This window comes from Protobothrops mucrosquamatus, unplaced genomic scaffold (genome assembly GCF_001527695.2).
Source record: "Protobothrops mucrosquamatus isolate PMUCROS unplaced genomic scaffold, P.Mucros_1.0 scaffold3072, whole genome shotgun sequence".
Lineage (NCBI taxonomy): Eukaryota > Metazoa > Chordata > Lepidosauria > Squamata > Viperidae > Protobothrops > Protobothrops mucrosquamatus.
The window spans coordinates 43,168-109,032 of NW_015389083.1; the positions used below are offsets into that span (position 1 = coordinate 43,168).

At 57.0% G+C, this 65,865-nt stretch overlaps 6 protein-coding genes and 1 long non-coding RNA gene across 8 annotated transcripts in view; 4 read left to right on the forward strand and 3 right to left on the reverse strand.

The window, feature by feature from the left end:
* FBXO42 (F-box protein 42) overlaps positions 1-161 on the reverse strand; it is a 9,855-nt gene extending 9,694 nt beyond the window's left edge. Inside the window, exon 1 of the mRNA XM_015826355.2 lies at positions 1-161. This exon is cut by the window's left edge and continues 98 nt beyond it. Within this exon, the coding sequence (XP_015681841.1) occupies positions 1-161 (161 nt within the window).
* Positions 162-4,635: 4,474 nt separating this feature from the next.
* On the forward strand, positions 4,636-11,689 carry SZRD1 (SUZ RNA binding domain containing 1). 2 transcript variants are annotated; one of them, XM_015826356.2, is made up of 4 exons: positions 4,636-4,725; positions 9,966-10,015; positions 10,301-10,555; positions 11,562-11,689. In XM_015826356.2, exons 1-4 carry the CDS (start codon positions 4,675-4,677, stop codon positions 11,662-11,664), a joined length of 459 nt encoding a protein of 152 aa, XP_015681842.1. In that variant the 5' UTR covers positions 4,636-4,674; the 3' UTR covers positions 11,665-11,689. The 2 variants fall into 2 exon arrangements, with proteins under 2 accessions (XP_015681842.1, XP_015681843.1); XM_015826357.1 differs by having other exon boundaries at positions 4,675-4,725; positions 10,304-10,555.
* Positions 11,690-14,642: 2,953 nt separating this feature from the next.
* On the forward strand, positions 14,643-17,763 carry NECAP2 (NECAP endocytosis associated 2; the record flags this gene model as incomplete). The annotated part of the gene is made up of 6 exons (XM_015826350.1): positions 14,643-14,737; positions 14,978-15,078; positions 15,184-15,288; positions 15,959-16,040; positions 17,282-17,390; positions 17,632-17,763. Coding segments are annotated over exons 1-6 (624 nt in total), but the record flags the coding sequence as incomplete, so codon positions are not given.
* A 16-nt stretch (positions 17,764-17,779) lies between these two features.
* Positions 17,780-18,993, forward strand: LOC107297004. Its single transcript, XR_001549116.1, has 3 exons — positions 17,780-17,800; positions 18,087-18,174; positions 18,766-18,993. It is a non-coding gene; the product is annotated as an uncharacterized LOC107297004 (long non-coding RNA).
* Positions 18,994-19,947: 954 nt separating this feature from the next.
* CROCC (ciliary rootlet coiled-coil, rootletin) lies at positions 19,948-41,908 on the forward strand. Its single transcript, XM_029286191.1, has 35 exons — positions 19,948-20,085; positions 21,500-21,685; positions 22,758-22,838; positions 23,411-23,508; positions 23,660-23,825; positions 24,117-24,223; positions 25,214-25,429; positions 25,563-25,659; positions 25,817-25,909; positions 26,042-26,233; positions 26,898-27,097; positions 28,120-28,302; positions 28,549-28,693; positions 28,870-29,016; positions 29,364-29,594; positions 30,412-30,605; positions 31,028-31,155; positions 31,450-31,616; positions 32,389-32,568; positions 32,840-32,974; positions 33,651-33,794; positions 33,953-34,191; positions 34,452-34,611; positions 35,575-35,742; positions 37,417-37,795; positions 37,888-38,081; positions 38,697-38,817; positions 39,230-39,393; positions 39,766-39,981; positions 40,109-40,333; positions 40,432-40,581; positions 40,793-40,993; positions 41,177-41,308; positions 41,591-41,719; positions 41,822-41,908. Exons 1-35 carry the CDS (start codon positions 19,948-19,950, stop codon positions 41,906-41,908), a joined length of 5,793 nt encoding a protein of 1,930 aa, XP_029142024.1.
* A 992-nt stretch (positions 41,909-42,900) lies between these two features.
* On the reverse strand, positions 42,901-45,193 carry MFAP2 (microfibril associated protein 2). The gene is made up of 8 exons (XM_029286192.1): positions 45,154-45,193; positions 44,666-44,743; positions 44,516-44,548; positions 44,136-44,216; positions 43,953-43,991; positions 43,632-43,719; positions 43,236-43,309; positions 42,901-43,005 (listed from the first exon to the last, which is right to left on the reverse strand). Exons 1-8 carry the CDS (start codon positions 45,191-45,193, stop codon positions 42,902-42,904), a joined length of 537 nt encoding a protein of 178 aa, XP_029142025.1. The 3' UTR covers position 42,901.
* Positions 45,194-48,782: 3,589 nt separating this feature from the next.
* On the reverse strand, positions 48,783-65,254 carry ATP13A2 (ATPase cation transporting 13A2). Its single transcript, XM_029286193.1, is given in 29 exon segments — positions 48,783-48,979; positions 49,226-49,398; positions 49,527-49,678; positions 49,859-50,082; positions 50,387-50,483; positions 51,085-51,237; positions 51,607-51,686; positions 52,007-52,117; positions 53,178-53,326; positions 53,467-53,591; positions 54,808-54,928; positions 55,175-55,331; positions 55,516-55,629; positions 56,493-56,699; positions 56,788-56,976; positions 57,343-57,389; positions 57,986-58,096; positions 58,227-58,394; positions 59,031-59,162; positions 59,668-59,734; positions 59,894-60,028; positions 60,737-60,853; positions 62,853-62,934; positions 63,096-63,172; positions 63,413-63,515; positions 63,779-63,837; positions 63,992-64,159; positions 64,622-64,695; positions 65,245-65,254. Coding segments are annotated over 29 exon segments (3,573 nt in total). The 3' UTR covers positions 48,783-48,808.
* Between the last annotated feature and the right edge of the window lie 611 nt (positions 65,255-65,865).

Genomic DNA, 65,865 nt, shown 5'->3' on the forward strand with positions numbered 1-65,865 from the left:
GGCAACTCCTGCATGGACCGGTGAGGCCGAGCCCCTCCCTCGTCCTCCTCTGGAGGAGCAGCACACACTCCATCCTCCTGATCCATGGTCCCTTCGGCCGCGGCGGCGTCCTCGGAATCCACAGCCATGAAGCTGTCATCGTCGCTCTCTGAGTTAGCCATGGCATTCCAGTCCCCTGCTTCAAAAATGGGGAGGGGGGAAAAAGTTACGGGTTACGGGCCGGTCTTCTTGCGGAGGGATCTTTTTCTAATTTTATTGAGTTTTATAGGGTTGGGGATAGAATAGGATCGGGATAAGGATTAAGGTTTAGGGAGGGCTTGGGATCAGGATTGGTGCTGGGGGAGGGTTGGGGTTATCCCCCCAATAACATTTTCAGTCTTTAGCAAACAGACTATTGTCCGGGAACACGTGTTCAGTTAACAATAGCTGATAGAGTAATAAGTAATAAGTGTAATAAACGATAATCGCAAACAGTATCGGTTCATTAATGCATATCATTCTTCTTAGGAGATATCTATTCAAAATAACACAAAACCCTGCCCGCGGGGAAAAAAACCCCTCTCCGTGGAGCCAGTCCCTGGTGCCCAAAAGGTTGGGGGGCCACCGTATTACGGAATAACGGGAGGAAGATGAGATCGTGTGAAGTGAAGCCCCCGGTTTCAATCCACGGTTTGGCGCGTCAGCTCTTGAAGCAGCCAAGAATCTCTGCTTGGTCTCCCTTCACAAATGAAGGCATGCTGAGAGCTTCCCTTAAGCCCCAAGAAGGCAATCCTGCAAATTATCAAGCCTGGTGCACTAGCTTGGGGGGCAGGGAAGGGTTAGGAGAGCGATGTAGGGGTCCCCCTGCAAGTATCTCCTAGAAGCTGAAGGCAAAAAATGGAAGAAGTGTCAAGGAGTTGTGAGTCCCCCCATCCTTCCTCTCCCCTCCCCACTTCCTTTGGGGGGGGGAAAGACAGCAGAACCGCTGTTTGAAAGTCTTTTGAAAGTCCTTCTCGCCTGCTGCAGCTGTTTACTAATTACATCCTCCAAGGCTGTTCCGATTGCTGAGTGACAGTTCCTCCAGGAAAAGATCAAAGGGGCAACAGGGCCACTCACCTCCCCCCCCCAAAGGATCAAAGTGTCAACCTTAACTGTTTTCATCCTGTCACAAGGAAGATGTCAGTCACCACCTCCAACACCGCCCCCCCCCCAAAGTCTCCTGAGAATCTTCCCAGATGTTGAGCAAGTCAATCACTACTTTGCATGGGGCCCGACTGCTCCTCCAAAGAAATATGGAATGCCGCCCACTTTGCCTCAGAAAGATCCAGCTGGGAGATCCCTTTCAGATGGCTTACGAACCTCTGGCGTGGCTTCTGAAGGGAAGGGTGGAAAAGGGAACCGAAAGACGAGTGCGCAGGGCAGCAATCCAACAGATTCTCCCTCGGCTCGAGAGAGAGAGAGAGAGGGGGGGGGGGGGGGAAAGGAGCTCCCGTAATTGCCAGGTCGCGCCAATAGTTCCGATAGCTTAATTGGGAAGGAAGCTGAAGTACTGAAAACTTTCAACGACAGGTTTAGAGCAGGGGTCCGCAACCTTGGCCACTTTAAGACTTGTGGACTTCAGCTCCCAGAATTCCTCAGCCAGACTTGAAGTCCACAAGTCTTAAAGTGGCCAAGGTTGAGGACCCCTGGTTTAGAGGACCCAGCCCACTCCTGGATCAGGCTTCTTGAGGCTAGCTCTCCAGCTCTTCCCTTCTCCTGCATTGTTCCCAAAGGCTCAAACCTGCCAGCATTCCCCAAGGGAAAGCTGCAGCTTCTCTTTTCAAATAAGGTGAAATCAAAATGTGCTCACACACAAACACACACGTCGTTAAAAGTGTCCCAGACTTCCGGAAAACGATGTGCCGAAGAGCAGACTCTGGGTCAACCGACAAATTCCATTATCTTTGCCACAGCGCCACCGGTTTCTGCGCGCATACAAGTTTGCCCCCTCGCTCTGGGCAAAGAGCATTTGCAGCGTAAGGGGCAGCAAACGCCCTGAGCCAAGTCTCAGAGCATCCAGACTGCCCCAGGGAGGCCTGCCAGGCCTGCAGCCAAGCCTCTGTGGTGGTAGCGTGGCAAAGTTGGTCAAAGTTTGATAACAGCAACGAGCTTTTGAAGATGGAAGAGGGAACAAACGGCAAAAGGGAGCCACTTGCTCACCCCAATCCCACTGCACAAGCAGCAAACACTATAGAGCTTTCACACACACACACACACCCTGATTGAGATCCCAACTGGGCCTTAAAAATGCACACCGAGGGCAGCTGGCTGTGGCACAGTCTTGCTTCCTCCTCTGAGCCTAAAAGGGGAGGCTGTCCACCTTGGAGGCCCCTGGGGGTTGCAGGACCAATCCAAGCCGGAGAGCCGGGAAGGCAGAATCCCCCTCCCCCAGCCAGCACCTTCCCAGAGGTCGGCCCTAAGGAAATTGGGTCCAGGGAGAACCGAAGGGACTCTGAGCCTGGAACAGAACACAGAGCCACCCACCCAAAGCAAGGCAGCCTGGAGATGGACTGCCACAAACAAGAGGGGTGTGTGTGTGTGTCTATCCTCCAAAGCACCAGAGGGCAGGACAAGAAACAACGGATGGAAACTAATCAAGGAGAGAAGCAACCTGGAACGAAGGAGAAACTTCCTGACAGTGAGAACTATTAACCAGTGGAACAACCCGCCTCTAGAAGTCGTGGGTGCTCCATTCCTGGAATCCCAAAGGTGCTTTTTCAAGGGGCAACTGGACTGAAGAAGCTTCTCTGGATGTGAAGTGAAAACATCTTCAAAGAAAAACAAGAAAGTCTAGTGGCCTTTTGAAAAAGCACCTTTGGGACAATCAGGACCTGGATGACGGAGAATCTCCATAGACATCCATCACTAGAGGCTTTCATGATATGATAAGATAACCTTTATTGTCATTTTTTTTTACTGTGGGCACAACGGCACACCTCAAAAATGAAATTTAGTTGCCCGCTCTCCAAGTGAAACACATGCATGACACACACCTAAACATACTATATACACAACACATGCATAGACCCACACCCTACGTATACATAACAAATAAATATTGAACACCGTGCATCTCGAATACATAACGGGAGGAGGAGGAAGAGAACCGGACAACCATTTGTCTGAAAGGATCTAGGTCGGCTCTCCTGCTTGAGCAGGGGGCTGGACTAGAAGACCTCCAAGGTCCCCTCCGCCTCTATTCCGACAGATCGATCCACCGCGGAGCCCGAGCTCCGTCTTGAGGGGCCCAACCCAACGGGGAAACGCCCCGGCGGAGCCCCCCTTCCTTCCCTCGCTCGTTTCTTCGACGGGGCAAAGCGCCACCGTCCCAAAGGAAGGCCGGGGCTGCTTCCCTCGAGCCTTCCCGTCTCTGCGCCATCGGCCGCCCTCCCGCCCGGGGCTCGGGAGGGAGGCTGCTCGGGCACCCCGGAAGCCGGATCCGGACGGCGGCAGTCGCGACGGCGGCACCCCGGGGCCGGAGGAGTAAGGCCGCTCCTCTCCGCCCCAGGCCCGGCGGACCCTCCAGCCGCGCCTGAGCCTCCCGGGCGGCCGGCCAGGGCACGTGGGGCCCGCCTGCCTTCCAGGCCGCCGCCGCCGCCGGCGAGGCTCCCGAGGAGACCCGGGGGCCCGGAGGGCGCCGCGGGAGGAGGAGGAGGGCGCGCGCTGCTGGGGGCTCCGGAGCCCGCCGCCCCTCACCTGGGCTCGTCCCCCGCTGCCGCTTCACAGCGCTGGCTGCCGCTTGGGCGGGCGCCCGCAGCCTCCGCGGCCGCCTTCGCGCGGAGCTTGGACCTTCCCGGCCGCCGTGGCCGCCGCCATCTTGCCGCTGTCCCAACCGGGAAGAGAGGAGAGGGGCGCGAGCAAAGGCGGGGCGGGCCCCCCACGCCAGGCGCATGCGCGCGCGCGGGGGGAGGAGCCGAGTTTCTCGCGGGCGGGCGGGCGGGCAGGCAGGCGGAGCGCATGCGCGTGGACTTGCGCCGGCCCGAGAAGGTCAAGGAGGGGCGCCATGACAGGCGTGGCGGAAAAACGAGGGTGGGCGTGCCGGGAGGCCGAAAGAGATCGCGCCCGGAGCTGGTTTGCTTCCCCCGCCGTTGTGCACTACCGTTGGCGGGGACGGGGCGTTGTGGCTCTCTTCCACGAGTGGCCTAGCTGCCTGCTCCTAGCAGAGAGTTAGTTTGCCCGTCACGGATTCCTGCTTCCGTTTGCGGGCTATGGGACTGCGCTCTCAAGGCCGCGCATACCCAGTTGGGAGGGGAGGGGAGGGGAAAATCCCGCTTTCCTCCCCGCCAATTAATATTTGGGAATGCGGTACCGTCCGCGCCCGGCTTCAACCCGGCGATAAGTGAACGTGGCGCCCCCTAGCCGCCACGGAAATTTGCGCTATTGTGCTTGCTGAGGAGGTAACCGCGCATGCGCGAACCCTTCCAGGGCGTGTCCCGACGAGCTCTTCCGAGGTGGGCGGGGCGAAGGAGCGGCCGAGGCGTAGACCTTAGTCGGCACGGCACCCGGCGAAGAGCAGCCCGGGAAGAGGGGCCTGCGCAGGCGCGTTGGCGCGCGCTGACGCCAAAGGCGGGTCCGGCCGGCCGCGCTCGCCGACAGGATAGGATTGGGCGCCGCGCGCATGCGCTCCGGGCGGGCTGGCGGCGGAGGGGCATTACAATGGAAGATGAGGAGGTCGCCGAGAGTTGGGAGGAGGCGGCCGACAGCGGGGTGAGTCCCGGAGCCCCGCCGAGCCCGGGCGGAGAGCCGAGAGGAGACGGGCCGCCCCCGGGTGGGACGGCGAGGCCGGCGGAGAGGCGTCCCGGGTCGGCCGAGGCTCTTAGGCCTCTTAAAGGGGCCGTGCCCCCATTTCCCCCAACACGTGGTCTGCGGGCCACCGGCGCCCGCGGAGGGTCCCTCTGGCCGGGGGCGCCCGTGCATCGCTGCGGGGACGGCCGGCGAGTCCCGCTCCGCCCGGGGAGGCAGGGCCTGCGGGCTCCGCCTGGGCAGCGCTCGGAGGCGTCTCCTTCCTTCCTTCTCCTTTTCCTTTCCCTTTCCTTCCTTTTCCTTCTCCTTTTCCTTTCCTTCCTTTTTCCTCCTTCCTTTTCCTTTTCCACTTCCTTCCTTTTCCTTTCCTTTCCTTCTTTTTTCCTCCTTCCTTCCTTCTCCTTTTCCTTTCCCTTTCTTTCCTTTTCCTTCCTTCCTTTTCCTTTCCTTCCCCTTCCTTCTCCTTCTCCTTTCCTTCCTTTCCCCTCTTTCCTTTTCCTTCCTTTTCCTTTTCCCCTTCCTTCCTCCCTTCTCCTTTTCCTTTTCTTCCTTTTCCCTCTTTCCTTTTCCTTCCTTTTCCTTTTCCTTTTCCCCTTCCTTCCTTCCTTCCTTCCTTCCTTCCTTCCTTCTCCTTTTCCTTTCCTTCCTTTTTCCCCTTCCTTCCTTCATTCCTTCCTTCCTTTTCTCCTTCCTTCCTTCCCCGGGGAAGCCCTCCCGGGACTGCCCGGCGTGGGCGAGGCGAGGCGAGGAAGGGGAGCGCGGGGGGCGGCCTCCGTCGGGAATCCGCTTCCCGAGAGAGGCCGCCGGGCTCCTGGAGCGGCGGTGGCCGAGCCTCCGGTCTGCGGGCGAGGAGGGAAAAGCAGCGCACCCGGGCCCCAGATCATCGGTCCTTCCTCCGGCCCCAGCAGCTCCGCATCCCGCCTCTCGGGCTTGGCCGCCTCCCCTGGAAGTGGCTGGGGGCCTGCGGATCCACGGGCAGGGCAGGGCTGGGCAAGGAGGGTCGCCTTTCTGCCGCCTTTGGAGCCGGTGAGGCAAGGCGTTGGGGGACACAATCGAGCCCAACATTCATGTCGTTAAGGGAGACGCTTGTTAAGTGAGTTTTCCCCCGTTTTACGACCTTCCTTGCCCCATTTGTTAAGGGGGATCCCTGCAGTTCTTGAATTAGTAGCCCGGCTCTTAAGTGGATCCCGGCTTCCCCCATTGACTTTGTTGGTTAGAAGGCTGCAGAGGGGAATCCCTGGGAGACTGTATCGTCTGAATGGAAATCACCTGACTGTTGGGATGTCGCAATGGTCATAAGCAGGGGNTTCCTTCCCCTTTTCCTTTCCCTTTCCTTCCTTCCTTCCTTCTTTCCTTCCTTCCTTCCTTCCTTCCTTCTCCTTTTCCTTTCCTTTCCCTTTCCCTTTCCTTCCTTTTCCTTCCTTCCTTCTTTCCTTCCTTCCTTCCCCTTTTCCTTTCCCTTTCCTTCCTTCCTTCCTTCTTTCCTTCCTTCCTTCTCCTTTTCCTTTCCCTTTCCTTCCTTCCTTCCCCTTTTCCTTTCCCTTTCCTTCCTTCCTTCCTTCTTTCCTTCCTTCCTTCCTTCCTTCCTTCTCCTTTTCCTTTCCTTTCCCTTTCCCTTTCCTTCCTTTTCCTTCCTTCCTTCTTTCCTTCCTTCCTTCCCCTTTTCCTTTCCCCTTCCTTCCTTCCTTCCTTTTCCTTCCTTTTCCCCTTCCTTCTCCTTTTCCTTTCCCTTTCTTTCCTTTTCCTTCCTTCCTTTTCCTTTCCTTCCCCTTTTCCCCTTCCTTCTCCTTCTCCTTCTCCTTCCTTTCCCCTCTTTCCTTTTCCTTCCTTTTCCTTTTCCCCTTCCTTCCTTCCTCCCTTCTCCTTTTCCTTTTCTTCCTTTTCCCTCTTTCCTTTTCCTTCCTTTTCCTTTTCCTTTTCCTTTTCCCCTTCCTTCCTTCCTTCCTTCCTTCTCCTTTTCCTTTCCTTCCTTTTTCCCCTTCCTTCCTTCCTTCCTTCCTTTTCTCCTTCCTTCCTTCCCCGGGGAAGCCCTCCCGGGACTGCCCGGCGTGGGCGAGGCGAGGCGAGGAAGGGGGGAGCGCGGGGAGCGCCCTTGCCGGCTTCCAGAGCCCGAGGGGGGCGGCCTCCGTCGGGAATCCGCTTCCCGAGAGAGGCCGCCGGGCTCCTGGAGCGGCGGTGGCCGAGCCTCCGGTCTGCGGGCGAGGAGGGGAAAGCAGCGCACCCGGGCCCCAGATCATCGGTCCTTCCTCCGGCCCCAGCAGCTCCGCATCCCGCCTCTCGGGCTTGGCCGCCTCCCCTGGAAGTGGCTGGGGGCCTGCGGATCCACGGGCAGGGCAGGGCTGGGCAAGGAGGGTCGCCTTTCTGCCGCCTTTGGAGCCGGTGAGGCAAGGCGTTGGGGGACACAATCGAGCCCAACATTCATGTCGTTAAGGGAGACGCTTGTTAAGTGAGTTTTTCCCTGTTTTACGACCTTCCTTGCCCCATTTGTTAAGGGGGATCCCTGCAGTTCTTGAATTAGTAGCCCGGCTCTTAAGTGGATCCCGGCTTCCCCCATTGACTTTGTTGGTTAGAAGGCTGCAGAGGGGAATCCCTGGGAGACTGTATCGTCTGAATGGAAATCACCTGACTGTTGGGATGTCGCAATGGTCATAAGCAGGGGTCTTCAAACTTGGCCCTTTGATGACCTGTGGACTTCAACTCCCAGCTGGCTGAGGAATTCTGGGAGTTGAAGTCCACAAGTCATCAAAGGGCCAAGTTTGAAGACCCCTGGTCGTAAGTGTGAAAAATGGCCATCAGTCGCTTTTTTTCGGTGCCGTTGTAACTTTGAATGGCCACTGATGTAAGTCGAGGACTGCCTGTAATGTAAAAGGGGTAACATCCCGAGAAGCCTTCATTCTGTGCTTTGCTGGTTTTCTCTGCTCTCCCCTTTGGGGTTCCTCGCTCTGCGCCCTTTGCAAGCAATGTGCCCTAGAAGGTCCCTCTCCTGTTGTCTGGCACGGCTTGGACCCTTGTTTAATTCTTCCAGGACCGCAGAACAGGGGCCAGAAGCACGCACCTCCTCTGCTCACGGGAGGGAAGCTTAGCAAGTGTCTGCCGGAAGCCCAAAGGGAGGTGGTCTGGGGCACCCCCCAGGCTACATTCCTACAACCCCTATCTTTTAAGGACGCAGAGTTCCTGCCTGCCACTTCCAATCCTCGCCTCTTTGCCCAGGATGACCCTTTAGGACTATGAAGGGCAGAGATGTCTCTAGAATAGGGTCTGACGTGAACTGGGGTTTGTGCGCGCGCGGGTGCATGCCTGAACACACACCGTCTTTCATACTTCTGGAACCTCACATCCACATTTGACCGTCTTTCATACTTCTGGAACCTCACGTCCACATTTGACCGTCTTTCATACTTCTGGAACCTCACGTCCACATTTGACCGTCTTTCATACTTCTGGAACCTCACGTCCACATTTGACCGTCGCCTCCCGTCGTCCTCTTGTGTCCATTCCCTCTCGGCTAATGGGTTGGTGCCGGGCTTGTTCCCTTCCTCACCCAAATATTCGCCATTCCCTTCTGTATTTTTAGTGATCATACTTATTGCATTTATATACCGCTTCCATCTCACGGAGTGACTCTGGGGAGATGCTACTTCTACCGGCTGCAGATAATTTAATGGGGGAGGCAGGGCGCCCCCCCCGCCACTGAAAATGGCGGTGTTCGGAGAGGTGAGCCAACCTGAGCCAGGAGCCCGATTTGGCCAACAGCCCATGTGAAATGAACTATTTGGGTCGAGGCAAATCTCCCGAGGATTTGCATGTTTGAGTTCACCGGAGAAGAAAACTCATTCAGCTCAGTGGGCTCGCCTTCACTTTCAAAGATTAACTCGCCCTCCAGACTTTGGACTACAAAGCAGATGCAGTTACACCTCAGTGGGGAAGTTGTTCAATGAATGCTTGTCTTATTGCAAAACCAGCCGATGCCGCAAGGACGGCTGAAACGTGCTGGCACCCAGGCCTGGGCCTCCCCTTCCATCAAGGAAGGACCACCGGAGCAGCCATTTCCTAGAGAGCCAACAAGACAACCCCAGGAAGCAGCTGTCTGGGAGACTACCACCCTTCAGACGCTGTCCTGGCAGAGGGGTTGTTCAGTCAACCGGCCAGGCTGTTGGGCCACCTTTAGCGGCCTTGCTTGCTTGGAAGGAGAGAAAGGGTCTCCCAAGTCTCGGGCAGAAAACAGACCCTCCTCTTTCTGGTTACTGGTCTTTAATGGTGACATTCCCCCCCTCCCCAGTTTTCCCAGCGTGAATGACCAGGCACGCGCTCTGCTCGTGATGGTAAGTGTCAGAGCAAGTTATCTGAGGCACCGCTAGTCTGGCTCTCGGCTGCTGATCTGGACGACCTGCAAAACCGGGGTCTAATTTTATCTTGCTGTTTGCTCAAATGCAAAGCGTCAGCAGCTGCAGCTGCCAGTTGACCTGATGTCTGGCATGAGCCCATTTTTGATTCTGGTCTGTGGATAACGCTCACCCTGGGCTCCCTTCCCACGCCTCGGCTTTCTTCCTCTGAAAAGAAAAGGGTTGAGAGGGCTTGTCTGTCTGTCTCTCTCTCTCTCTCCCCCCTCCTCTCTCTCCTTCTCTCTCTCTCTCCCCCTCTCTCTCTCTTTCTCTCCTCTCTCTCCTTCTCTCTCCTTCTCCTTCTCTCTCTCCTCTCTCTCCTCTCTTTCTCTCTCTCCTCTCTCTCTCTCCTTCTCTCTCTCCTCTCTCTCCTTCTCTCTCTCTCCTCTCTCTCCTTCTCTCTTCTCTCTCTTTCTCTCCTTCTTTCCTCTCCTCTCTCCTTCTCTCCTTTCTCTTTCTCTCTCTCTCTCTCCTTCTCTCTCTCCTCTCTCTCCTTCTCTCTCTCCTCTCTCTCTCTCTTTCTCTCCTCTCTCTCCTCTCTCTCTCTCTCCTCTCTCTTTCTCTCTCTCCTTCTCTCTCTCCTTCTCTCTCTCTCTCTCCCCTCTCTGTCTCTTTCTTTCTTTCTCTGTCTCCTGGCCTGCTCTGTTTCGTGAGATCTCTTGCTACTTCAAAGATGAGTTAGTAACCGATGGTGAAATGTGGCATCGCCTTGCCAGGGAAGGGAGGGCCAAGCTCATCCCCTGGTACTACAAGGTGCCTGAGCCCCAGAGGGTGGGCAGAGCAAACAGAGGGAGCTTGACCCACTGACTTTTTGCCTTGCAGGAAATAGACAGGCGACTGGAAAAGAAACTGAAAATCACCCAGAAGGAAAGGTAAGGCTGTTTTCGTAATCATTCAGCAGCGTCCTTGCTGGGGAGGGCCGGGAAAATCGAGCGGCGTTCCGGTTTTTGGTTTTTAAAGATTCTATCTAAAGACGAACCCCAAGCCCTGGCTGTACTGATTCGGTCAGAACATCAAGGGCAGAAGCTTGCCCTTTCTGCCTTGTTGGTGTCGGTGAATAGGCAGAGGTGCTTAGTTCAGAGGACTGGCTGAGGGTTTTTTTGGCCAACAGCACATAAAATAAAATAAAAATTGTGTCCCCTCTTCTCTCTTCACAGCAGGAAATCCAAGTCCCCACCCAAAGTGCCGATCGTCATTCAGGACGACAGTCTTCCTTCGGGCCCGCCACCGCAAATCCGGATCTTGAAGCGGCCCACCAGCAACGGAGTGCTGACTAACCCCAACTCTTCCAGCCGACCTGCCTTCCCGGTGAAGTCCCTGGCCCAGAGGGAGGCCGAATACGCCGAGGCCAGGAAGCGGATTCTGGGCAGCGCCAGTCCCGAAGAGGAGCAAGAGAAGCCCATCCTTGACAGGTAAGGGAGCCCTGGCACCCAATTTCTCTGTGCCAGGAGGGCGTCCTCTGGCTTCCCTTGTCTCTTTTCTGCCAGAGGGCAAGACCCTGTCCGTGCCCAGGAGACACTGATGTGGGGCCTGCCAGCTCAGGCTTTTATCCCATTGGGCTCAGCTTGGGGGGAGGACCGAGGGGAGGGGGGAGAGAAGCATGTTCAGAAAGCCGCTTCGAGGGTGTCAGGTCAGTCTGAGGGGGTACAGTTCTGGGATTGGTTGCCCAAAGGAGGATCTCCTCATGTGTCTCCTCCTTGGGGGCTTCTCGCCCACAAGCTGGACCGCCTATCAGAGTGGTGGCGAACCTATGGCACGCGTGGCAGAGGCGGCACTCAGAGCCCTCTCTGTTGGCACGCGCGCCACCGCTGCCAGCAGCAGGTCCATTAGGCCGCCACCGCCCGGAGCAGGAGCCCCGCCCAGCACAAAGGAGGCGAAGTGGCCGAGTAGCAAGATCGAATAGAGGTGGTAGAGCAGAGGTCACCAACCATTGTCGATTGGTAGACTGGAAGAAAAGGGAGGGGGAAGCATTTTACATGCGTGCATGTGCGCATGGGGCCGCGAGCATGCACACGCTGCAAATGGGGCGGGGCTAGTGCCTGCGTGATACTCACTAGCCCTGCCCCATTCTTGCGTGGTGCAGCGCCTTGTATCTGCACTCCACGGCACGATGGCGGCCATTTTTGCACCTTGCAGCACGGTGGCCCATTTTTTGCGCCCCTGGTTTTTGGGTGCCAGAGGCGGCACTCAGAGGCGCCTCCCTGTCCCCCCCCTCCCCCATGAAGGCATCACAATGCTGATGCGGCCCTGGCACTTTGTGATAAATAAGTGGGTTTTGGGCTGCGGTGTGGGCACTCGGTCTCTAAAAGGTTCGCCATCACTGCCCTATCCTCTTCCTCTTAGTCTCTCCTTCGGACTACCGGGCGGGGGGTGGGGCAGCTTTTAGCCGGACTGAGTGTTCTTCCCCTCCTCCCTCAGGCCCACAAGGATCTCCCAGCCGGAAGAATCCAGGCAGCCCAGCAATGTGATCAGGCAGCCGCTGGGCCCCGACGGTTCGCAGGGCTTCAAGCAACGCAGATAGGCTTGGCTGGCTGACCAGCCAGTATGAAAGCAAGGTGCTCCTCCTCCTCAGCAGACCAATGGACCTGAGCCATAGGGGCGGGACTTGCCCTAAGCGTCCCCTTGGCTCTTTGCCTCTTGTGACCCTCGGCCCAGGCACCGGGACTCCTGCTGCGCCTCCCCGTCGTATTGACATGCCAAGGAGGGTGCACCGAGGGAGGGGCAGGCTTCTCTTCCAGGGGGCCGGGTTGCCACAACTTGCTGCCCGCTGAAGCGAGCCCGCCCCCGCAAAGGAATGACTTCTCCCGTTGGATCCCTCCGGGGTCGGAAGCAGGAGGGAGGGGAGGGCTCTGCTTCTCAACATGTGCATGTCGGTGCGTGTTACACTTGGAGCAAGGTGCGGACGGGGGCGGGTGGGCGGAAGGTGTACACACCGAGGTTTGATCGTTTGCTTTGGGGGGACGGGATGGCCCTGGAGCCTCGCGCATGGGAAGAAGACAAGGGGGCGTGTTAGCTGTGTAACTTGTTTATCTGAGAAACAGTAGTTGCTAGTGTTTCCGAAAGGAGAGGGAGGTGGGGGAAAGCGGCGGCGGGCACCCTCTGCCTCTTCCCCGCTCGCCGCCGTCGCTTCGGAGTGAACGGACGGAGGGCGCTCTGGCCCGTCTTTCCAGCGGGCCACTTCGTGAGCCGGCAGGGGCCCCTGCGTCTCTTGTCTCTGTGGGACGAGCTGGGGCCCCCCTCCTCTGCCTTGGGGGGCAGGAGGGAGGGATCGCCCTGCCCTCCCAGTCTTCACCAGCACTCCCTTCGCCTCCTGGTGCTGCTTCCAGACAAAGATGGGGGAGCCCTGCTTTTTGCCACTAGGACTCTGAGCTAGGAATAGAGTAGTTCCTGTCTCGCATCTTGTCCTGCCGGGTTCTTGGGAGGAAACGGGCGGCGGGCCAAGTGTTGCTTGTGCTGGCCACGGACGGACGTCAGGCCAGCCGGGGCCCCCGAGCGGTGAGGCGTTAGGCCCGCTTGTTCTTGATCAGTCTGCTATCTGGAAGGCAAAGAAGTGGGGGGAAAAGCAAGGTTCGGACGTGAGAAAGGGCTCAAAATAACAGGCCCCGATGGCGTAGAGCCGTTTTTCAAGATGGCCTGGGAGAATGGATTTGCAGTGACGGGAGGGTCACGTGGTGGCTTGTGGACCCCAAAGCAATACTCTTAGCTTTTTCCCAGGTGGTCAGACAAAAGACACTGGAGGGGCTGGTTAGGAGACCCGCCACGTGCGGCAGATGCCAAGTGTCGGACCAGCTGGGGCTTTGCGCACTAGCAGCCATATTGAGGGAGGGGGCCCTCCCTCCCTCCCCCACCACTTCCAGGTGCCTGGGCTAGCTCGCTTCACTGTGTTTTCCCAAGTCTGCCTTTTTGGTTTTTGCTGTCTGGTTTTGGGAGGACAGAACCGGTGTAGAAAGGGACACCTCTGTGGTTTGTCAAGGGAATCCCACACTTAAAAAGTCATCTCCTCTTCTGCTGGAAGCGAAGGAAGACCTCGGCCGGCAGTGGGCCGTGCAGGAACGTGTAAGTGTCTCTGTGTGTCGGGGTGTGTGTGTGTGTGTGTGTGTGGGGAGGGTGTGCGCTGGAAGGGTGTCTCTTTGTACATCAACACAGGACGCGTACCAAAATACTGCAAAAGAAGTAAACTGGTCAAAAGAGTAATAATAGAAATAAAACTACCTGTGTACAAAAACGCGAAAAAAACCCAAACTGGCTGGCCCTCCAGTGTGTTCTCCTGTCTTTGCATCCCTGCCTCCCCATTTGCTTGCGGATCCTTCTGGCTTGGCCTTTTCCCCATTTTTGCTCGAAACGGCCACTGTTCGGGGGGGGGGCTCCTTCTCCCCTTTGGGGGCAGTTCTTGCCCTCTCTTGTCCCTGCCTTTGGATGTTAGACGGAAAGAGCGACTTTTCCCACGGCAGGACAACAGGCAAGCACGGGCCTTTCCCAGCGGCCGTTCCTGCTGACCCAAGACTTGGCCTGTTGCAGGGGTCTTCAAACGTGGCCCTTTGATGACTTGTGGACTTCAACTCCCAGAATTCCTCAGCCAGGCACCCCTGGTATAGACGCTTCTGCTTGAGCAGGGGGGTGGGCTAGATGACCTCCAAAGGTGTCCCTTCCAACTCTCTTATGTTCTAGCTCAGGGGTCTTCAAACGTGGCCCTTTGATGACTTGTGGACTTCAACTCCCAGAATTCCTCAGCCAGGCACCCCTGGTATAGACGCTTCTGCTTGAGCAGGGGGTTGGGCTAGATGACCTCCAAAGGTGTCCCTTCCAACTCTCTTATGTTCTAGCTCAGGGGTCTTCAAACTTGGCCTTTTGATGACTTGTGGACTTCAACTCCCAGAATTCCTCAGCCAGCATGCACTGGCTGAGGAATTCTGGGAGTTGAAGTCCACAAGTCATCAAAGGGCCAAGTTTGAAGACCCCTGGCCTTTCGGCTCCCGAGGCTGCATCCCGGGAAGGGGGGCACCAAAGGGGAGGCAAAGACACCCCCCCAGTGACCTAATCGGGAGAGGCGGGCGGGGGGGGCACCTAGGAAGCGGCGCCCTTCGGGGAAAGGAGTGGGCGGGGGGCGTCTAGCAGGGAGGGCTCCGCTTTGCGTTGGGCAGGGGGTGCAGGAATCGGCGCTAAAGACCCCCGGGGAGCTGCTCTGCCCCGCCAGAGCTTGCCCGGGCTGCCCTTGCGCGGATGACAGATTTATACGCTGCATTTGAAATAAAACGCGTTAACTTTTCAAGGTGTGCCCCCTGCTTATTGCCCGGGAACCGCCAGGGGGCGATAGAGCCGCTTTATTAAGCCACAGAGGCGCTCTCGGCGGTAGCGGCCTTTTAAGGGGAGGCGACGCTCTAGGCCGCCGCCTCGGGCTTCCCGTTTCCCCCGCGGGCAGGAAGTGGCGACGGGCGCCGCCGAGCAGAGGGAAGGCTTCTGCGCATGTCCGGAAGAGCCCAGCTTTCCGGCGGGGCGAAGATGGCGGAAGGCGAAGACTACGAGTCTGTCTTGTGCGTCAAGCCGGAGGTCCACGTCTACCGCGTGCCCCCGCGCGCCTCCAACCGCGGCTACCGGTGAGTCTCCCCGGCGGCGGCGGCGGCTGAGCGTCGCTTTGCCCTGGTGGGCGGTGCGGGATCGCCAGTCCCATCATCCCCTGCCTGACCCAACCGGCTCCCGGTGCCGGTGCCAGCTGCTGGGCATGCGCAGAGAGACCTCCTCCTCCTGCACCCGGGGAACCGGTCGGGGGGCGACTCTGCAGGGCGAGAGGCGGCGTTGGCGGGCCGGGCTAGCTTGGCTTTTCCTCCCGCCGCTAGAGCCGCGGAGTGGCAGCTGGACCAGCCGGCCTGGAGCGGCCGAATGCGCATCACAGCCCGGGGCAGCGTGGCCTTCATTAAGCTGGAGGACAAGAACTCGGGTAAGGAGCCGACGGAGGCCGCCCGGGGGGCTGCGGGGCTCTCCGGGGGACCCTTCCGGAGCCAGCTGCCTACCTGGCCACTCCTTCCTCCCCCCCCCCCCCCAGGAGAGCTTTTCGCCCAGGCCGCGGTGGACCAGTTTCCGGGCATTGCCGTGGAGGGCGTGACGGACTCCAGCCGGTACTTCGTGCTCCGGATCGAAGATGGGAATGGTACGGATGGGATGGTTTGGGTCCTGCCCTCTTGAGGGAGAGGGGGGGGGAGGGATCCTGTCTTGGTGATTTTTTAATTTTTACCGGGAAAGCAGCCTCTCCTCTGGGGCATCCAAGCTCTGTCCTTGGTGCTGATGGTGGAGACTTGCCCGGTGCTCGAAAAAATGGCAGACACCATTCGAAGCGAACCTCGTGAATGCTCTTAACTCTTGTTTTCTTCCTTAAGTTGCGTGCAAGGCTGTGGCCAGCCCGTCCTTGGGCCATCCTCTTCCCCTTTCTCTATTTATCAGGCTGCCCCCCAACCTGGGCTCTTCTGCGAATGTTCTTGGTTCTCCAGTCTGAGCTTCCGCTTGGCCCTCCTTTCTCAAAGCCTCTCCTTGTCTGATAGGTCAAATCTTCTTTGCTATCCACAATAACCCTCTGTTTACCAGCTACCTGGGCACCTGTGTGGCTTAAGGCCCATCCTAGCAGATACGAACTGTGAGAATGGCGGTTGAACTCTCAGCACCCCGTCCTAGTGGTTTTGTGGCTTCTCGGCAGGTCACCAGCCTATGTGCAATCTGGTGTGTGCGTGACTCGCCTTCCTGAGGTCTTTGTTTCAGGCTTCCCGGTGGGCTGACCCACAACCAGTGACCTTCCACCACCTTCCTGAGCCTAGTTTCCTTTGCAGGGCGCCGTGCATTCATCGGGATTGGCTTTGTTGACCGAGGTGATGCTTTTGACTTCAATGTGGCCCTGCAGGATCATTTCAAGTGAGCACCCTTCCCTTGGTGCCAGGACTCTGCTGGGGGCTCTTTTCCCAGGAAGGGAACGCGGCGGAGCGGTCTAGCCATGACTAATCGCCGCTGATCCTTCTTGACGTGCACCTGGCAAAAACCTGGCATCTGGGAAACAACATTAACAACCTTTATTTATATCATGTGTTACACTGGTTCTCTGTCCATCTTGCTGTTGTGCAGCTCTGGGAGATTTGAAATCTGATAAAACAATGTAAAAGATCAAGACAGCGAGAGAACAAATATATTAAAAATATTAAAAATAAAGTGGAAATAGCTAAGGTAGCAGGGGCATAATACAATAGAGTGGAGGTGGGATCTTCTAATACAGGGGTCTTCCAACTTGGCCCTTTGATGACTGGTGGACTTCAACTCCCAGAATTCCTCAGCCAGAATTCTGGGAGTTGAAGTCCCCAAGTCATCAAAGGGCCAAGTTTGAAGACCCCTGTCTTAAAGCATCCTGGCTGAGAAATTCTGGGAGTTGAAGTCCATAAGTCATAAAAGGGCCAGGTTTGAAGGCCCCTGCTGTAAGGCTTGGGTCTCTCTGGCAGGGAGGGAGGGGGGACCAGGGGTAGGCAACCTTGGCTCTTTTATGACTCGTGGACTTCAACTCCCAGAATTCCTGAGCCAGCATGGCTCAGCTTGGAAACCTCCCTTTCCCCTCAGCATGGCTGGCTCGGGAATTCTGGGAGTTGAAGTCCACAAGTCATAAAAGGGCCAAGTTTGAAGATCCCTATTCTAATACAATAACCACCTCCAAAATGGCACGTGCTCCCTTCCTGGCCAATCTGCAACCTTGGCAGAACGGCTCCATTTTAACAGTCTTGCCAGACATTGGGAGAGCGCCTTCTGAATCTGCAGGGGAAGGCTGTCCTAGAGGGATGGGGAAATGATAGAAAATTCTCCAGTTCTCCTTGCCTTCAGGTGTTCCAGAAATATCTCAAGAGCCATATCTGGGCCAAATGGGCCAACAAGATCTAAAGCAACCGTGGGGGAGGGGCACAGATTCCATCACTGGTTGTTTCTCACCCCTTGTTTCCTGCTCTAGAGGGAAATACAGATTTGGAGAGCCACCTTTGCTACATGGATTTTTAACAGGAATAGAAACCATCTGTCTTAAGTAACTGGCCTCTTCAAAGGGGGAAGACCTCTGCCCGCATCTTTTCCTGCTCTCCACTAGGAAATGCTTTTCTTTCTGTCTCTCTCTCCCTCTGCAGATGGGTCAAGCAACAGGTCGAGTTAGCCAAAGAAGCCCAAAACCCAACCCAGGTGCCCAAACTTGACCTGGGCTTCAAGGAAGGACAGACCATCAAACTCAGCATTGCGGTGAGGAAGGCCTTGGGTGTTGTCGAAGCAAGGCAGGCGCACTCCGCTGCAGTTATAAGGCAGTGGCCCTCCTGTCAGCTCATTGGGTGGTTTCCGCCATGTTTGAGTTGGGAAGGGAAGCAGAACCTGAAGCCCGATGCTTGGGGAAGAACTGAGGGCGAATCCTTCCTCCTCGGGCTAACGTCTGCCCTCAAGTGGGAAGCTTCCAAGTGCGCATGAAAGTTTTTTGGTCTTCCTACAGAACATGAAAAAAAAGGACGGCGCCCCGGGAAGTAGGCCACACACTGGTGACTTCACAGGACTCCCCCTTCTTCCTCCCCCTCCAGGGGGAAAGACTCCTCTCTTCTCCACGCTTGGAGATCAGCTTCCCATGCCCCTTCCAGGAACCTCAGCAGATGCAGTCCAAACAGGTCCGTGTGGCTCCTCAAGGGAAAAGGGATTTGCTTTTACACCAAACTGGAAAAGGAGCTTCTGCTTTGAGACCAGCTTGAGCTGGCTAGTGGTCGGTGGGATCAGCTGGGGCCTTCCACACCCACCCTGAGGACCACAGGCCTCATTTTTGCTCCTCATCTAGCAGTCCCTTAGCAGATGCCTCCGTTGTGCAAAGGTCTTTTTAAGGAAACAGACTTCTGCGAGGAACATCTGGAAATGGGAAAGAAAGCTAACCTCTTCTCCCCATGCTTTGTTTGCCAGCAGATGTTGCCGGGTCTCGGCCCTCCCAGCCGCCAAGTTCTACAAGAGAAGCTTCTGCAGACATTTGGGGAGATTTCACCAAAGCTTCTGGGTGAGGAGATGCCCCTTTTGTCGCACTTTTGGGAGGCTAAGGCCTGCTCCCCCCGCATTCCCCAGCACATTCTCTCTCTTCCAATAGGAAGCAAATCTGTTGTGTCCATACCGTGGAGTATTGTCTTGAACTCCTGTACCATGAAAAAATTAGCATTTCTGTCCCCACCCCCACCTTTTTTTTTTTTTTTTGTAATATAGCTTAGATCAGGGGTCTTCAAACTTGGCCCTTTGATGACTTGTGGACTTCACCTCCCAGAATTCCTCAGTCGGCCATTTTGATGAAAGTGCAGGCTTGGATCCAGACCAGGGGTCTTCCAACTTGGCTCTTTTATGACTGGTGGACTTCAACTCCCAGAATTCCTCAGTCGGCCATTTTAATGAAAGTGCGGGCTTGGATCCAGACCAGGAGTCTTCAAACTTGGCCCTTTTATGACTGGTGGACTTCAACTCCCAGAATTCCTCAGTCGGCCATTTTGACGAAACTGTGGGCTTGGATCCAGACCAGGGGTCTTCAAACATGGCCCTTTGATGACTTGTGGACTTCAACTCCCAGAATTCCTCAGCCAGGAATGTCTTTGTCTTCTCTTAGGTCCGGCTCTCAGCCTCCGCAGAACTCGGACTGGGTCCAGTTCTGAAGCCGACGGGGAAGCCCAGAGGCCGAGGAGGGGCCCCTTGGTAGCCCAGAAACCGGGAGATGGGCCGTGCCCCGCTGGCTCGCCAACAGATCCTCTGCCTGGATGGGTTTGACTTTGGTTTCGGACCTTGTAGCAAGGCACAGGAGGGCTCCTTGCGAATCGTCTCTCGCTCCTTCGCTCTCTCTCTCTTTCTCTCTTCCACCAGCACTGGGACTTTTGCAGAGGTGTGTGTGTGTGTGTGTGTGTTGTTGTGTGTGCAGGGGGCTGCAATGGTTCAGAGGCCAGCCTGCTGCTTGTGAAGCGGAGATATTCCCGCCTGATCGTCTGCCTCTCTTCCTTCCCAAGAGAAGCAATGTACTTTGGGGGGAGGGGGCTGTGCCGACTCCTCCAGGAATTAGAGACCACCAACAATGTTGTGTTATAGGGCCAGAGCACAAAGCGTTAGAACCAGGGGCCTTCTGACTTGGCCCTTGGATGACTTGTGGACTTCAACTCCCAGAATTCCTCAGCCAGCCATGCTGGCTGAGGAATTCTGGGAGTTGAAGTCCACAAGTCACCCAAGGGCCAAGTCGGAAGACCCCTGCCTTAGAAAGTGGCCCGAGGACGCCTCGCCTTCGGAGGGAACTCCGCCCGCTGCCTCCGCGGGGCGTTTTCTCTTCCCGGATCTCCTGTTGGGTCCGACGCGCGTCTTTCTCTTCTGCGCTCCGTATCCGAAATAAAACCCTTTTTTTCGCCACTCCGTCTCGTAATTCCTTGATTTGACGGGCGGGGGCGCGGTCGGGCAGCGCGGCTGAGCCAGAATGGCCTCGGGCGGCCGCCGTAATCAAACACGCTCGTACGTCAGCACGCCCCGCCTCTCCCGGCGCCATAGCAACCGGCGGCGAGTGTGTGGGGGGGGAAAGGCCTTTCAAGCGGCGGCGTCTTTCGCGCCTTTTTCCTCCGGCTCTGAGGTAACCGGAGAAAGGGCCGCGGCGGCGTAACCCCCGGCTCGGAAGAAAGCGCGGGAAGAAAGCGGGTGAGCCTTCGGCGGGAGGCCGTGGGAAAGGATCCGAAGCGGGCGCGGGGCATGCCGGGAGTTGTAGTTCCCGGGCTGACTCGTTTGGCGCGCGTCTCCCCTCAGCGTCTCCCCGGGCGAGATGTCGTCGTCGCTGCTCTCCGTGCAGGAGGAGAACCGGCTCCTCCAGCAGGAGCTGTCCCGCGTGGAGGACCTGCTGGCCCAGAGCCGAGCCGAGCGCGATGAGCTGGCCATCAAGTACAACGCCCTCAGCGAGAGGGTAGGGGGGGGCTCGAGGGGAGGGGAGGGGAGGGGGAGGCAGCCGGCTGACCCTCCCCCTGAGGAGACTCTGCTGCTGGGGGGGGAAAGGTCTCTCTCTCGCGACCCCCCCCCCTGCACCCTGACAAGCGTTTGGCCTGGAATATGCCTTCCAGGAGGGTCCCTTGTATTAAGTAATATAAATAGTACGTTTATATTGTACACTACACGCGCACACACGCGTACGTGTAATGTTTATGTCTGTGCTTATGTATATATATGTATATATGCATATGTACGTATGCATACATGAATGGAATGGAGTAGAGTAGAATAGAATAGAGTAGGAATAATAACGAATAGAATAGGAATAGGAATACAATAGGAATAGAGTAGGAATAGGAATACTAATAGTAATGGAATAGGAATAGGAATAGAATAGAATAATGAAATGAAAGATAGAATAGAATAGAATAGAATAGAATAGAATAGAATGAAGAGGGAATAGAATAGAATTAGAATAGAATAGAATAATGGAATGAAGAATAGAATAGAATAGAATAGAATAATGGAACAAAGAATAGAATAGAATGAAGAGGGAATAGAATAGAATTAGAATAGAATAGAATAATGGAATGAAAAATAGAATAGAATGGAATGGAATAGAATAGAATAATGGAATGAAAAATAGAATAGAATAGAATGAAGAGGGAATAAAATAGAATAGAATAAAGAGGGAATAGAGTAGAATAGAATAATGGAATGAAAAATAGAATAGAATAGAATGAAGAGGGAATAGAATAGAATAGAATAGAATAATGGAATGAAAAATAGAGTAGAATAATGGAATGAAAAATAGAATAAAATGAAGAGGGAATAGAATAGAATAGAATAGTAGAATAAAGAGGGAAAAGATCAGAGTAGAATAGAATAGAATGAAAAGGGAATAGAATAGAATAGTAGAATAAAGAGGGAATAGAGCAGAGGAGAATAGAATAGAATAAAGAGGGAATGGAATGGAATAGAATTAAGGGATGGAATGAGAATGAGAAGAGAATGGACCGAGCAGGATCTTGAAGTCCTAGTGGACAATCAAATATGAGCCAGCAGCCAAAAAAGCCAATGCAATCCTAAACTGCATTAACAGAGGGATTGAATCAAGGCCACATGAAGTACTAGTACCGCTCTCTAAAGCCTTAGTAAGGTCCCACCTGGAATATTGCATCCAGTTTTGGTCACTACCCTAGAAAAAAATACGTTGAGACTAGAAAGTGCAGAGAAGAGCAACAAAGATGATTAAAGGCCTGGAGGCTAAAAGTTATGAAGAACGGTTACAAGCATGGCTAGTCTAGTGAAGAGAAGGACCAGGGGTGAAATGATAGCAGTGTTCCAATATTTGAGGAGATAGTTTTCCAATGGCTTGTGCTTTGTCTCAGCTGGAGGACGCGTTGCGTCTGGAGACGGGAGAGCCAGACAGCCTGGAGAACAAGAGCCTGGCCAAGCAGAACGTCGAGCTGCGCCGGCGCCTGGAGGAGGACCAGGGGTCCTACAAGCGCAAACTGCAGGCCTACCAGGAGGGGCAGCAGCGGCAGGCGCAGCTGGTGCAGAAGCTGCAAGCTAAGGTGGGTTGGGGGCAACCGCTGGAAATGCCTCCTGCGCGTCTCCAGCTGCTCCAGGCTCATTGGTAAGGGGTGGGGGTGTGTGTCGCAGTAGCTCTTTTGATTGCCAGGCGCTTCCCTGCCTCTGGGCTGGGTCAGGGCTCTGGGTTCCAGTTCACCTGAGTCAGATCACGGAGTAAAGTTTCGGTGGCCCGCAAGGATTTTTTCTCTTGGCTTACGCTACCAGGAATTTTTAAGCCTTCGTTGAGTCTCCTTAGAGCAACGGTTCTCAACCTATGGGTCGCGACCCCATTTGGGGTCGATCGACCATTTCACGGGGGTCGCCAAGCAAGGCTGTCCGCCATTTTTTTCCCCCCTTTTCCGGCGGGTGCCTTACCTCCCTTGGGCTGGGCCAGCTGGTGGTTGGCCTGCTCCGTCTCTGCCGCTTGCCAGCTACGCCTCGGCCGGCGCAGGGGGCGGAACCACGCATGTGCAGCGCTCCCGGGCAGGGAAAGTCCTCGACTTACGACCGGTTTAGTCCTCGACTTATGACCGGTTTAGTCCTCGACTTACGACCGGTTGGGGGTTGCAGCATTAAAAAGGTTGAGAACCACTGCCTTAGAGTCTCTCTTAGAAAGGCCGTATTTCTGGAGGAATTCTCCCGCTGCAATTCCTCAGGTTTCTTTAGGTGGAGGAGGAAAAAAGGCGGCCCGCTTTAAATTGAAGCCACTAGGCCAGGGGTAGGCAACCTGGGCTCTTTTATGACTCATGGACTTCAGCTCCCAGAATTCCTGAGCCAGCATGGCTCAACTTGGAAACCTCTCCCTTTCCCCTCAGCACGGCTGGCTCAGGAATTATGGGAGTTGAAGTCCACGAGTCATAAGAGAGCCAAGGTTGCCTACCCCTGCACTAGGCCCTTCTGCCAGGGTGAAGTTAACCCTGGCATTGCCAAAACCGAGCTAGCTTTTCCTTCCAGGAGACCTGTCCTGTCTTGGAAGCCAGCAACAGCTCTTCTCTCTGCGAAAAGGATGGCTCTGTTGGACCAATAGCCGCAGTTGTATCAGCTCGGCCCAATTTTCTTTTCCTTTCCTTGTAGGTTTTGCAGTATAAGAAGAAATGTGGGGATCAAGAGCAACAGCTGCTGGAGAAATCCACAGAGCTGGAGCATCAGCTTGCGGTGAGGGGCGGTGTAGCAGGCCAGGGCAAGCCCACTGGGCCGGGGGGGGGGGCTGCTTAAGTTGTGCTGTTTTTGCAGCTGGCGCCAGCTGCCCGGTGCACAGAACTCCATGTTCTGTGTGTGAATTGTGGAGGCAGTCTTCCATCTCTCTGCCAGGATAATTTTTTCACAGTGCTGTCGCTACCTTCATTGGCCCACTTTCTCTGCCTTGGGGCGGGTTAATCTCGTAGCCCAACGGCACCGAGCTCTCACAACAAGACCCAAGTCCTTCAGAAGCAGCAGTGTAAACGTAGGGCCCAAGGATAGTTGCAAACTGATGTTCATGTCTTGAGCTTGAAGCTGACCCAAGATTTAAAGCTTTCCCAAAGGACCCTGGGAGCTCCCAGGTCTCGGCCACGCAGTGGCCGCCCAGAGCGGAAGGAAAACCTCCATCCTCTTTGGCTCTGTGGCACCAAGAAGCTTTAAGCAGATGTTCCCAAAAAAGTGGCTCCCTTAGAAGAACCTCAGCTGAACCCTGCAGGCACGTCGGGACCTCATTCTTCCTTTTGTTCTCTGCCACCCGAACCCCTCAGGGCCACTTAGACGTGTCTGAGTCGCATCTGTGTCACGATGAAGATCATAGCAACCACCTGGAAAACGCTCTGATCCGTTTGGAAGAAGAGCAGCAAAGGTGAGGCTGAAGAGAAGCTGTGCTAAGTCTGACTCCCTGGCCTGTGCCCGCTTTGTCTTGGACTGCCTCCGGCACCCCCAGAAGTGGGGCGAACTTTTCCTCGTCCCGCTGGGGGCTTTGGCGATGACGCCCTTTCCTCTCTCGCCGCCAGGAGTGCCAGTTTGGCCCAGGTCAACGCCATGCTGAGGGAACAGCTGGAGCAAGCCAACGTGGCCAACCAGGCCCTCAGCGAGGACATCCGAAAGCTGACCATGGACTGGACGAAAGCCCGAGAGGAGCTGCAGCAGCGAGAGGCCGAGTGGAGGCGAGAGGAAGAGGTTTGAGGCTGGAGACCTGCAGGGACAGGAAGTGTGTGTGTGTGTGTGTGCGTGGTGGTGGTGGGGGGAGAATTCATTCCAGATTGAATAAGCTGGGCAACAGCTTGACCACGTTGGGGATGCACCCAAGAGGTTCCTGTTGTTGGGGACCGAGGCAGAAGTCGGAGTCCCTGCAGAAGTCAGTAGGAGCTGTCCTCATCCTCCTTTCTCTCTCTCCCTCTCTCTCTCTCTCTCCCTCTCTCTCTCTTTCTCTCTCTCTCTCTCTCTCTCTCTCTCTCTCTCCCCCGTCAGTCGTTCAACGATTATTTCAGCAGTGAGCACAGCCGGCTGCTCACCCTCTGGCGGCGAGTGGTCAGCCTCAGGAGGCACTTCAACGAAACGAAGAGCATGACGGAAAGGTTAGTGTTGGGATTAAAGGGGGGTAAGGCTGCTGCTGCGAGTTTTAAACTGGAATCAGCCAAACGAGAGACCCTTTGGGAATCGCGTGTTTCGCAGGGCAGCTGACTTCCCAGAGCTAGGGGGGGGGGGCTTTTCCCAAGCAAGCACATTCAGGCGTGTCTATATTATGTTCAGCCTCCGTTTGCCCCTAAGAGACTTTTGCGCCGCTTCTGGGCTGCGCCGCGCTGTGCTGGCGTGCCTGTGTCGGCACGGGATTTCATCCACTCTTGCTCTGCCCGTGCCGCTGAGAAGGCCAGGCGGTTCTGTTGGGATTCCTCGCCAGCCAGTGGACCTGTCAGCTGAGTCGGAGGAATTAGAGGAGGAGGAGGAGGAAGGGCCTGGAGTGACATCAGAGGGAGGCTCTGGGGAGCTCCAAGACTTACGGTCGGATGAGGAGCCCGGCCCCTCTACTCGCGCTCAGGCTGAGACACAGCTGTGCTGGGAGTCTGAGTTGGACAGTGATGAAGAACAGCTGGGAGATATCCAGGATGCACGAAAAGAGAGTAGGACAGAGGAATGCAATGGGGTGGCTCCAAAGGCAAAGGAGAAGGCATTAGGAAGCCACGCCTTGGCTGAATTATAAGAGGGAAGGTGTGGGCGGTGCTGGTTGTCAAAGGCAACCGTTCGTGTTGAGGAATCGAGTTTCTGTGGACTGTGTTTGTTTGCCTTGGACATTGACTCAGGTCTGTGAATAATAGGTTCCAGCCAGCTTGTTGGAAGAGGGGTTTCTCCTTGTGAGGTTAACAAGGACTCACTTAGGCTGGGACAGAACAGGTTCGGCTTGGTTCCCCGCTCCCAAAGTTCTGTTTTCCTTGCGCTTGCCTGAATCGCAAAGCAGCTTGAGCGATGAGGGGGCCAGGAGTGGTAGCCTCACGCTCACTCACTCCTGCGCCTACCTCCAGGGAGTGCTTTTAACGGGAGCCATGCCAAGCTTCCGCTTCCTCCTGTAGGGACCTCTCGGAGCTGAAGAGCGAGCTGTCCCAGGCGGGCCGGGCTGTGCACGCCACCTGCCTGAACCTGAGCGGCCGCCTCCACCTGTCGGAGAGCAGCGCCAGCGCAGCGGTGGAGAAGCAGGTGCTGCTGACAGCCCAGCTGGAGGACAAGGTCAGGGACGTGATCCAGCTGCAGGTCCGGTGTGACACGGAGAAGGTGGAGCTGAGCACCAGGTGGGCTTAAAGGGGGAGGGGGGAGAGGATGAGAGAGAGGACACGCTCTGAAATCGGCTCCGCTCTTTGGAGCTGGGGAGGGCCCGGCCCTGGGCTGCAAGACTGACTTGGGGGGGCTTCCTTCCGGCCCCAGGCTCAGCGAAGCCCTCTCAAGTGTGGAGCGCCTGAAAGGGCAGAACCTGGAGAAGGGCAGGACGATTGAAGGCTTGACCCACAAGCTGGAGACCTTGGTGAGAAGCGGAGGCAGGAGGCTGGCCCCGGGGGAGGACGCGGTGGGGAAACGGCCCCAGCTGAGAGAAGGCCGTTTGGGACACGGGGAGGGAGAGGAGAGGCATGCTGGGAACATTCGGGCAGGGCTGCCTCCCCAACGGTCCTTAACTGCTGCAGGAAGCCTCCCGTGTGCAGGAGCAGGCGGTGGAGGTCGAAGCCCTGAGGAGGGACGCTGAGAAGCTGCACCAGGCGCTGCGAGAGATTGCCCAGGTACCGCCTTCCAGGCACGCTCCCCCACCCCCAAGTTCTTAAAAATGGCTCACGTCTGGTCTCTGCGGGGGGCTGGCAAGCGAGGGGCTTTCTTGCATTCCAATGGGAGATTTCCTCTGGCCCCTCCCTCAGGCGGCGATCCTGGACACCGAAGGCGCCAGCCACCTCCCACCGTCCGACTCTCACGCCGACGGCACCGGCCTGCGGGCCTTGTCCTCTCCCCTGCGGGGGTCCTCGCCTCGACGCAGCCCCTCCCCCGCATTCGCCGCCTCCACCCTGGCCGCCGTGCAGTCCGCCCTGCAGAAACGCCAGCTGCAGCTGCAGGTGAGGGAGGGGCGGCGAAAAAAGGCCGTTTTAAATGGAACTTTTCATTTTTTATCACATTGGCCCGACGGCGTTCAATGTTTTTGGACCGTGAGCCGCCCAGAGTCGCTTCGAAACGAGATTGGGTGGCGAAATAAAGGCGGGATGGGACCTGGGGCTGGGAGAGCGTCCTGCTCCCTTCTCCGCTGGAAGCTTGAGAGGAGATGCTGGGGGTGGCCCACCCCCCCACCCCCCCGCTGCTCTCCTGGCCAGGCCCCCTTCTCCTGCCATAGAAGGGTGGCAGAAGACCAGGTTGGTTTTGGGTGGGTGGGTGGGGGAGAGGCAAGAAGACCCTTCTTCTGGATCCCACACACACATTTCCCCCATTTTTCTGTTGTGATTTCTGACTCTTCCGCTTCCTCAAGACTTAATCTGTTTTGGGGTAATCTCCAAGAAACACACACACAAGAAGAAACACACACACAAGAAGAAGAGGAAGCCCACCCTGGGGCTATTCTCCAACCCCCTGGAACAGCCCGGGGAGCGTAGACGAGTTTCCCCGCAGCTTTCTGCATTGGCTGGAGTCTGCTTTCCTTGGCATGGGGCGTGCCCATGGGGGATCCCGGGAGCGAACACTCCCTCCTGGTCTGGCCCAGCACGTGACTTGGTTTATTATTGCCCCCAGGAACTCCGGGGGAAACAGGAGGCCGCTCAGGAGCTGGCGTCTTCTCTGAAGAGGCAGCTGGCCGAGAATAACCACGAGCGGCGATCTCTGGAGCAGACCGTCCTGCAGCTGCAGAGTGAGGTGGAGAGTCTGGCTCGGGCTAGGGAGGAGGCAGGCCGGGATGCCAGCCGCGTCCGGTCGGCGGTCGAGTTACTGGGCGGGTAAGAGGAGAAGCCCAAACCACGCTTTCCAAACTGGCCAAAGGTTTGGGGGGAACAGAGGGGCTCGGTGGGGTGGGGCGGGGGAGGCCCGCTCTGCCTTTCTGGGTGAGCCGTGGGGAGCCTCGTTCAGGGCCGGCATCTGTGCTCAGTGTTTGTGCTTTGTTAGGTAAAGGAGAGGAATATGGACTGAAGGCTCTGGCAGGAGCTGAGTCTATTCCCTTTGCTTCCCTGAACTTCCACCAGTCTGTAAATTCGGACTGAGAGAATTACCCCAAATTACTCAAATGCTACAATTTGCTCTCAAGTGGGTCTAGTTCAGGGGTAGGCAACCTGGGCTCTTTTATGACTCGTGGACTTCCACTCCCAGAATTCCTGAGCCAGCCATGCTGAGGGGAAAGGGAGAGGCTTCCAAGCTGAGCCATGTTGGCTCAGGAATTCTGGGAGTTGAAGTCCACAAGACGTGAAGGGGCCATAGTTCCCCCATGCTGGCTGAGGAATTCTGGGAGTTGAAGTCCACGAGTCATAAAAGAGCCAAGGTTGCCTACCCCTGGCCTAGGCCTGTATTTCTCAACCTTGGCTCTTTTATGACTGGTGGACTTCAACTCCCAGAATTCCTGAGCCAGCCATGCTGAGGGAAAAGGGAGAGGTTTCCATGCTGAGCCATGCTGGCTCAGGAATTCTGGGAGTTGAAGTCCACCAGTCATAAAAGAGCCAAGGTGGCTTACCCCTGGTCTAGTTAAACTACTTTGCTTTATTACTTTGGGAGCTAATTATTGGCGAAGCCCGTGTGGCACCCACTTCAAACGCGTAATTTGGGTTGCAGCGGCTTCTGAGGCCGTAAGTCCCCCGTGGGCTCTCTCTGATGCCCTTCAAGCAAAGGCGCCGGCAAACGGCTCCAAAACAGGGCTGCTGGTCTTCCTCTGCTTTTGAGAGGCCTCAGGAAGGCCAGAGCTGCCTTGGGCTCTCTTCCCTGCTGCACCCCACAAGGCTGCGGTTGTCTTCCCCCCCCCCCCCCCCATCAGTGAGAAGCTGTCCTTGGAGAAGAGCCTCCGGGCTGCGGAGCAGGAACTGGGAGAGGTGCGTCAAGAGAAGGAGAGACTGCAGCTGACCAGCAGCGACCTCCAGCACCAGCGCGTCGCCTTGGAGGAGGAAAAGGAGGACCTGCTGAAGGATCGGGAGCGCGCCTGGAAGGAAGTGGAACAGAGGTAGAGAGAGGGGCTGGGTTGGAGGCCCCCTGCCCAGCCAGAGGCGCAGCCCCCTCCCCGGCTAAGCCAGGGGTGGGACACTGGACAGGGAGACTGTAGAAGGAGCCTGGCTTTGGCAGGAGAAGCCCCGAAGGCCGGGGGACTGTGCCCTGCCCTCCTCTGGGCTTGTCTGTCTCTGGCCTTCAGAGCCTGCTGCATTCAGCCGGGGCCCCTGCGATGGTCCTCCTCTCTTTGCCCTGCTGACAGCCATAAGCAGCTGGAGCACCTGGAGGCCACCAAGTCCAGCCTGAAGAACGAGCTGGTGCTGACGAAGGAAGCCCTCAGCCACGCGACTCTGGAGAAGGAGGTGTTGGAAGAGGAGAAGGCCAAGGCTGCCGAAGCTCTAGCCAAGGCAAGGCGGCCGCTGGAGATTCAGGCCAGGGAGAGGGCAGGGGACGTGTTGGGCCCATCTGGGCTGGACCAAACGGAGCCCTGGCCTCGATCCTTCGTCTTGAAGCTGCTCATGGCCTCCCTCTTTGGAGACGCTCCCGTTGCCACCCTTGTCTCCTTTCTCCCCCCCCCCCCCAGAACGAGGGGAGCCAGGCCGAGCTGGAAGTCGCTCTGAACCGGCTGAGGGCCGAGGAGGCCTCCCTGCGCGATGCCCTGGCCAAAATGAGCGCCCTCAACGAAGGGCTGGCGCAGGACAAAACGGAGCTGAACCAGATGCTCATCCAGGTTAGGGTTGTGAGGGGCGAATCTGGCCGGCCCGGGGGTGGGGAAGGGGACTGCCCTGGGTCCACCACTGCTGCTGAGCGACGCCCGAGTCTCCCTCGCCTGTTTTGCGTGCGCGTGTGCAGCGCAGAAGCCCGAACTCAGAGCCTTTGAGCCTTTGCTGAGGTGATCTCTCACGGGCGGAGTGCCCCACGCACCGCAGTGGCCTTAAGGGGAAGGGGGCAGATGGAGGGGTGGGGACAGGAAGAGGCAGTCTCTTCCCGGAAAATACTACGGGTGGGCGGGCAGGAGGAGCAACAAGAGCAGCAGCACTTGCGCTGACGGCAGCCTTGGGCATCTCCTTTGGGCAGCTGGAGGAGGACAAGACTTGTCTGCTGAGCCAGAAGCAGGAGGCGGAGCTGGAGAAGGCCTGCATCCGGGACGACCTGGCCCGCTTGCTGCAGGAGAAGCTGGAGCTCGAGTCGGACCGCCGAGGCCTGGGCCATTCCCTGCAGGCGGTGGAGCAGAGCCAGGAGGCCCTGGAGCAGGAACTGCTGGCCCTGCAGGAGGAAAAAGGGCGGCTCCAGGAGCAGCTGGAGCAGGTAGAGGGCAGCTGCGGGGATCCCAAGCCGAGGGGCCTCCTGTTCAGCGCAGAACCCCTGTTCCCCTCCAGCTTCTCTGGGCTGCCCTGCAGGCAGGACATTGGTTCCCAGTGAAGCGTCTTACAAAATCTGCCAGGTCCAGCAAGCGCTCCTTGCAGGATCCCAGCTGCTTTAAGGGAATCCTTAGCTCCGGGGTCTTCAAACCCGGCTACCCAAAATCTAGACACCATGGATGTTAAGCTAATTTGGAACCCTGTAGTTGAAATTACAAGTAACATTTTAAATCAGGATACGGATACGTACAAGTTAAAATACATCGGTAACTGCCTGAACTGATCGAGTTATAGTTAGCGGCGGGTTAATTTGAACGTGATATAATAATCAAGGGAAACGGAATGGGAACTTTTGAGGATGTAACCTGAGCCACATATGAAAGATTTTTTTGTTATTGGACCATTGATCACCTGATCACCATGCTGCTTCCTTAATATTTGGATTTCTGTAAAATTGGAAAATGAACAAAACTTGTTTTAAACCCCCCCCCCCCCAAAAACCTGGCCCTTTGATGACTTGTGGACTTCAACTCCCAGAATTCTGGCTGAGGAATTCTGGGAGTTGAAGTCCACAAGTCTCATCAAAGGGCCAGGTTTGAAGACCCCTGCCTTAGCTGGACCCGAGTCTCTCTGCGCTGAACAGCCCTCGCCTTCCTTGCTTCCGTGCCCACGATCCGCCCCGGGGGTTTTTTTCACCCGGGTGGGGACTGACCTCGGCCGAGCCTTCGGCAACATCCCCGCTGCCTTTCTCGCCCCGTCCTCAGTCGTCCCGCCAGAGGAACGCAGCCGGCAAGGAGCTGGGCCAGGCGTGCCAAGAGCTGGAACGCCAGAAGGAGTCTGCGCTGCGGCTGGCCCAGGAGAAGGAGGCGCTGATGAAGGAGAAGGCCGGGCTGAGGGTGCAGGTGGCCGCCTTGGAGCGGGAGAACCACGGCCTGCTGGAGGAGCTCGCTGGCCTCAGGTAGGTGCCCGGGAGGCTCTCCGACGGACGCCGGCGTCCTTGCCACCCCGCGGTGGCGTGGCAGCTCCCGTGCTCAGACTGACGGAAGAGCCGGAGGAGCTCAGCGGGGGTCCCGTTCCTCTTTCTCAAAGGGTGACGGTTGCCAGAATTGGGTCTTGGGGGGGGCTCTTCCTCCAGCCACGCAGTAGCTGAAGCCTTTTTCAGTCCTGGGGGAGCAGATGGGCCTGGGCTTGGCGTGCATGACTGCCCTGATTCTCTGGTCCCCGGTGACTAGCGGGCCGACAAGTGCTGGTGGAGGCAGAGTGAACCCTCAAGCCACCAGTGGAAGGCCTGACTGCAAAGAGGATGAAGCTTAGCCTGAATCCCCCCCCTCAAACTCCCCCCCTCTCCAACCTGACCAGGGCGATCCTTGTTTTGGCCAGGTCCGGAAAGGATTCCCTGGAGGCCTCGCTCTTTGAGACTCAGCAAAGGCTGGCACACCTGGATTCCCGGAGGGAACAGCTGGAAGCAGGCAGCCAGAGCGTGATTCTGGCCAAGGAAGCCTTGCAAGGTACTGGGAGAGGGAGGGGAGAGGGGGAGCACTTCCCTTCAGACCCTTGCTGGGGAGAGGGATGAGAGACCCCTTTGGTGGGGTGTGAACCCACTCAGGGAGCCACTTCATCTACCTCCAGCCCAGGAGAGGGAGCTGGGCCCAGGTGCGCTGGGTGCCACGATCTCCCCTTCTCCTTGGCACGTATTTGTGGCCCTTGAACCTTCAGCGGAGGAAAGGCAGGGCTGCCCTCCTTCGCAGCCCCCCCAACTCTATCTTATCCTGCTCTTGCCCCTCCCTTCCCTCCCCCCCCAGCGGAGCTTGCCAACCTACACAAGCAGATGGAGACGGAGGTGAGCCGCCTGGAGAGAGACAAGGAGCTGGTGGCCCAGAACCGGGCCCTGGCAGAGCAGGAGGCCCAGGCCGCCCGGAGGAACACGCAAGCTACCCAGGCGGAGGTCGAGCGACTCCAGCGGGAAAAGGTAGGATGGAATCCGGGCCCTGGGCTGGGGCGGGAGGCTGCCGGAGGGAAGTCCCTGGGCAGAAGGACTTCCAGCAGGTGCCCTTGGGGTAGGGGAAGCCGGAGTGCCCAGCAGGAATACCTCTCCACACCATCTTGCGGCAGTGGCCTCCATAATTCATCCACTGGCTTTTTTTGGGGGGGGGGATGCCGGTCCTGCAGCCTCACGGCTTTCTCCACGTGGGGAAAAACTGTGGGAGAGGCCAGGACTCCTTGGCTAGTCTCAGGACAGAGCAGGTGTTGTCTCCCAGCCAGCCCCTTCCTCTGATCTCTTTCTCCCTCTCTCCTCTCCTCTCTCTCTCTCTCCTCTCTTCCTCTCCTCTTTCTCTCTCTCTCTCCTCTCTCTCCTCTCTTCTCCCTCTCCCCTCTCTCCTCTCTCTGTCCTCTGTTCTCTCCTCTCTCTGTCTTCTCTCTCTTCTCTCCCTCTCCTCTCCTCTCTCTCTCCTCTGTCCTCTGTCCTCTCTTCCTCTCTACTTTTTTTCTCTCTCTCTCTTCCTCTCCTCTCTCTCCTCTCTCCTCTCTTCTCCCTCTCTCCTCCCTCTCTCCTCTCTCTCCTCTCTCTGTCCTCTGTTCTCTCCTCTCTGTGTCTCCTCTCTCACTCTCCTCTCCTCTCTCCTCTCTCTCTCCTCTCTCCTCTCTCTCTCCTCTCTTCCTCTCCTCTCTCTCTCCTCTCTCTGTCCTCTCTCCTCTCTCCTCTCTCTCTTCTCTTCTCTCTCTCTCTGCGGTCTGGGCAGGAGGCGCTGCGGCAGGAGCAGGAGGCCGAGCGGGGGCAGCTGAGGCACCAACTCAGACAGGAGTGGGAGGAGCTGCTGGCCCAGCACGAGGCGGAGAAGGAGGAGCTGAGCGCGGAGGTGTCGGCTCTGCAGCAGGAGCGGGACGAGGGCCTCCTGCTGGCGGAGAGCGAGAAGCAGCAGGTGAGGAGGGGAGCCCTTCGGGCACAGTGGAGGGCCCCGGGGTAAGGGAGGTTGCCGAAGGGAAGGTTTTCTGTGGAACGGAGATAATCCCTTCCTGCGGTAAGGAAGAGGGGAGAAATGCCAATCACACAAATGACACTCCTAGCTTGTATAAAGGGGTCTGAACCTGCCCGATTGTGAGCATCCCTGGCCGCTGGTCCTCCGCTGTTGGGAGGTGCGGCGGTTGTGAGGTGCTCTCCCGTGACTGACCCGCTCCTGGCTCCCTCCCCAGGCACTCTCTGTGAAAGACTCGGAGAAGGCCGTCCTCCTGGAGAAGCTCCTGGCCACCCAGCAGAGCTTGGCCGGCCTCACCCTGGACCTAGAAAGGCAGAAGCACGAGAGCCGCAGCCGCCAGGAGCAGGACCGGGTAGGGGGGACTGGCAGGCCCTGGAGCATTTCCCCAGGATAGGGCGGAGCCCTTCTCTGCCAATGGATGAACTTCTGTGACCAGACCAATGGCAGGCCCTTCCTTCCTCCCTCCCTCCCTCTTTCTTTCCTCCCTCCCCTCCCCTCTCTTCCATTCCTCTCCATTTATTATTCTCTCAATTTATCCTCCCCTCCCCATTTATTCTTCTCTCCATTCTTCCTCCCTCCCTCCCATTGATCCTATCTCTCCCTTCCTTCCCTCCCTCCCTCCTTTCCATTGATCCCATCCCTTCCCTCCCTCCCCATTGATCCCATCTCTCCCTGCCTTCCTTTCTTCCTTCCCTCCCTCCCCCCTTTCCATTGATCTCCTCCTTCCCTCCCTCCTTTCTATTGATCCCCTCCCTCCCTCCCTCCCTCCCTCCCTCCCTCCCTTCCTTCCTTCCTTCCTTCCTTCCTTCCTTCCTTCCTTCCTTCCTTCCTTCCTTCCTTCAACTGGTTCGTTGAATTAGGAACGGCCTGCCTGCCACATGAACCGGATGAACAGAAGGTGGATGTTGTCCACAGGAGGGGTCTGCACGGCCTCTTCTGTCTCGCACTGGTTCTTTGTGTGTGGGGGGGGAGGGGCTGGTTTCCGGGCAGGTGTGGAACAACTGACGGACTTTTGCATGTTTAAGCAGAGCGCCGCCAGTGCGTTGAAAGCAGAGCTGCGACATCTGCGCTCTCAGTTGGAAGAGGCCATCGTAGGGCACAAGCGAGAGGCCAAGGGCCTGCAGGACCAGGCCAGGGACCTGGCGAAACAGCGGGAGTCTGCCCTCTGCGAGGTGAGGGGACCACACTCAGCGGGCACTCTGAGCACAGCAGAGGGAGGGAGGAAGGGAGGGAAGGGTGCCTTCTTCGATGCTCAGCTGCAGACCGTTGACGAGAGCCCTGCCTGCGGACGCCGCGTGCCGCAGAAACGAAAGAGACTCCCCCTGTCTAGGTGGAGGAGCTAAAGACACGGCTCCAGCTGCTGGAGGAGGCCCGGGAAGCGATCCGCCGAGAGCTGGGGGAGGCCCACCGCAAGGTGCGCGAGGCCCAGGAGGCCTGCGCTCTCCAGCGTAAGGAGGCGGCGGAGCTGCGCCGTGGCCTGAGCGACGAGGGCAAGGAGAAGGAGGCCTTCCAGAGGTCCAACGCGGAGCTGCGGCTTGCCCTGAAGCGGGCTGAGAGCGAGCGCATCAGGTGGGGCCTGAGCTGAGTCCCTCGGCTGCCGTCGCGTTCTCTTCTGCCAGTCGCGCCGGCCGCGCCTCCTGCCGCTAGCAGCTTCACGGCGTTTGGACTGGAGACTTCTTCCCACACCTCCAGAACCTCCGGTGGTTTCAGAGCTCCCCAGCCCGCTCTGGAGGCCCTCGGCCTCTTTTGGACCAGGAGGGGCTCGTGATTTCCCCGCTGAAGACGGTTCCTCCTTTCCCCCCCCCTTTTTTTTGGTAACCGGTTTCCAGTTTGAAGCGCGCAACCGAGGAGAAGGACCAGAAAATGTCCGTCTTGGAGGAGGCCCAAGCAGCTGCCAGCAAGGAGGCCGCGGATGTGCGCAGCAGCCTCCAGGAGGTGGAGCAGTCGCGGCTGGAGGCCCGCCGGGAGCTGCAGGAGCTGAGAAGACAGGTGTGGGCTCAGACAGGAGGAGCCTGGTTAGGGGGAGCCCCTAAGGCAGGGGTCTTCAAACGTGGGCCTTTGATGCCTTGTGGACTTCAACTCCCAGAGTTGCCTGGCTGAGGAATTCTGGGAGTTGAAGTCCACAAGTCATCAAAGGCCCACGTTTGAAGACCCCTGGTATGGACTCTCCTGCTTGAGAAAGGGGTTGGGCTAGATGACCTCCAAGGTGTCCCTTCCAACGCTTTATGTTCTAGCTCAGGGGTCTTCAAACTTGGCCCTTTTATGACTTGTGGACTCCCAGAATTCCTCAGCCAGCGTGCATGCTGGCTGAGGAATTCTGGGAGTTGAAGTCCACAAGTCATAAAAGGGTCATAGTTCCCTCACGTTGGCTGAGGAATTCTGGGAGTTGAAGTCCGCAAATCATAAAAGGGCCAAGTTTGAAGACCCCTGGTATAGACTCTCCTGCTTGAGCAAGGGGTTGGGCTAGATGACCTCCAAGGTGTCCCTTCCAACTCTTTATGTTCTAGCTCAGGGGTCTTCAAACCTGGCCCTTTTATGACTTGTGGACTACAACTCCCAGAATTCCTCAGCCAGAATTCTGGGAGTTGAAGTCCCCAAGTCATAAAAGGGCCAAGTTTGAAGACCCCTGCCGTAAGGGCTGGGTCTCTCTGGCAGGGAGGGAGGGGATTTCCCATGGCTACACCTCTGTGGGCCTTTTCTTCCTTCTCTCATCCCCCCTAAACGTTGCTCCTTTCGGTTCTGTTTTGCCTTCCTTTCCATCGGTGTGTGTGTGTGTGTGTGTGTGTGTGTTTATAGGCTTTGTCTGGGCTGCGGCAAGCGAGCCCTCCCACTTTGCCTCCTATAAAATGCCTTTGGAGGACTCGCTTTCCTTCCTTCCCTGCCCGTTTCCCCCCACACACACGCACACACACACACACACACAAGCATTTGGGCCCGCTTTTCTTTTCTCAGGTCAAGATGCTCGACAGCGAAAACAGCAAGAAGGGCAAAGAGGTAGCCGAGCTCCAGGCACGGGTTGCCCTTGACGAACAGCGGGAGGAGGAGACCCGGCGGGAATCTTTCGGCCTCAAGCAGAAAATTGTGGAGAGCGAGGCCGGCCGAGAGTCGGCCCGGAAAGAGGTGAGGCTGGCTCTGAGTTCGGTTCCTGCCGGACTAAAGCCTCCGAGGTGGTCTCCTCTTCCTCCGGCCCGGCCTCACCAAGAAAGGAGGACCACGGGCGGTCCTTACGATGTTCCCCTTCCGGATTCAGCTGGGCAACTTTTTCTCCTTTCAGCTGCACAACCTGCAGCGGAAGCTCATGGACCTGGAGCAGGAGTCCCGCCTACGGGAGAAGGGGCTGCTGGGGAGCCTGGAGGAGGCCCGGGTCGCCGAGAAGAAGCTGCTGGACGACGCCCGCAACCTGGAGATCAAGCTGGAGAAGGCCCAGGNTCTGGGAGTTGAAGTCCACAAGTCATCAAAGGGCCAAGTTTGAAGATCCCTGGTATAGACTCTCCTGCTTGAGCAAGGGGTTGGGCTAGATGACCTCCAAGGTGTCCCTTCCAACTCTTTATGTTCTAGCTCAGGGGTCTTCAAACTTGGCCCTTTTATGACTTGTGGACTCCCAGAATTCCTCAGCCAGCATGCACGCTGGCTGAGGAATTCTGGGACTTGAAGTCCCCAAGTCATCAAAGGGTCATAGTTCCCTCACGCTGGCTGAGGAATTCTGGGAGTTGAAGTCCGCAAATCATCAAAGGGCCAAGTTTGAAGACCCCTGGTATAGACTCTCCTACTTGAGCAGGGGGTTGGGCTAGATGACCTCCAAGGTGTCCCTTCCACCTCTTTATGTTCTAGCTCAGGGGTCTTCAAACTTAGCCATTCGATGCCTTGTGGACTTCAACTCCCAGAATTCCTCAGCCAGAATTCTGGGAGTTGAAGTCCCAGAATTCCTCAGCCAGGCACTCCCAGAATTCCTCAGCCAGGCACTCCTGGTATAGACTTTCCTGCTTGAGCAGGGGGGTGGGCTAGATGACCTCCAAAGTGTCCCTTCCAACTCTTTATGTTCTAGCTCAGGGGTCTTCAAACCTGGCCCTTTTATGACTTGTGGACTACAACTCCCAGAATTCCTCAGCCAGAATTCTGGGAGTTGAAGTCCCCAAGTCATAAAAGGGCCGAGTTTGAAGACCCCTGCTGTAAGGGCTGGGTCTCTCTGACAGAGAGGGAGGGGGGATTTCCCATAGCTACACCTCTGTGGGCCTTTTCTTCCTTCTCTCATCCCCCCTAAACGTTGCTCCTTTCGGTTCTGTTTTGCCTTCCTTTCCATCGGTGTGTGTGTGTGTTGATAGGCTTTGTCCGGGCTGCGGCAAGCAAGCCCTCCCACTTTGCCTCCTATAAAATGCCTTTGGAGGACTCGCTTTCCTTCCTTCCCTGCCCGTTTCTCCCCCCCACACACACACACACACTCACTCACAAGCATTTGGGCCCACTTTTCTCAGGTCAAGATGCTCGACAGCGAAAACAGCAAGAAGGGCAAAGAGGTAGCCGAGCTCCAGGCACGGGTTGCCCTTGACGAACAGCGGGAGGAGGAGACCCGGCGGGAATCTTTCGGCCTCAAGCAGAAAATTGTGGAGAGCGAGGCCGGCCGAGAGTCGGCCCGGAAAGAGGTGAGGCTGGCTCTGAGTTCGGTTCCTGCCGGACTAAAGCCTCCGAGGTGGTCTCCTCTTCCTCCGGCCCGGCCTCACCAAGAAAGGAGGACCACGGGCGGTCCTTACAATGTTCCCCTTCCGGATTCAGCTGGGCAACTTTTTCTCCTTTCAGCTGCACAACCTGCAGCGGAAGCTCATGGACCTGGAGCAGGAGTCCCGCCTACGGGAGAAGGGGCTGCTGGGGAGCCTGGAGGAGGCCCGGGTCGCCGAGAAGAAGCTGCTGGACGACGCCCGCAACCTGGAGATCAAGCTGGAGAAGGCCCAGGCAGCGGGGGCCGAGCTGGGCCTGCGGCTGAGCGCGGCCGAGGGGCGTGCCCAGGGCTTGGAAGTGGAGCTGGCCCGCCTGGAGGGGCTGAAACGAGAGGCGGAGTGCAAGCTGGGCAGACTCCACTCGGCCCTCCGGCGGACCCTGGGGGTGGGCCGCCGGGGCCGTGTCCCCGCAGCGAGGGTCAGCAGTGGCTCCCCGAAGATATTCTTCTCTCCTCCCAAAGGTAGCTCTCTTGGGAGACCTCTGCTTTAGGTCTCCATCGGGCTCTGGCGCTGGGCAGGCAGGCGACAGCCATGTCCTCTTCCCTCTCTGCAGGAACTTCCACCGTCGAGGGGGCCAACGGCAGCCCAGCCTCATTGGCCAGCAGCCCGCTCTCCCTCCCCCTCTCACCGGAGCGCCCCCCGTCTCCCAGTCCAGCCGGGCAGCTGGTGGCCGATATCGACCCGGAAGTGGTTCAGAACGTGCTGCGAGACTTCCTGGAAGAGCTGAGGGAGGCCCAGCAAGAACGGGTATAATAATAATAATAATAATGATGATGATGATGATGATGATGATGATGATAAGCTGATTCTATTAATAATTGTTCCCTATTTAAATGTGCTGCTTTTCATGAAAGGAAAGGAGAGGAAAGGCTAATATAATAATAATAATAATAATAACAACAACAACAATAGTTGGAAGGGACCTTGGAGGTCATCTAGTCCAACCCCCTGCTCAGGCAGGAAACCCTATACCGTTTCGGACAAATGGCTGTCCAGTCTCTTCTTAAAAACTTCCAGTGTTGGAGCATTCACCGCTTCTGGTGGCAGGCAGTTCCACTGGTTAATTGTTCTCACTGTCAGGAAGTTTCTCCTTAGTTCTAGGCTGCTTCTCTCCTTGATGAGTTTCCATCCGTTGCTTCTTGTCCTGCCTTCAGGGGCCTTGGAGAATAGCTTGACTCCCTCTTCTTTGGGGCAGCCCCTGAGATATTGGAACACCGCTATCCTGTCCCCCCCCTCGTCCTTCTCTTCGTTAAACAGAGGAGAGGAGTCGCACTTTGGGTGGCTGCAGTGGCAGATGTCCCCCTCTCCCTCCCCCAAAAAAGAAACCTTTGGGTGCATTTTCTTCTGTCTTTCGGGATCCAGGACGAAGCACGTTCCCAGCTGGGTGCCCTGAAGTGTCAGCTGGCCGAGACGGAGGCCCAGCGTGACCTGGCCAGTGGCCGCGTGCAGCAGCTGCAGAAGCAGGTGGCCGCCTGCGAGGAAGGTAGCTTGCTTCTCTCTTCCCAGGAAATATAAAGTGGATGTAGCTCCTGAAGGCAGAAGCAGGGGGGGAGGGGGCGAATGCTCCCTTTCATGCTTTGCTTGTCGTGGGAGATGGCTTTTCTCACCGGATACTTCCGGACAGAAGACAAGCCCTTTCTCCTGAATTAACACGTGTCCGTTTTGTAAAGGCAGCCATCCAGACAGCATGGTGGCCCTCGGCTACAGTGTCCGGCACCCCAGTCAGAAGGGTGCTGCTCAGTGGGACAACTTCTCCTTGGAGGGGTTCCTTCTTTGGGCCCTTCAGGAATGGGGGCTTGGCCCCCTGGTCATCGGAGCTGCCCGCCTGCCCCGCAGAAAGAGGGAGACTGTTCTGGAGAGCCCTTCCCTGAACGCAGGTGCTGCTCCTTCTGCAGAGAGGCGCAGTCTGGACGGGAAGCTGACTGGGTCCCAGACGGCTTTGATGCTTCAGGAGGAGACCCTGCGCTGGAGTGAGAGAGAGCGCAAGGCCCAGGCAGAGAAGCTGGCCGAGCTGGAGCACGACCTGCAGGCGGCCACGAGCGAGCGGAGGGCCACACAGGTGTGCAGGGGGGGGCAGGTTCCTCCTCTGGCCTTGCAGAAGGGCGTGTTTAGGGGGAGGGGATTCTTCCATCCTTCTCCCCACCATCTGAGCAAAGGGCGGAGCTGGAAATAACCGCTGCTCCCATCCAGCTTCCTCTGCTGAGTCCCAGGAGGGCTTCCCCATCCCGGCTCTCTCTCCTGAACTCCAAGCTCAAGAACCAGCCCACCGGGCCGTGCGCTGAGCCGAGGGGTGGCGGCAGAGCTGGCTGCGTCGTCCCCCCCAGAGCTCACCGGTTTCCCAGCTGGCCATCTCCAGATCGGCTCAGCCTGTCCCGGCCGGCTAGCCAGAAACACTTGGCGATCTCCCTTCCCGTCCTCTCGCTTGTCCCAGGAGAAACTCGGCAAGATGAAGGCCAACGAGGCCAAGGTGGAGGTGGAGAAGCGGCGCCTGAGAGAGGCCCTGGGCAGTTCGGAGAGCCGCAGCACCAAACTGGAGCTTCTGCGGCGGTCGCTGGAAGGGGAGCTGCAGCGGGCCAAGGTGGTGCTCAGTGACCGTGAGGCCGAGCTCCAGCTGCTTCAGGAGCGCGTTGCCCTCATGCAGAGGCAGGTGAGCTCCCGGGCGATCACAGGGAACCGCCCCGGGCCCAGCCCTCCCTACCCCCTTGACGGCAGAGCACGGAGCGGAGCCTTTGGCTGCCAGCCAGCCTGACTTTGGCCTGTTCCCACCACGCAAGGTGACAGAGAGCGAGATGCGAGCCAGTGCTCTGCAGTGCTCCTTGGACCAACTCAACCTCTCGCTGGCCAAGGCTGCCGATTCCGAGAGCTGCCTGAAAGAGAAGGTGCAGGGGCTGACGGCCACCCTGTCCGAGAGCCAGACCACCAGCGCCTCGGCCCAGGAGAAGCTGCTGCAGCTGCAGAAGGCCCTGGCAGCCGGGGCGCACGAGCAGAGGATCCTGCAGGTGGGTGTGTTTGGGGCAACCCCCCCCCTTCGTCGACGGTGGCCGTCGCTCTGCCGAGAGAGATGGGGACCCACCTCCCTCCTCCTGTGTCCCTTCAGGAGCGGCTGGAGGCAGCCCGCCAGGCCCTCTTGGAAGCCAAGAAGCAGAACGGGGCGTTTTCGGAGCGCCTCCAAGCCCTGAAGGGGCAGCAGGCCGAGCTGGAGCTGCAGAAGGAGGAGCTAGAGGGGATGGGGAGACAGCAGGAAGAGGCGAGTCGCTTGACCCCGCAGAGATGCCCTCGGTTTGCTCGCCGTAAGGAAGCAGACCTGCCAGGCCGGCGTTGGAGGTCCGGGTGGGCTGAGAGTCTTCCCGGGCGTCCCTAAAGAGCTGGTTTCGCTCCCAGGGACAGCAGGCAGGGGCGAGCCATGCCTGGAAACTCGCCCTCACATGCCCTCTTCTCTCCCCCCCCTTCGCCTGCAGCTGCTGCGCCAACGCCAGGAGGGGGAGGCCGTTGCCCTGCGGAAGCTGCAGAAGGCGCAAGAGGACCGGCGCCTGCTCCAGGAGCGCCTGGGCAGTCTGCAGAAGGCCCTGGCCCAGCTGGAGAGCGAGAAACGGGAAGCCGAGCGCCTGTCCTTGCGCCTGGAGAAGGAGAAAGGCGCCCTGCGGAGGACCCTGGACAAGGTCAGTCGTGCGGCTTTGGGGGAAGCCGGAGAGGAGAGGCCTGGGGGGGGAACCAAGAGCAGGTTTCCAGAGCGGAGGGGGCTCAGCTCGCAGACCACATGTTAACCCAGTGGCTCCTGTGGTTGTGCGAGTCACGGGGGACGGGGGGGCCTTTGTGCAGCAACTGAGGTGTGGGATCGCCAGGTGGAGCGTGAGAAGCTGAAGACTCACGAGGACTCGGTGCGGCTGTCCGTGGAGAAGGGGCGCCTGGATCGTTCCCTCACGGGCGCGGAGCTAGAACTGATGGGAGCCCAACAGCAGATACGGCAGCTGGAGGTAACGGTGGCCACGGGCCCCGGCGGGTGGCAGCCTCCGCCGGTGCCTGCCCCACGGACGCCTCCTCCTCCTCCCTCCAGCTGGGGAAGGAGAGAGTGTCTCAGCCCCCGCCAGCTCCCTGGATAGGAACAGGGCCCTCCACTCCCTGGCCCCTTGGAGGCTCCCCAGAGGTCAGTGCTGGCCCAGGTGGCCGGCCCAATGGAAGGGGGAGACTGGAGAGCGATGCATCTCCTTGAAGGAGCCAGATGGACGTTAACACCGACATTCCCTCGGCTGACCCAGGTGCAGGTAGCAGAGCTGGAGCAGGCCCGGGGGAAGAAGCCTCTTGGCCAAGCAACTGCCCCACAGCGGCAGGAGGGCGAACGCCGGAGCGATCCCCACCGTCATGGTGGCAGAGGGCTGGAAGAGCAGGTGAGCCCCCTCCCTCCTGGGGACTCCGGCCCGGCTGCGTGCTCCTCCTGCTCCCCCTTGCCTGGACACTGAAGGGGCCTTTCTCCCCCCACCCACCCACAGATCTCGACTCTGAAGGAGCAGCTGCAGCAAGACCCCCAGAAGGGGCAGCCTCGTTTCCCGGCTTCCCCTCTTTTTTCCGGACACTGAACCGTGGTGGCAAGACGCGTGGAGGGAGCCAAGTTCCCACGACTCTAAAGAGCGCCACGGAAAGAGGGGAGCCCTAGATTCACACGCGGTGTAAGGTAGTGCAAACCGCAGCTTATTCTTTTCGAGAAGGCCTCGGTCGTTTGAAGAGTTTCGTTACTTCTCGGATCCAAGCTGGATCAGAAGAAGCCCCCGTCCCCCCCTAAAACGAAGCTGCCTGGGGCAGAGAACGGGGTCCTCTGAGCAGATGCTGGCCTGGTCTCTGGCTGGGGTGGGAGAGCCACCCCCCCTCCATTGGCTGGAGCCGCGTTTTATGTCCCAGGATGGGCCAAAGGGGCATTGGGGCTCCTTGACCAAGGTTTTTTTATTTTATTTTATTTTAAATCTAACTGTAGATCCTAATCAGGTGCGTATTTCTCTCTGTTTTGGCTCTTTACGTAGCCCCCAATCATGGAAAGTAGGAAGTCATTTTTTATATCAGAGGAACTGTTAGTTTTTGCCCCTGGTCCTCGTAACGTAGAAGGGGGGATATTTTTGTAATGAAAGACTTGAGCGTTTCCCACCCTCCGCCCCCTTTTCTATTTCAGAAGGGTGGTGAGAATGCAGGGAGGAGGGCTAATGTAACACCATCACCTTCTGTCCCGAAAAAAAAAAACCACTTTGACTTACAAATCAAATCGTGACACGTTTGGTCTGTTTATTTATTTTTTAATCTTTTTGTAGAAAAAAAAAATTAGGGAGAGAACGGTTCGTACAAAAAAATAACAGGTTGCAATTACAAGACCCGGTTCGCTGGGTGACGGCATGCTGGAGGGACGGCGGTGGGTCCCCGCTGAGACGCCTGCCGAGTCACGCCGGGAATGAGCAGCCCTGCAGGTGTGCCCCTGCTGCGGCGGGGGAGGGGGCCAAGGAGGGCTGCTGTTCCTCGGGGCGCGAATCGGTGGCGTCATCCGTGGTCCAGGAGTGCCTCCCCCGTTGCCACGGCTCTTTCCCCACTCAGCAGCCGCCACAACTTCGGGCACAAGAGGCAGCCATAGTCTGGCAAAGCCCGCTGGTCGCCATGATGCCGCACTTGGAGAATCTGTCACGACAGAGGTCGGCTGGGGGGGGGGAGGCAGGAGGAGAGGAACCATCAGGAGCAGAATCCCCACATCTCCTAACCCCTCCCCCCCCACGCCACAGGTTTTAGGCAAAGCTGTCCCAAGTGCTGCTGGGATGGGGGTTAGGGTTAGGGTGCCCCCAAACAGCCTTTCCAGCTAGCGGCTGCCCCTGTAACCTTTGCGCCCGGAGGACGCACAAACACACACACACCCGTTCTTTGTGTGCGTACCTCTTAGGAGTTCTTCGTGAGCACAGACCGTACGGACGCAGATCTCCTTATTGATCACGTAAACCCTGCGGAGACTGAGCGTGGGAAAGGTCAGAGAATTTCTCCCTTTGCACACTTCCCCGCCACGGCCCACCCGGGAAGGAGAGGTGGAGCTTGCGTTAAAGCAGACCCCCACCCCACCCATACCCCACCCCACCGACACGCCTGAATCGGCGGGCAGCCCCTCTCCCCTCCCGCCTGCAAAGGTTTCCGCGGGATCGGCTGCAGGCCGACTGCAAGCACAGCAGCTCCCTCGCAAGTTGGTTCAGGAGCCTAGCCTGCTGGGGGGAGAAAGGTGGAGATTGTGTGTGTGTGTGGGGGGGGGGGGTTGGTCCTGCTCCAATGGCAGCCGCTCACCTGTAGAAGCAGATCTCGTTCAGACACTGCTTGCAAGGCTTGTAAATGGAATACAGCCTGGTGCAGGGGTACTGCTCCTCCTGGCAGTCTGGAGACCAAAAACAAGATGGGGTGGGGGGAGTGGGGTGGGGGGTGAAGCTACATTGAGTCCCAAGAGCCTTTAGCTTGCTTTTCACCCCTCCCCCTCCCCAGCCCCATAGGCCGGGGAGCAGCATCCGCCCCTCTGGGACAGAGGAGGCATCCCAGGGGGGCCCTTGACACCAACTTGTGTGTTGCAGACCTCCGGAGGAGGGACTGATTTCAGAGCTGGCGACCTCTTACCAAGGGGCCCCGGTTCGGTGGGCTCCGTCTCAGAAACGTCTAGGGGGAGGGAAAAAGCCCAGATAGGAGCGTGTGAGTAACTGTCAGTAACTGGGAATGTGGGGGAGGGAGAGCAGTGCAGGAAGACACAAGGCAGGGAGGGTCTCTCTTCTGACACCTCCCCCCCGCCCACGTGCTGCTCACCTAGGGTTGGGGCAGGGATGACCTCCTGCTGGTTCTGCTGCTGGGACTGGAAGTGCTCCTCCGGAGTTTGGGGGGAGAGATCTGCAGGGTGGAGGAAGGGTGGTGGTGCTTGCTTTAGACAAGCCCTTTATGACAGGGGTCCCCAATCCGTGCGCTGTGGCTCGCTACCGGTCTGCGGCTTATGCAGAACAGGTGGCGGATGAGTGTGTGTGCACTTGCACACAAAGCTCGGATGAGCAGCAGCCGCTGGCTCCCCCTGCACAAAGCGCCCATCTACTACTCACAAAGGAACTATCCCCCCACCACCACCAGGCTGCCGAGCCAGAAAGATTGGGGACCACTGCTTTACAAGTTAGGGTTGGCCCTCCGGGCAGACTCACCGTTTCCGGCGTAATCGTAGTAATCCTGGCTCTCTGGAAAGAAGGAAGAGGCCAAAGGTGATTCGAGCTCCTGGAAGGAGCGCGGAGGGGGGAGTCCATCCGCCCTCCGAGCAGGATCCAGACGGGTCCCGGACCCTTGTTGCTACTCACCGATTTCATAAGGGGCGTACGGGGGCTCGGGGTAGGCGGGGTCATCGAGGTCATACTGCCCCTGAGCCAGAAGCGCTGCTGCGAAGGGAGAAGAGGGGGAAACTGAGGCCGGCGGTTCCAGGGTGGCCCCCACATCTGCCCAGGTGGGGCCCTTCCCGGCACCGTCGACTCGGAGAACCATGGCAATTGGGCACAAGTGGGCCTTCCCCCCCTTTCACGCTTCTTGACACAGACAGAAGCCAGGTGTCCCTTGCTGTGGGACCCTCACCCTGTGTTTGCGGTGAGCCCTTTGACCCTCCCCCCAACTCCCCCAGCATTTGGGAAAGAGGAGACCTCCTAGTGTTTCATTCCATGTGGCTCTGTCCTGGGCACATCCATCAAGTCATGGGATTGGGGTGGGTGGGTGAGTCCTGGGTCCCTTTGCCAAAGCAAGGCGGTCCTTTGGGGGCAGGAGGAGGGGGGTGTTTGGGGCCCGGCTTGGCCCTTACCTGGCAGGCAGAGGAGGAGGAGGGCCAGAAGAGTCCTCATGCTGGTCTGGGGGGTAGCCGAATCGAAGCCGAGCTGAAAGACGGGGGACACTCATTAGTTCTGCCTTCCAGTCTTGTTTGGGTTGGAAGGCAGAAACACATACACATACACACACACAAACCCTTTTAATAGCCTTTAACACAGAAGCAAACTTGGTGTGGTCCCCAAGCTTTCACTGCTAGTTGGGGGTGGATGGGCAGGCTGGATCAGAGGGCCTCCAGAGTCGAACTGCCCGGGGTAGCCCCTAAGGACCCCGTCTCCAGCACAGGTCGGATGCTCCCAGCAAGGATGCCGGGAACTCTTCCCACCTTCATGGATGTCTAGGATCCCCCACAGCTGACCCAACCTTCTCGGTCTGTTCGAGGAGGGGTGAGCTTCCAGAGATCAAAGCATCCTGTTCTCCCCCCCCCCCACCTGCTGGGATTTCTGCCTGCCCAGCCCTGCAGGAGTGGCTAGGAGAAGGCAGAGGCTTCCCGCTGTCCTTGCCCAGGAGAAGGCAGAGGCTTCCCGCTGTCCTTGCCCAGGCTGGCAGTTTTGGCCAAAGCCTCTCCAGACATAACTCGCTTCTCACTGCAGAGTTGGAAGAGAGATCCCGGAGCAGATCCTGCTCAGGGCTTGAGGGATGTTCCCGGGGCTGCAGAAAGCTGTTGCCCGCTGTTCTCTCCAGCGCAGAGGAGGAAGAGGAGCCCCCCCAGGCAAAGCCTGCATGTCAAGCTTTCAGGGTTGAGAAAGCAGCCCAGATTGACTCCGCTTCCCTGCCAGACCGGGTAAGTGTGGGGGACGTGCTGCTGATGGGGGCCGGGTGGAGGCCAGGGGCCGGGCTGCCCCAAGACCCCAGAACTTCAGCTCCCCTTTGCCTCAGCTCCCTTTGGCTTCCTTTCCTGCGCGCGAGGCAGCGGAGGTGTGCGAGAGGCTGGCTGGCGAGGGGGAAGGGGGCTCGGATGCTTTCGAGAAACCAGATGCTCCCGCCAGGCAACATCTGGGAGCAATCAGCCAGCTCCTGCACAGCCAAGAATGGCCGGCAGCCCCCTCCACAACTCCACCTCCCCATCCCACCCTCCCACTCCCCCCTTTTGCAACAAGTAGGAGAACAAAAGGGAGCCCTCCTCCCCGGCCACAAGGATTGAATGGGCAAATCCGTGGGTGTGAAGCAAGCCCCCTCAAGACAGAGTGGGGGGCTTTCAAAAAAAAAATAAATAAAGTCACTTCCTAAGAAGAGTAATCCAAAGTCCAGACTCTCAGGAACTGAGGGGGAGGGGGGCTTTCTACCAAGCCAACTTAGTTTTGCCAACCTTTTGTTTCTTTCTTTGGGAATCTTGGCCTGGCATTGAGGGGGGGCAGGAGGAGAGGGGGGGGCGTTGGCTTTTGGATATCTGTTGCTAAAGGTTCCTCTGAAAGGTAGCGCTTCCCTGCAGGGGAGAGGGCATCTCCCAAGAGCCCCCTTGGCATTCCTCCTTGCAGCCCTTTGCAGTCCCGGTTGCGAAGCGCCCCTTTCCTGACCCACAGCCCGTGGCGCCCCCCCCACAGCCACTTACCAGCTTGGTGGTCTTTCTCTCTCTCCGGCTGACTTTGCTCTACCTCCTCGCCTGGGTCTTACTTTGCAAAGGGGGCTGAAGGAGCCAGGCCTCCACTGCGGCAGCCTCCCTCCTGGGTCCTAATGCCGACTTCCTTCTCTCCGGGCAGCGGGGCTGAACGTTTCCCAGCGGTATTCCCAGGGGGAAGCTGCAGCCTGGAAGCCACGCTCAACGCTTGCTTCAAGGGCGTAAGCTCATCCAGTGGGTTTATTTCAAATATCCACAGTGGTGGAGGGACTGGCCAGCTCCTTCCATGAGGGTGGTGGCAGCTGTTGGACAGAAGCTGAGCCTCAAGGCCCAGGAGCAGTCTACCCTCATCTGAGACGGGCAGAAAGGATGCCTTCCTATTCCCTGAGATTGTCCTGTTAGAAGTGGCACGGGCTTTCGGTGGCTTGACCTGCGGTGGAGGGTTCAAACAAGCTGCTGCTTCTTCCTCTGCCCACTTTCTCCACCGCTGCTAGGAATGCCGCCGCAGGGGGCCTATGGAAGGCACCCGGGAACTACCAATTGGCTTCTGCGACGGGCCTGCTCTGCCAACGGGCCTTTCCAAACCATTTCTCCACTGTTTCCCCTCTTAGGGCAGAGGGCAGCTCCAGAGAGGCCCACGGCGGTTTTCTCAGGATCCCTTCGGGAACCGCCTGGGCTGGAAGACTCCCTGCCTGCAGGGTCAGCCCTTTCCTCACGTGCCTCTTGGCCAGGCTTTGCCATGCCACCTTTTAAGTCGTGCCCTGCCTGTAGTTGGCATTTATTTTCCTGAGTTTGTCCCAGACCCTCTTCATGCAAAGTTACTCGTTTAATACATTATTGCGTCTGTGATCATTAATTGTTCCATAGTAAGCCCTTCTGAATATCCAACCATAATTGCTAATATTAAGAAACTGGCATATATATACATATATATATTATACATATATACACATACATACATACATACACACACACAGAGACATACATACATATATATACACATACATATACATACATACATACATACATACATACATATATATGTAAGTGTTTTTTTTATGATGCATCCGGTCGGTCCAAATATGGGAAGAAGAAATCTTCGAATCTCAGAAGGCTGTAACTGGCTGATGAGAGCTAAGGAGCTCGAAATAGCTATACCAGCTTCCCTTTAACTCTTTGTTAGCAATCCAAATTTAACACACACACACATACATGTGCATGTATATATATATATGTATGTATGTATATGTATACAGACAAACGCGCGCACACACACACAGAAATCTTAACCAAAGCAAAACAGACTGAATGGCCCAGCTCTTTCTGGTCCTCTCTTGCGCAGGCTCCCTTTTTTCAATTGGGGAGGCCGTGGTGCAAGTGCAAAAGTGGCCATCCACAACGGGTGCCCGTCCGTGAAAAGCTGGTGAAGAATCCTTATCAACTAGAAATGGTAGCCAGAGGAACCCAGGCAGAGTAGAGACGGTCTCTTTGCAGTGGAAAGAAGACCTCCACTCGGTTCGTGGAATGGAGCTGATTCTCAAGACTGGCCAGGGACCAGCCCTTGGAGACAGCCTCCATCTTTCTCTGACCTGAAGTTCTGATTGGGGGGACGAGTGCTGCACGTGCTGAAATTCCCCAAAGGTCATTGGGCTCTTGCCTTTGACAAAGGGATCTCTCAGCCGGCTTTCTTTTAGCCAGCATGTGGCAAACAACGGCTGCTACAGACTTATCCTTTGAGGAGGAGGGAATTCAAGGAAGACACAACCCCGCCAGAGGAGCCCAAAATCTTGGGACTGCCGGTGGCTTCGACCGAGAGGCTGGTGGAAATAGCTCCTCTGCAACACAGCAATTCCGCTGTCGGTTATCTGGCTTAGAGAGAAATGCGAGTTTAAGAGGTTTCCTTCTCCGATGTGCTTAGAGGCTGAGAAACGCCACGGGGGAAGAGGAATCTCAGAGTTGCCTTTGTCAGTCGACGGAGGACCCCGGTGGATCAGGAGAGCTGTTGGGAGGAAGGGACTAGATCCGAAAAGGAACCGCAGCAGAGACCCGACACAGAGACGGTCACCGACTGGTGTCATCTTGTGGCTGGGGAGGTTCCGGTGGGGGCAAAGAGAGGTGCGTGGAGAGGCGGCCACGAGCTCTTCTCCTGGCTAAGCTCCCACTGCAGCTGCTTGTAAAGCTTTTTGGATGCCTTCTTGCGTCGCAGCTTCCGGAAGCCGTTCAGCAGGCCGTGGTCCAGGCCCACCTGTGGAAGAAGCAGAGCAGGAATGGGTGACACACGGATCCGACTGCCAGACAGCCCGCTGCTCCAAGGAAGCCCGCCGCAGATGCTCAGCTGCTCAACAGTCCCATTTCCCAAGCCAAGCCTGGCCCAGCCACAGAAAAAAAGGTCTTGGCTCGGCTTTCACAGAAGACTGCAACGAACCACTTCTGCTGCCTTGGACCACATCTTAAAAAGTCTGCTTTCCCAGCTCCGTTACTCCTTTCTTACCTCCAGCACGAAAGCCACGAAGAAGTGGAGAGCAGCCATTCCCAGCAAGATCACTTTGAAGCTCAGGTCACTGGGGCTCTTCAAACGCAGGAGCTTTTGCATGAAGGCCAGCGGAAAGACGGTCAGCCAGATCATGAAGCCAGTGAGCAAGAGTAAGGCAATCAAAAAGGGCACTGGGGAGAGAGAGACACCGAGACAAGGCTTGGGCGCGGGGCCAGGCAGAAGAGGGGCTGCCCGAGAAAAACCGGTCTGACCCGTCCCGGGCCTCCTCTTGACAGAGCTGCTGTGCAGAAGCACTTACCGTTGGTATAAAGCGGCTTGCGGAAAGGTCGGCCTTTGGACACGACCACCGCCAAGATGAGATACTGGAACCCCGAGGTGCAGAAGATAACCGTGTTCTCGTAATTTGGCAGGTTTGCGGGGGCGGACAGAGTGCTGTTCAGAGGGGTGAACCTGAGAGGGAAGTAGACAGGTGGCTGAATCTGGGCTGGCGGCAACCTTGCCCGTCCCCACCCGACTGCAGAGGCCGACCCACGGCAGGCTGAGCTAGTCCAGGAACCAGCCTCCGCAGGGCCGAGTATAAAAGGGCCAGAGAGATGGAGCTACTGGCCTTCTTCCTCGCTCCTCACTCACCACTGCTGGGAGATGGTGATGAAGTAGACGATCACCAGGACGGCCACGATGAGAGCCGTTTGGAGGCAAAGACTGCCCAGGACGGCGAGGCTGATCAGGGCTCCCTGCGGGCGCCGGAGACCCAAGTCCTCGGCAGGCTCGGTCTTGCCCATGAGAGCGACCATCGTGGTGGTGATGATGAGATCGGTGAACAGGAACTGCCCGTCGCTCAAGTTGGTGTTGATCTAGACAAGGGGAAGGGAAGGAGGGAGGGAGGGACAGAAGAAATGGAGAGATGCAGTGACCCGCCTTCTCTCTCCATTTAGAAACTGCTACTTTAAGCCCCAATTCCCTTATTCCTCTGCGTGCATTTTGTTTTACCCGGGTAGGGCTTTGTCACTTTATGTAGTTCCCGTACCTGATGCCATCCCTTGGGCAAATCCTACACCTGGCGCTCGGGTTTCTAGACCTCACTGCTTGCGACCTTCACCCTGGACTCTGAAGAGAGTCTGTGAGCCGAAAGGGCAGGAAGGAAAATGGCCATCTTACCGTGTACAGCAGGAGCACGGAAACAAATTGCGTGAGGCTGTAGAAGGCCATGTATTTGAAGAGGCCGAAGGAGGTGACCAAGGAGCATCTTCCTTCCCTAAAGACGAGAGAGAGCGGCCAGTCACCCTTCTGGGAAAGCAGGGATTGGGGTCGCGGGGTGAAGGAGCTCAAGGGAGGAAAAATGCTTTACTCAGAAACTTCGTCCCAGGCAACGAACACTTTCTTTGCGAACGGGTGTGCCTTAAACACGGTGTCTTTTACTGAATGTCCCCAAGAAGCAACTCAACCCTGGACGCTGCCCAGAGACCTAGGGCAAAATTGGGGGGTGAAGAGGGGGACTGATAGCTGCAGGAAGACCTGAAGGCTTCATTTCACCTAGGATCAAAACGGCTGAAACTCCACCCCAAGCTGAGGCCACTCTGGGAATGGAAACCTGGACAGATACCACAGAGGGAGAAGGATTCCCCTCTTCCTACTTCTGGGGGAAAAGATAAGCCTGGATCCCTGACAGAGGGGACTCCCACTGCTTAGCCGGGAAGATGGTCAGTGCAGCTTACGGCAAAAGGGGCAGGATTTGAATTTCCCTCTCCCAAAGAGGTCAGCAAGACACACACACCCCAGCCTCTTCAGGAAGAGCAGAACCTGGATGGGAGAAAGGGGGGCCATCAATTCTGCGACTGGCAGTCCATCCCACCTACCTAATGGTGATGGGGACGCACTTGATATTATCCATCTGGGAAGTGAATGGTGCTGCCGCCGAGGCCTCCGCTTCGGAGAGCGAGATGCCCACATCGGCTGCCTTCAGAGCCCCACAGTCGTTGGCCCCGTCGCCACACATCGCCACGCAGTAGCTGCAGGCAACACAGGCAGTCGTTCTTTAAAACGGAAGACCAATTCCCACCCACCTTGCTTTTTTTTTTTCCTCCCCCCAAAAAAAAGGGTGTGGAAGGGAAGAGCCGGTCTTTAGTACTCTTAGTATTTTTCAGCTGCAATTTCTGCTGCTTCCCCCTTCTCTCCAAATGCAACGCTGATGCTGGCTGCTCTCGATCTCGCAGGCCAGGTCCTCCCTCCCAAACTCTGAAGCTCCCAGGTGTTAGGTTTGCAAGAGGGGGGGCCTGTTCGGGACCAGATCCTTCCCGTGCTTTCACACCTTCTTTTTTGCTCTCTCCACTCCACCCAGAGGGACGTGGGGAAATCTCGCCTCCAGCCCCCATACTTACTTCAGCTGCTGCAAATGCTCGACCAAGCGAGTTTTCTGATCAGGTAACATCTGTGCGAAAATAGTCGTTTGGACTAATATCTGCAAAGGACAGCAAGGGGGTGTGTGTGTGAAGAGAGAGAGAGCTGTGCCTTTGCTTCTCTGGAAATAGGGAACAACTCGGACAATCGGGAGCTGTTGTGGCCACTGAGAAAGAGGAGCCGCGAGATAGAGAGGCCGGCTCTGCTTAGGTGCCGAGCGGAGGCCCAGCTCGACTCTCCCCATCAGCCTGATGCCGTAAGGCAGGCTGGTCATGAGAACCCTGGGAGAAGGCCAGGAACAGGCGCGTCCCGCTAAAAGGGACGGCTGGTCTGAGGAAACCGGGGACGAGTGGACCAGCTCATCTCCCTCTTGGGTGTTACCTTGGGCAGGAGGGCTGGGAAGCACTCGCAGAGGACCGCAAAGGATTTCCCGTTCAAGGCGAAGGAGGACGGCTGCTGTTCCTGGAAGTCGCCGTCTTGGCGGTGGGCACCCTGCAACGGTCCCGCAGCCGGTTGGATTTTTCATCCGTGCTTGGCATCCCGCGCCAGCAGGAGCCTGCTTTGGGTAGGGCTTCCTCTTCCCCCTCCCTCCCTCCCTTCCTCATGTTACACCGGACACCTCCCCTTTCTGTCTGGAAGGAAATACTAGCTGGGGCTGGGCACGACCCATCGACAGTCAGCTCAAATGGGAGAGACTATGTCAACCATCCCACTCAGTCAGCTAGCAAAGAAACGACTCCTGGCCGTTTGGTTTTGCCAAGAGTATACTTTACCGAAGCCAGGAGTATACTTTACCCCCTCCTCTCCGGCCATCCCCCCGTTATCTGTAAATGTCCAATTAGGTCAGTGGTGGCGAACCTATGGCACGGGTGCCAGAGGTGGCACTCAGAGCCCTCTCTGTGGGCACACGTGCCGTTGCCCCAGCCTTGCCTCCCCCCATGACCCCCTCCTCTCCAGCAGCCCCCCTGAAGGAGAGTCACCCTTGAGCGTGGCCCATGCGGAGTAGCACAGCCAAGGACATGGCAGCCAGGCAGCGTAACAAGACTCTGCCCTCACACCCCATCATGCACAATTGATGCTGCAGGGTACGGGCAGAGGGCGTGACTGCCATAGCGCTGCTGGGCTGCCTGGCGATCTGCAGCAGGCCCTGGAGGCGGTGAGTGGCCCTGTGGGCAGGCGGGGCGGAGGATGCGGGGGCGGAGAGGGGGCGGGGCAGGGTGTGGAGTGGGAACAGGGCCAGTTTTAGGGCACTCGGTCTCTAAAAGGTTTGCCATCACTGAATTAGGTGCTTGTATATTGTTTAGGAAACAGGCTCTCGGTTCCCAGTTCTGCACATTACTTGACCTTGGCTGGCTGTAGCTGCTGACACAGATCAGTTTGGGCTTCCACCACCCCCTCTTTCTTCTTTAAAAGTCCCATTGTTCCCTCCCCCGCTCCTGCCTTTGCTAATGTCAGGCTGTCAGCTCTTGAAGCTTGGATAGTAGAGATGCAACTATGACAAGCTGACTTCCCCCCAAAGACAGCCACGGTCAGGGAGAGTTCTGACCTTGACCTGCTCCGAAGAGACATCGGAAGGAGTGAAGGTGAGGGCAGCTTGCTTGCCGTGGCTGGGCGGCGCAGCATTCACGAACACCACCCGCTCCTGCGCCTCCAACATTTGGCAGCTCCTCGCCACGTTCACTGCAGTGAGCATGTTGTCCCCTAAAGGCAAAAGGAGATCTGAGCCCAGCCGCCCATCTCGGCTAGAAGCCACCGACGTTCCTCCCCGCCATTCAAGGCCTTGCAGGCAGAAGAGAATCCTCTCTCCCAGCTTTCCCAGCCCCTTCCCCTGTTTTTTTCACCTGTGACCATGACGGTTTGGATCCCCGCACTGCGCAGCACACGGATGACGGGTGCCGTCTCGGGCTTGAGGACGTTCTTGAGGACCAGGAGCCCAAGGAAGATCATGTCCGCCTCCACCCAGTCTCTGCCCAAGAAGGAAGCGTCCGTCAGCTGGCCTTGCCAGGATCCACTGCATCATTGCAGTGCCAAAATCCAGCACAAAGCCTGTCTGCCCAGCCTCTGCCTGGGTGCACCCAGAGAAGGGCCATTCGCTCTTCGTCAGTTGATTGCAAGGTCTTTCCTCAATATAAGCTAGCTCAGTGATGGCGAACCTATGGCACGCGTGCCAGAGGTGGCACTCAGAGCCCTCTCTGTGGGCACGCGGACCATGTTCCGGAGATGGCAACTGTCCCTCTTCAACGAACCGCCCGCTAACTCGCTGAGGTCCCACATGGCTGGATGCATCCCAGCACCCATGCACTCGCTGGCCTCTGTGTGCAGGGGCTGATGGTGTCAGGCAGCAGCTGCCCCGGCCCCTGCCTCGCCTTGCCCTGCGACAATGGCACTCCCACCCTGCCTCCCCTTGCCTCGTGAGCCTCCTGCCCACTGCTCCACCTGCCAGAGACCCCCTGGATCTCCCCCAACCCTGCTCGGCCCCCACAGGCGTCCCTCCCCACGAGCAACATCGAGCTGGCCAAGCCCACCCTGGCCACGCCCACCCAATCTGCCATGACCACCACAGCCACGCCCACCCAGTGGGCCATGACCACCTGGCACCCGGCGATAAATAAGTGGGTTTTGGGTTGCAGTTTGGGCACTCGGTCTCTAAAAGGTTCGCCATCACTGAGCTAGCTCTGCTTGCAACGAACTCCCATCCACCGTCTTTGTCACGTTTTCCCAGGTATCCCTCATCCCACCTTTGCATTTGATCTCTTCCGTCTCACCCAAGCGAAAAACTTGACATTTCTCCCCATTCGTCGGTGAATTTCTCTAACAAAAATCTTGTCGGATTCCGCTGCTCCTGCCCAACCCATCCAGGTGAGCCATGTAAGCGATAAATTGTCCCCTCTATCAACTTTTCATCATGTAATAACATTAACGAGGACGCCTCTGTCTGTTTGGCCAGGGACGAACGAGGAGCAATCGATGTGGCTTCCGTGCCATCCCACGCTCAGTGACCTCGGACATTAAAACTGCTACCGGTATTTTAATATTTTGCTGAAGTCAAGAGTGCTTGATCTGGGTCTTCTCGTCGTCTCCTAAGAAGGTCACCCCAAAGAGTAAAATAACGAGTCTGCCGGGGAGAAACCTGGAAGCCGGGCTGGTAAGAAGGAAGCGCAAGGACCTGTCTGTCCACCCACCTGGTCACCTCCTGGGCTTCTTCAAAGGTCCCCACGGCCACCGAGGGCTTGTAAGCCAGCCCCAGAACACGGAACCCGCTGCTTGTGAACTGGTGCAGCTGCTGGGAAAAATCCTGCGGGACTGCAAGGCAAGAGGGGAGAGCGGCCTTTAGAAGAGCAAGACATGGACTCTCAAAGCATGAGAAAGACCCTCCCCTTGCTCCCCTCATACGCCCTTGAAGGGGACGTGCCGGATCCCTCGCTCTCTGAGGGAAAGCGATGCTGAGCCTCCCAGGGACTCCGTAGCCAAATTTCCCACTTCAGAACAAAGCAAACCATACAGTGGCAAGGGTTAAGCGGGGAGCTAGTTGGGGGCAAGGGCAAAGACCTGATTCTCTCTTGCAGAGACTGGCCACCGTCTCCGGTGCTCCCTTCATGAAAGCCTCCACGGGGCTGTTGCCGGGAGCCTTCCCCAGAACGCACATCCTTCGCAGAGCTGACGAAAACGGGAAACGGCGGAGGACAGCCATGGGGACGGGGGGCTTCTGTGGAGGAGAGGTCACAACTGAGCCCCCGGAAGCAGCCAGGATGGCTCCTCTGTGACGCCGCAGCTGAAGCGGCTGAGAGGAATTCTTTGTGCAGGGTGCCATCTGCATTGCGCTCAGCCACTGCCGAGGAAGGCTGCGTGTCAGTCCCTCTCCCCCGCCGCGAGGAAGGATGGAGCCTCACCGTGCTGGGGAGCTGCTCTCTCAGCCGCGGGGGAGTCATGACGAGCAGAGCTTGGGTCCCAAAGTCCTGGTCTAGGCAGGCCTCCACCTCTGACCCTTTGGTTTCTACCAGAGACTGCAAGAAGCAAAGAGAGGGCTGTGAAGAGCAGCCGCTCTGCCCATCGAAGGGAGCTGCCTTGTCCTGCGGGAAACATGGCTGATCCCAGTTTAAACCTCAGCCATGGGGAACAGGGCTTAGCTTGGCAAAGATGACCAGAAAAGACAACAACTAAAACTGATGGACACTGGGTTTGGAGTCACGTATGATGCCGGTCTTTGGATTCTGGGGGACACTGGTTCTTCTCCCTTCTGGAAAGGGAATCACCCCCTCCCCTTTTGACCCATTTCTGACCATGTAGGACAGACATGTCAAACACAAGGCCCGGGGGCCAAATGCGGCCCGTGAAGTAGTTTCATGTGGCCGGCGAAGCCATCCTGGAAACAGTGAGGGAACGGCCCCCGCTGCCTTGGCCCTGGCCCAGGCCGGCCGGGAGCCAATGTACAATTTTGTGGTGGCCATCTATGCTGAAACACATTCAGTCTTAGCTCCACAAGGCCGTCCGGAAACAGCGAGGAACCAGCCCCTGCCGCGTCAGCCCCGCTCCCTGGGTGCATGCTGGGGAAGCGTCACCCTTTGTGAGGAATGAAGAAATGGACCATGCCTTGGCGCTTGCCCCGGTCCCACCCCCTTCTGCCAGAGACCCTCAGATCTGTCCCACTCTTGCCCAGGCCCCGACAGGCACCCTTGACGCGAACGATGTAGAGCTGGCAACGCCCACCCAGTAGGCTGCACCCACCCTGACCACACCCACCTGGCCCCCCAAGGGCAACCGCAATGCTGATGCGGCCCTCAATGAAATTGAGTTTGACACCCCTGATGTAGGAGAACCCTGGAAATGGCATCCGTGTTCCCTAAACAGAGGCACGTTTCTTTCTCACCCATCCAGTAGACTCCAACATCCGGAGATCCACCGGGTCCCCTATAGGCAGATCTCCAAGCAGAGAGAGGGTGTGGCAGGTGGCCAGGCAGCGAAGCAGCGGTCCGTCAGCCAGACGGCAGAGGTCATGAACGATGGGGAGGAAAGAGCTGCTGGCCTGGGGGACGACGCCCCAGATGTCCATGCCGTCAGCCGTCAGGGTCCCTGTCTGGAAGGGAAACCCCAACCAAGTAAGAGTCGGCTAAGATCCTTGGGTCGGGCAGCCCAGGACCCCAGCACTCTTCCCGGGCTCTCACCTTGTCGAAGCAAACCAAGCGCACCTTCCCACAGAGGTCAATGCGTTGTGGACTGACGCAGAAAATGCCCTGGCGTTTCAGCCGGCTTTGAGCGTACATGGTGCCCATGGTCATCGCCGCTGGCAAGGCTGGGGGAACAACCACCGTCACGATGTCCAGAGCACGGATGACGAGCAGCCACTGGGAAACCTGCCAACGGTGGCCTCGTGAGAAACAGACTGGCACAACGGCTTTCCAACTAGCCAGGAAGCCAACAGAGACTGGAACAGGATGACGTTAAGATTCTTGGTGATGTTCAGTGGCCAAGCTTCCAGATGGGGGAAGGTCAGCCGGGTCCAATCTCTTTGAGCCGGCCTTGCACCCAGACCTGCTGCCCAGGCTGACTCCACACGCCCCCAAAAGCAGAGACCCGAGGAGTGGCTGGCCAAAGAGGCCACTGGTTGAAGGCATTTGGTCACCCTGCATGTTCCAGGGCAGAGAAACTTAGTAGTTCTCTGCTGGAGACCTGGGGGGGGAGGTGGTGGTGAGAGAGACTCCAAGCCCCCAGGCACTTACCTGGTTCCTCTTTAAGATGATGATGCTATAGACGGTTCCACCAATGGCTGGAAGAAAGAGAAATAAAAGTCTTGGGACCCTGGCAAACCAGGCTGAGCGAGTATCAGAGGAGTCCGCAGAAACCCACAAGGAGAGAGCGGCATTCTCGGAAGGAGGTCAGCCAAAGAGCTTACAATTAGACAAGGACCCACAGAGGTGGCCAGAGGTGGCAGGGCCCAGCTGAGCTCCTCAGCTGTGTAGAGGCAGGAGATGTTTTGGGGCCACCTGGGATCTGCTATGGACCAAGAATGGTTTCTATTCCAGCTCTTGCTGATTCAACAAGGCCACCCCAGCAGAACGAATCAACCAAAGATGTACAAGGGCCAGCAGAGCTCCAAATGTGCTGCTGGAGAAGGAGATAATGGCAGCTTTCTGCCGTTCCCAAGTACCACCTGTAACTATGCTCTGTCCAAAACAGGCTCCACTTGCACATCCCTGAACGTTTTGGCTCAAACCAGGGATAGTGATTAAGCACCCTCAACCGGCCCTGACTCTTGATGGAAGCACTTTGAGCCCATGGCAGATGGTCTCTTTCCCGTGTCCAAAACCTTAACTCTACAAGCGACGGTGCCTTTGTCACTTTGGATATCGCGTGCGAACTTACCCAAGATCGCGAGGAAGGTGACAAACTTCCAAGCATCGTTATGGAATCGGAGCTTCAATGGCTTGGAGTGAAGGATGGAGCTGATGAGATCCCCTTTGGCTGTGTAGAAGCCTGGAGGAAGAAGAGGGAGGGAGGGAGACAGCAAGGCTGGCGTGAGACCAGGGATGCAGATGCTGCAGGAGACTGGACAGCCTCCACACTGGCTGGGGAGAGAAGCAGCACCACCCCGAAATGCCCTCACCAATGCGGGTCACAACTGCCAGGATGTCAGCGTCTCCGTAGGATCGCGCCTGGATGACTTGTGTCCCGCAGAACAGGGTGTGTCGTTTGTGATCTTCGGGGGAATAGATGGCACTGGCTTCTTCCGGGCCTTTCGACAAAGGGGTCTTCAGGACCGGCGTGCTCTCCCCTGGGAAAAAAACAGACGGCTTGGTGGGGAGCGTCAAGAAAAACCTGAAAGCAGCCAGGTCAGGGTGCCATTGGAGTCTCCGCAAGCAGGAACATGCCAAGCATTTGATGGGGGGTCCAGGCAGGCAGGTGCTGCTGGGGGCTTTAAAACAGACATGTCAAACACAAGGCCCAGGGGCCGGATGTGGCCCGCGAAGTGGTTTCGTGCGGCCCGCGAAGCCATCCTGGAAACACTGAGGGAACAGCCCCTGCTGCCTTGGCCCCGGCCCAGGCCGGCCGGGAGCCAATGTACAATTTTGTGGTGGCCATCTTGGCACTTGCCCCACTGGACCATGCCTTGGCACTTGCCCCGGTCTCACCCCCTTTTGCCAGAGACCCTCAGGTCTGTCCCACTCCTGCCCAGGTCTCCCACAGGCACCCTTGACGCGAATGATGTAGAACTGGGCACGCCCACCCAGTAGGCCACACCCACTCCATCTACGCCCACCCAGTAGGCTGCACTCACTCTGGCCACACACGCCCGGCCCCCCAAGGGCAACCGCAATGCTGATGCGGCCCTCAGTGAAATTGAGTTTGACACCCCTGCTTTAAAACAACGACCAGCCTAGGCTTGCCCAAGTTCCCCCTGCTGGCTCACCAGTCAGAAGGCTTTCGTTGACCACACACTCGCCGTTGAGCAGGGCGGCATCACAGGGAACCAGCATCCCCTCTGGAGAGACCACCAGGACGTCTCCTGGCACGAGATCCACGGAACTCACCACCACTCTCTCTGGTAGCCAAGAAAGGAAGGAGCTCAGAACGTGCCCCCCACTCTTCCAACACGGAAGGCCTGGGTGGAGAGTTGGGCCAGGCCCTCCTTGGCCATGGAGGGGCATCTCCCTTCTCCAGCTTCTCCTGGCAGGGAGGATGTTGGCTTCTTGAGGGCAGTGGAGTCTGACTGTCCTGTTTTGGGCGCCATAATCTAGAGGGAGCAGGTGCTTAAAGATGGTGCCCGAGTTCCTAGCTGTGGCTGCATGTGGCTCTCGGGAGCAAGAGGCTACTTGGGCGTGCCTTGTCCTTGACACACACACCCTGAAGGAACCAACAAAGAATGCATGCAGCAGGAAGGAGCCCAATCTAGCAGAAAGACGCCATGACATGCAGAACGAGGGAAACTATTCCAGTGGATGACCCAGTTGAGGAAGAGAGTCCGTTTATGAGTCCAGCCTTCAGGCTGGAGCTGCTCTTGAGATCTACCGGGCTACTGCCCGGGTGGTCACCACGCATTTGCTCACCTCCAGAAGGTCGGCAAATCTGCACGCTGGTCACCACTTTGGCCATGTCCCGGAGAGTCCTGTTTTGCTGAAGGAACCAAGGCCTTTGTCAACGCAGCCCCAAGGGCAGAGCAGCCGCGCCTCTGGGGCACCGCCAGCCCCTTGTTCCCGCCGCGGCGGTGGGCTTGAGGGGCAGGGTGGATGCGCCAGTTGAGCGGGGAGGGGGAAAGTTGGGGCCAGGGCCCACCTTTTTGGTGACGTAGAGAGAGAGTCCGATCGAGATGGTGGAAATGATGAAGATGCAGATGGCGTAAGAGTAATATTCTTCGCAGATCCATAAAGTGATGCTGAACACTTGGAAAAAGTAGAACAAATTCAAGATCTGCAAAGGAGAACAAGGGTACGCTTAGCGCTTCGTCGGTACTTCCGCCTTCATTGATTGGGTCTCTGCAGAGCCTCCCCCTCCCCCAGCCAATGAACTCCCAGGGGGCCTATGATTCAGAGGAGAGGCTGGGAAGCCCCTCCCTCCCTTCCTTGAAGGTTCTGCAGAGGGGCTTCAGAACGACAGGACCCCTTCCGAAAGGGACCAGAATAGCACTTATATGCCGCTTCACCGTGCTTTACAGCCCTCTCTAAGCGGTTTACAGAGTCAGCCTATTGGCCCCCAACAATCTGGGTGTTCTCATTTTACCGATCTCAGAAAGATGGAAGGCTGAGTCAAACCTTGAGCCGGTCAGGATCGAACTGCCGGCAGTGGGCAGAGTTAACCTGCAATGCTTCATTCTAACTTGCTCTTGCGCCAAAAGAGTTCACAGATGTCCCTTTTATTTTTTAATCTTTCCTCTTCGCGGCTTCTTAATTTAATTGACGTGGGCCGACCGGATTTGCTGAGAGTCAGGTGGCACACAAGTGTAATCCCTTATTATTATTCCTGTTCTCCGTGTTTCAGAGGCAGGCGGAAGCGGGAGCCGCTCTGCATTGTTCAGACCAAGGGGAAGAGCCCAGCGACCGGCCCTTCCTTGCTCGCTCGCTCGTGTTGCTGAAGACGGGCCAGGCTGCCGGCTCAACCGCAGGCCGAACCGGGGCTCACCTCATCCATCAGCAGCCGGAAGTAGGACTTCACCGGCACGTCAATCAGGTTTGGGCCGTAAATCATCTTTCTGTCAAAGAAGGGGCAGGGTACAAGGGGTGCACAGTTTTAGGAAAGCTGTAGTCATCCGAAAAGCCCAGCTAGTCAGGGACTTCAGGAATCAGAGCTTCGGGGTAGAAAAGGCAGACTCCCCCCATCAGCCTCGCGCTACTTTGATGTGTTTAAACATAAGATTGTGTGGAACTAGACTGTTGTTTCTCCGTCTCCTAAAATACATGTGGGCGTATGGATAATTCTGCGTTTATTTTTTGTCATATTTACGCGGTGTACATCGGAGGGGGTGACCCTTTGAGAGCTGCGTGCCACGAAATGTCATTTTAGCGTATGCCGATTAGTGTGCATGCAAAGTGACAATAAAGTTATTGTTCTGTTCTGTGGCGGAGGAGATATTTGCTAGTCAACAGCCGGCTCTTACGGCCCTCGGTGTGAAGAGTTGGCTGGCTTGACTTCCCTGTAACGCTTCCCTGAGGCAGGGAGTGAGACCACGCCAGTCCCCTCCGAGCCTGCTGTTCCCCATAGCCGTGCTGGGAAAGGGAGGCCACCGACGAGAGGAGACTGCTGGATTTTGTGCATCTTTGATTGAGAGATGTTAAGTCTCTTTAAAAGCGCTCCTTTTAAACTGGGTAGCAAGCAAGAAGGGAACGAGGGGCGGTGGTCTTGCAAGATCTTTTTTTCCCTCCCCCCCCCCACTGCTTATTAAATTTAAGATTTTAAGGTGCTTGAGAATTATTAGAAAATACGAATACTATTATTGCATTATGAACTTGTTGATGTAGAGGGTGAGAACTCATATAGATAGGATGTGTGCCCTGAATATTAGACTTTGGGAGGAATGGCGATAAAGGGATTGGGGTCATCTAAAGTGTGGAAATGGTCGGTTGCTGGAATTGGGGATGTCTAGTTTAATGAAGAGAAGGACGAGGGGTCACATGATAGCAGTCTTCCAGTATCTCAGGGGCTGCCCCAAAGAAGAGGGAGTCAAGCTATTCTCCAAAGCGCCTGAGGGTAGGACAAGAAGCAACGGATGGAAACTAACCAAGGAGAGAAGCAACCTGGAACTAAGGAGAAACTTCCTGACAGTGAGAACAATTAACCAGTGGAACAACCTGCCTCCAGAAGCTGTGAATGCTCCAACACTGGAAGTTTTTAAGAAGAAACTGGACAGCCATTTGTCCGAAATGGTATAGGGTTTCCTGCCTGAGCAGGAGGTTGGACTAGATAACCTCCAAGGTCCCTTCCAACTTTATCATTATTATTACTATTATTACGAATGGAAAATTAAAATGGAGAAAAATTGATTAGGTCTAATTGATTGTCTAAAGACTTGAACATTAAAACAACTAAGATATATGTTCCCTAAAAATGATTGATAAACGTTAGAAAGTTACTTTCTATTTGACCGACAGAACGAGAATTGTATTAGTTAAAATATACAGTAGATATTAAGGGAGGAAGAGAGGGAATGGGGATTGTAACAGTTTGAGATGATAATAATAATAGTAAAGTTGGAAGGGACCTTGGAGATCATCTAGTCCAACCCCCTGCTCAGGCAGGAAACCCTATACCATTTCGGACAAAGGGCTGTCCAGTCTCTTCTTAAAAACCTCCAGTGATGAGGGAGGGAGGGAGGAAGGAAGGAAGGAAGGAAGGAAAGGAAAGGAAAGGAAAGGAAAGGAAAGGAAAGGAAAGGAAAGGAGGAAAAAAGAATAGCAGAATAAACAGAGCTGGAAGGGATCTTGGAGGTCTTCTAGTCCAACCCCCTGCTCAGGCAGGAAACCCTACACCATTTCAGACAAAGGGCTGTCCAGTCTCTTCTTAAAAACCTCCAGTGTTGGAGCATTCACAGCTTCTGGAGGTAGGTTGTTCCTATACTAACGATATCCATGTGTAATAGAATTATTGTACCCAGCCACCACGTTGCTTCCAAATATTTAAATGTAATATTAGAAAATCAATAAACATTTACAAAAAAAAGAGATCTTTTTTTCCCCAAACAATTCCCTCCCCCCCCAAATTGGGATACTAAAGAAGGCCTAGAGAAGGGAAAGGGAGGGACGTGCCTGGCAGACTGTTCCTGGACGCTTAGACCACGGCAGGAGAGGTGGAGATCGGAGCACGTCCAGTCTTCATTCAGCGTGCTGCAAAACACAGAGAAAGAAAGGGGTGGATTGTCTTTTTTGGGGGGACGGATCAAAATCTGAAGGCTCGGAGGCCGGCTAGGCCAGCCAGGACTGTCCAGGTCGACCGCTACGGCCGTGGGAAGCGTTCTGCAGAGAGGCCGCGGGAGAGCACACCTCACCTGGCCCTGCAGTAGGCCTCTCGCCTTTCCACCCAGAGGTAGCGCACACCTTCGAAGGAGTAGTAGCGCAGAACGTTCTTCTGAAGAGGAGAAGAGAGAGAGAGGGGCGAGTTATCTACGCCTCCAAAGTGGCGGCAGCACCAGCAGCAGAGAGAGCGGCTTCCTCTGCCTAGCCTGCTTCGTGCCACGGCGGGGACGGCATCCGTGCCGCAAGAGGACTGGGTGACGTGCCCCTTTGCAGTGTGCAGCCTAGCCAGGGGACCCCGTCGGCGAGCCGGCGAGAACGGAGCCAGGCTCATCCATCCCAGGGTGCTGACCTCTTCTTTCTGGTGCAGCCATATTGTGTCCTGTCTTCCTGTCTGGTCATCTGAAACGCCCACGGCGATAGCGCTTCTCCCCTCGTCGGTTCCGGACTCCGGGCTTCCCAGGAAGAGAGAGGAAAGGACAAGACATTTTGGGAATCAGGACGGTGGACCCCTGTTCTTTAAGAGGCGGCTCCAGAGCTGGCGAGGGAGGTCAGGAGCAAGTGCCAGGTGTGGGGGAGGGGGCAGACCATCCCTCCTCTTACCTGCGCAGAGCACCTGGTCAGCCTCCCTCTTGGCAGAAGACCCCCTCTCTCTCCCAGCCACTGACGTTCCCCCACCTTTTGCCAATCAAGGAAATGTACACGAAGCACTGCTCACCTGCCATCCTCTATCTGCTGTGTTTGGACCCTGGATGCGAAACACCGTCCTGGCTGATCCTGCAAGAAGAGGGCGGGAACAGCTGACGGGCGGAAGAGCCAGTGGCTTTGGAGCGAGGAGGAGATGGGTCCAAAGCCATGGGAGCTGCCAGGGCCACCCGGGTGCCCACTGCAGCGCCCGAGCCAGCTGGGGCCCTCCTGCCGCGGCGCTTACGTGGATGAGCACCCAGTCCGCCTGGCGCAAGGGGCAGGGCGTGCATTTGGCGTAGATCTCCAGGTGCGGCTTCCAGTGGAAGATGGCCAGGGGGAGCCCCAGAGTGAGCACGGAGACGGAGTGGCAGACCAGCGTCTTCCATGTTTTTCTCTGGTAGCCCTTCACTTCCTGAGGAAGGAAGAAACGCGGGATGGGCAGGAGAACCCGGGCAGGCGTTCCCTCGCCCACAGCCTCCCCTTAAGGACAGGCCCCGTTGGACTAATCCTGAACCTAAAGAGAGCGGAGGACTTTGGCCACCTCGCTACGGGACACCGCAAGGGCGCTTCCTGGTAAAACACCTCCACGCCCAGCCATCGTGAGTCACAGTTTTATCCCTTCTGGATTTCTTAAACCTCCAGGATACAAAAGACTTAAGATAAGAGCAAGTTTATCTCGTTTCCTCATGAGCCTCCCCTCAGATGTCCTCTTCATTCACCACCTTTCGCCAAAGCGGACGAGTGTCCGCAGAAGCATCCCGCTTTGGAACAGCCCTCTTCCAGTTCCTGGTACCCACTACCGCACTGACTCTCTCTCTGTCCTTTCATTTTCCCCCCTCGCATCCCCCCCCCAATCTGGAAACTCCCTTCTTACCGTAGAGGATTTGCAGGGACTCTGCTCCAAAGAATGGTAATTCAGCTGCTGCTCTCCGGACAGGCTGCTATTACCTAAGAAAGGAGAGGAAGCAAAAAATCTCACCAGCGTGCAAGAGTGAGCTCAGGAGCGTGAGACTAGAGACTTTCGGACGGGAGAGTCCTGCCTAAAACACCTCTGCTTCCTCGGGGTTTGTTGAACTTCAGCTCCGAGGGGGCAAAGCGGGGCCCTGGCGGTCGAGGGAAGAGGCCAACGGTTTGAAGACAACGAGCCGCAGAGGAGCTCCGTCGCCATTCCATCGCCAGTGTGAAGCATGTCAGTCGCAAGTGCAGAAGAGTCCATTTTCCCTTCAGCTTTTGGGGGGCAGAATCCAGCCTTGCTCCCCCACGGCTGAGCCGTTCCTGCAGGGCGCCTTGTCTGTGCCTGGGCTCTGTGTGAGTAAGCGCCATCTCACTTGCCCCCTTTGGGGTTAGAGCGAATGCAGTTTGGCATAGAGATGCCTACATTAGGGGTCCCCAACCCCTGGTCCATAGACCGGCACCGGTCCGCACAAACAAGCAAAACTCCATCCTCGGGAGGCAGGCAGCGTTCAAAACCACGCCCCCTCTGGTCCACGGAAATACCTTTCGACATGGCACCGGACCCTGGTGCCCAAAAGATTGGGGACCTCTGGGCTGTATGTTGTCATGTTTAAAGGGCCAGTTGAGCTGAAGGTACCAGGTGGAAGATCCTTTCAAGTGTATTTGGAAGAAGGGGGGAAAAGAGGGAATAACAGAGGAGGAGGAGGAAGAGGAAGGAAGGAAGGAAGGAAGGAAGGAAAGAAAGAAAGAAAGAAAGAAAGAAAGAAAGAGGGAGGGAGGGAGGGAGGGAGGGAGGGAAGGAAGGAGTGCTCCCCAAATCAAATAGGGACATATTTTCATGCCCAAGACAGAGTGTTCTCCAACCCATCATAAACAGACTGAGTTTGGCCAGGGCCTCCCAATTTTGGGGCCACCTGGGGCTGGTTGGATCATGGGACTGATCCTGCATCTTGCAGGAGACAGAGAGGGGGGCTGCCCTGCATACCGTAGCAGCCGCTGGATTTTGGCTCCTCCTCCCCTTCTCTTTTTAAGCCCTTTCCCCCCTCTCACCTGGCAAGATCCTGGCGTGCTCGGCAGCCTCCATTGGACCCTCCAGTTTCCCCAAACATCCTCAGGAGAATTTGGGTCTCGGACCCGCCATCGAGAGCTTCAGGGCCAGGGACG

Bases quoted from the DNA above. Each gene is read 5' to 3' on its own strand.
- SZRD1 (XM_015826356.2), top strand. From the start codon at position 4,675: ATGGAAGATGAGGAGGTCGCCGAGAGTTGGGAGGAGGCGGCCGACAGC. The intron at 4,726-9,965 runs GTGAGTCCCGGA...TTTGCCTTGCAG, and splicing joins AGGAGGCGGCCGACAGCGGG to GAAATAGACAGGCGACTGGA. The intron at 10,016-10,300 runs GTAAGGCTGTTT...CTCTCTTCACAG, and splicing joins AAAATCACCCAGAAGGAAAG to CAGGAAATCCAAGTCCCCAC.
- CROCC (XM_029286191.1), top strand. From the start codon at position 19,948: ATGTCGTCGTCGCTGCTCTCCGTGCAGGAGGAGAACCGGCTCCTCCAG. The intron at 21,686-22,757 runs GTGGGTTGGGGG...CTTTCCTTGTAG, and splicing joins TGCAGAAGCTGCAAGCTAAG to GTTTTGCAGTATAAGAAGAA. The intron at 32,975-33,650 runs GTAGGGGGGACT...ATGTTTAAGCAG, and splicing joins GCCGCCAGGAGCAGGACCGG to AGCGCCGCCAGTGCGTTGAA.
- MFAP2 (XM_029286192.1), bottom strand. From the start codon at position 45,193: ATGAGGACTCTTCTGGCCCTCCTCCTCCTCTGCCTGCCAG. The intron at 44,217-44,515 runs GTGAGTCTGCCC...TCCACCCTGCAG, and splicing joins CTACGATTACGCCGGAAACG to ATCTCTCCCCCCAAACTCCG. The intron at 43,310-43,631 runs GTGAGCGGCTGC...TCCCACGCTCAG, and splicing joins AACGAGATCTGCTTCTACAG to TCTCCGCAGGGTTTACGTGA.